The 72,089-nt window shown below is 46.5% G+C and overlaps 1 protein-coding gene across 1 annotated transcript; it reads right to left on the reverse strand.

Moving 5' to 3' along the window:
- Positions 1-5,239: 5,239 nt before the first annotated feature.
- TMEM260 (transmembrane protein 260) lies at positions 5,240-43,217 on the reverse strand. The gene is made up of 16 exons (XM_082058393.1): positions 43,079-43,217; positions 38,221-38,252; positions 37,362-37,513; positions 23,601-23,778; positions 21,058-21,171; positions 17,852-18,031; positions 14,720-14,760; positions 14,278-14,361; positions 13,263-13,380; positions 12,913-13,085; positions 11,330-11,501; positions 10,409-10,557; positions 8,846-9,022; positions 8,156-8,209; positions 7,652-7,742; positions 5,240-5,875 (listed from the first exon to the last, which is right to left on the reverse strand). The coding sequence occupies exons 1-16, from the start codon at positions 43,194-43,196 to the stop codon at positions 5,603-5,605; spliced, it is 2,106 nt and encodes a 701-aa protein (XP_081914519.1). The 5' UTR covers positions 43,197-43,217; the 3' UTR covers positions 5,240-5,602.
- Positions 43,218-72,089: the final 28,872 nt, after the last annotated feature.

Below are 72,089 nucleotides of genomic sequence, written 5' to 3' on the forward strand. Positions count from 1 at the left end.
CATTCTTTGTTTTCATTCCGTTCGGAACAAGCCTTTATTGAAATGTCAAGTTTGAATGTAACGAGAGTGTCAAGAGGCGGCAAGGGAGAAATAATAAATTTTAGTTAAAAAACGGCAACAAATTGCGCTTGCAAGTACTTCTGGCCTGAAACAGATCTTCCCTCTGGAGGCTCTATGAGTAGCAGCATTCCTCACTTGCCATTATTTTAAGTGGCTTTGCTGCTAAATCAAAGGCCATGACATAAATGTCCCCCAAACCATCCAAAACCTTGCTCATCTTATGACTTTTTTTCCTCAAAGTTCAGCAAGCTGCTGCTGTACCTGACCGGTTAGAACTCTTAAATACCCAAGAGCACTCAAATGGTCCCATGGAAAGGCCAACGTATGGAGGACACGGTGCCACCAGCTCCCTCCATCCTCACTGTGGGAGATGCTGACCTTAACGTGGGTAAGTTGTTTCATGAGTCAACCAAATGCAGAGGCTGGGAACACATTAATGGGTTTTTGTGCTCTAAAGTCCCTGGATAGATGTCTTCCAGGCTGAGGTGGCCCATGTCATCACTCATCATGTATTAGATGATTTCATAACCTAGGGAAAGCTTTATTCTTTGTTGCAACAGGAGACATGGGAAAAGAGGGCAATAAGTACATTCAAATTAATGCATCATTTACTAAAATCAACATTAATAAACAATTCACGTGAGAACATCCAAGTGCCTCCAGGCTGAAATATTTCCCGCCCATAAATCCCGTCACCAAACCCAGGGATGTCTCCAGGGCAGCCAGAATTTTCTCCAGGCATATGGAAATCTCAGCATCGCTCTGCTCGACCCTTAGGCAGTTGCAAACTGTCAAGAACGATGGTGCCACCTTAGAGATCATCTCCCACACTGCTCTTGGGAAGCCTGGCCCATGAGCAGGTTTTGCTAACGCATGTGCGCACATGTGGATTTCAACCATGTTTCAGGATGGATCACCCCATACCACATCTGGCTCCATACCTCTCTTTTACAAACCAAACACAAGTTGCCAACATCCTCAGGAAGGACAAGCCCAACAATTCAGCCACCACCTCTATTTTTTTATTTTTTCCCCTAATTTTTTTTTAAACACTGCATTGAATCCCAACGGGATTTTGGGGTTTTGTTTTAATGGCGAGGCAAGAATTTGCTGATCCTCCCCGTGGCGAAGTTACTTTCAAGTCAGTGAAAGTTCTTGGCCCGTGATGAAAAGTCTTTGCCAATTAGCGCTCAACAACTCCAATTCATCCCTCCTGGTTCAAGATGAGTAGGAACCTAATAAGGCTGCGATAAAAGGGCAAAAGGCACCGAGTACCCCAAAGGGGATTAATGGGCTCTTCCATTTATTTGTCTTCCTAACAGCTGAACTGTTACAAGTATTGACGGTCTTCAAACGGCCGGGCGCCGGGGTCTCCAATGGCCATCTCCAGCGAGGGCTTCCCCCTGGGCGATGCCAAAACCAACAAAGCCCCGGGGATCAGGTAATGAAACTTCAGCTTTTCGCCCCCCCTCCCTGCTCCCCACCTCCCTTCTCTTTGAGATTTATTTACTGGCAGCTGACAAGGGGCAAATTCAGCTGGAATTGTGTAGTCAAGGCCCTGTCAAGCCTTCAGAGGCACCCTTATGTCGAACCACCTTCCTGACTGGCATGTCGCTGAAAAGCCCTCGGCGCTGGTCCTTAACAGCTCCCGACAGCACAAAGGACACTCCAGACAGATGCCTACATGGCATCCTGCAGCATTTTAAAAGAGAATTAGTGGTTTTAATTATGGTCGTCGTATGAAAGGAAACCATGCAAGCTCGGCAGGAGACCTTTGATCAAACCCTTTTGCTAGCACAATGCCGCGGAACTGTGACTATTCCTAGCAAGGGGCCTTTTCTCGCTGAATGACTCACCAGTGATCTTTGAATGCAGACAAGTTCCTCGCCCTCCCTCTTCATTAGCGAGCATTTCTATACAGGCCCCTATATAGTGCGCGGAGTCTCGGAGCTATACAATGGGGGGGAAAAAAGAATCCCTACAGATTCTGGCCCCTACTTAGGAAGTGCTGAAGGACTCTGAGTGACTTTATTCATTAAAACAGGTTGCTATTAATTAACTGTCATAATAAAATAAAGAACTATTATTTGCATTTCTTAGTGCACTGCCTTTAGTAATATGTATAAAAGGTGCTTGTAACAAAAATGAATTTATAAGGGAGAAAAAACCCTCAGAAGTCTTTTTTTTCCTCTCCCCCCCACCCCCCTTTTTTTTTTTAAGGTCTAGGCAGCAGGAGTCTGACTAATTATTAGGACCAGTTTTGCAAAAGAACAAATAGAGGTAAAACACAAATATGAAAGTAATTAGGAAAATGCAAAATCCTGTTTACTTGGCAACCGATTCATGCAACTGAGACTAACGAAGAGCAAATCAGCTTTGCTTGTTTGATAAACTTAAGGGTGCCACCTAAGAGGAGCTGATAAAAATTAAACTTCTGCCAGCATCCCTCAGCGCTGCCTTTTAGCGAACAGGCTCACGAACATCCACACAACCGCTTCATCTACAAGCACCGGCAAATCTCATTTAAACGGATTCAGGGGGAGGAATTTTGTATCTCCCATCGTTGTTTGATATTTTCCCCTTTGCGATGTGCCATTGGGGATATCTTGGGGCTGAACACCCAGCACAGACACCCGTATCCCAGACACACCACATGTGAATGACACAGTTGCAACCAATTCTGCTTTGCTCCCTAAAAAAGCATCACGTTTCCAGTGCTCTTCACACCTGGGAAAGCTTTGAAAACGGGAAAGTTTTCCTGGTAGTTTGCATCGCTGCTTATTACAATATATGACGATATGTTACTCGACGCGGACTGCAGGCTGGGACACCTTTGTCCAGCTCCTCTTTTCTCCCAAGTAGATAGTGGGATCCACTAAAGCTTCCAATTATTTCAAGACTAGGCAGCTAAGGAGGGGCATCTAATCAAGATAAAGAAAACCCTCAGCTCACTATATTTGCTTGAATGGATTTTCAATAATGCAGGTAACAAAAGCATTCAAAAATTGGATTCTTAATGCTTTTCTGGTAGGCTGAAGGACTGATTTTGAGAAGGCAGAAGAAAGCCAGCCCTGAGAAAGCTGCAAGGAGGAATGTATGATATTCCCCTGCTCTGTACAAACACTTCTGTGGGGACTGAGGAAAGAAAAAGAGAGATTTAAGTGAGACACGGTTGACCTGAAATGTAGTCAATTACAACACAAAGAGTTAAAATGACACCTCTGAACTGCTCCTCTTCCTTCTCTCCCCTCTGCTTCCTGCCTTTGCAACTCAGAAGCCTTAGTTTTCTTTCTTTATATTGCTCATTTCTCATCTGCTGTTTATACAGGAATCATTTATAGAAGGAACGGGGGGAATTGCTATGGAAATCACACTATGAAGATAAATCAGAATAAGAGGGAGAAAAATAAAAGATGTTACTTTGCAACTGGAGTAAAAGATTCCTAGACGGCAGCTTGATCTTACACAGGCAGCATGCAATGAAAGTCCATCTGGGAAAATCAGCACTTGGAGAGAACAGAAGCAGTCTAGTTTTAAAAGGTCTATTAGGATTAATAGCCACACAAGCATAGATCTGCAGCTACATGTACCTCAGCTTACAGACAAGCAGCATCCATGTGCAACAGCCCTTGCTCCCGCACACATCCCAATCTGCTCCTCCAAGCCCCCGGGAGCTTCCAGAGGTGCCACTTCATAACACGATCTCTATAGAATTACTTCTTTCCTCTCGCAAAATTTTACTGGTTACAGATGAAATCCCAGCAGCAATTTGTCTCCTCTAAAACACTGGGCTGGGACCCCACAGAACCAAGTGTGAAAATTCAGGTGAACACAACTTTCCACTAATGGTACCATAGTTTTGGTTCTGTTTTAAGCACTTGAAGTACATGTTAATTGACAATATTTTGAAACACATGCTATTTTAAGTATTTTTTTTTCTTGAAAACAAGCAGCTGAGCTTTTGTTAACCAAGTTCCTTGGCTTTTGGGGTAGATTGAAAACCAGGATGGATTCACATCCTATTCTTTTGGTTGAAGACCTTGACATCCCTAAAATCGCAGTTCTGGCACCCCCAGTACCTGCAAGGACGTGACAGAGTGGACAAGCATTACGGGCTCGCACAGAAAGAGGCCACGGAGAGCAGAGGCCATGGGGAGGAAAGGGTCCCGGGGAGCTGCTCTTGTGTCCCCATGCAGCACCACGGTCCCTCCAGCCCAGACAGAGCGGGAGGTGCCACACTGCTGCTTCCACTCATAGAATCACAAAATCATAAAATCCTTTTGGTTGGAACAGACATTTAGGATCATCGAGTTCCACACTGACCTAACACTGCCAACTCCACCAATAACACATGTCCCTAAGAATCTCATCTCCACATCTGTCCAGCCCTCCAGGGATGGTGACTCCAGCACTGCCCTGGGCAGCCTGTTCCAATGCCCCACAGCCCTTTGGGGAAGAAATTGTTCCCCAGATCCAACCTCAACCTTCCCTGGTGCAACTTGAGGCCATTTCCTCTCATCCTATTGCTTGTTACTTGGGAGAAGAGACCAAGACCCTCTTCTCTACAACGTCCTTTCAGGCAGTTCAGAGATCAGAAGGTCTCCCCTCAGCTCCTGTTCTCCAGCTGAACCCCCCAGGTCCCTCAGCCGCTCCCATCACACTTGTGCTCCAGCCCCTCACCAGCTCCATTCCCTTCTCTCAACTCACTCCAGCACCTCAAGGCTTTTCCTGCATTGAGGGACCCAGTCATAGAATAGAACCATAGAATCATGGTTGGTTGGAAGAGACCCTCACAATCACAGAGTTCAACTCTGGAGGGGAAAATACACAGGTTCCTTGCTCACTCTTGGAGAACTAGAGCAATAAACTCTATCCCAGCATAAAATCACAGTGTAATGAAAGTAACTATCCTTGCAAAGCAAGGGAGGCAAAAAGAGCTGGGTTGGTCCCATCATCCCACACCAGGAGAACATCGTGTCTGCAGCACCCCAGGGCAGGGGCACAGCCAAGCAGCAGCAAACAACCAGGCTCCTGCAAAGGGCACCGTCCCACACGTTTGTCCTGATGGAAACCCACCCAACCACGCTGACTCGTGACCATAAAAATCACACAGACACACCACAGCTAAAGAAAAATGGCTGTAGAAAAGCTCTTGGCTCAGTAACAGAAAAAATATTTAAAGGCTAAACACGTTTTTTGCATCTATAAATGATGCTGCATTCATTAAAAAAAATTTGTATGATCTTCACACTGCAATAGAAACACAGGGTTCTTTTAAAGGAAAACTCTCCTTTTCGAAACCCAGTATTTTATTTAGTGATGAGTTTCTTTTTCCCCACACAAAACAGAACAAACAGTTCATTTGGCAACAGCCAGGACCAACCAACAGTACATTCCTGCAGAGACAATCTCACTGGATTTCCTCTCCGCTGCCACTTCTGTTGCCTTTTCGAACTATTCTCACATTGTCAAGGACTAATTCAGATTTTAAGTCCCGGCTTCAACATTTCAGCACTTCAGCAAGCAAGTGGACAACCAAGTGCTACCCAGCTCCCCGTCTTGGACCTTCTTTCATTTTCCTCAGCCCCTGCAGCTCTTTCTTCAGGTGCTTCACAGCCTGCAGAATATCCTTACGTTGGGGATCGTCCTCTGCTTTCTGGGCGTACAGAAGGAAATGTTTCACCGTTTCGGAGAGCAACACTTCGGGATCCACATCCACCCGCTGGAGACGCAACATCCTCTCGCAGGCGATGGCGTAGTTCTTGTGCCAGTTCACCGGGTGATTTGGATACGAGTTGACAATTTCTTTGTACGACTGTTGAAGGGACAAGAAAAAACAAAGAGACAAGTTAATTGAACGAAGGGACAAACAGCCCTTAACAGTGCTTCAAAACCACCCGTAAAGGAACAGATGCTATTTAGATGTCCAAGCCCAGAATTGGAGCATTTCTGTAACTCATTGCGTGTTTGCCATGTGATGTGCAATAGTGGGGATCAGAAATCCAAGGAGGGGGGTGAAAAGTTTCCCTTCCTACAGCAGCTGTTTGCTTAGAAACGTTACAGACGATGGTGATAACCCCACCGCACATTATGTGCTTCCCCAGGAACAGTGTTACACCACGCTGGGGAAAAAAAAAAAAAAAATATATATATATATTTAACTGCTGCACCTGGGAAGACTTTTACTCAATATTTCACAGAATCACAGAATCCCAGAATGTCAGGGGTTGGAAGGGCCCTGGAAAGCTCATCCAGTGCAATCCCCCCATGGAGCAGGAACACCCAGATGAGGTTACACAGGAAGGTGTCCAGGCGGGTTGGAATGTCTGCACAGAAGGAGACTCCACAACCTCCCTGGGCAGCCTGGGCCAGGCTCTGCCACCCTCAACAGGAACAAGTTTCCTCTCATATTTAAGTGGAACCTCTTCTGTTCCAGTTTGAACCCATTGCCCCTTGTCCTACCATTGGTTGTCACCGAGAAGAGCCTGGCTCCATCCTCCTGACACTCCCCCTTTCCATATTGATCCCCAGGAATGAGTCCCCCCTCAGTCTCCTCTTGTCCAGCTCCAGAGCCCCAGCTCCCTCAGCCTTTCCTCACACGGGAGATGCTCCACTCCCTGCAGCATCTTGGTGGCTGCGCTGGACTCTCTCCAGCAGTTCCCTGTCCTGCTGGAACTGAGGGGCCACAACTGGACACAAGATTCCAGGTGTGGTCTCCCCAGGGCAGAGCAGAGGGGCAGGAGAACCTCTCCGACCTACTGACCACCCCCTTCTAACCCACCCCAGGTACCATTGGCTTCCTGGCCACAAGGGCCCAGTGCTGGCTCATGGTCACCCTGCTGTCCCCAGGACCCCCAGGTCCCTTTCCCCTACACTGCTCTCAGGAGATCAGGATGTATTCCATAGGACTTAAACAGTCTGTTGACTTGAGAGGGAATATTTATAAGCTCAATAGCAGGCAGGTACCTGAGAACTTTGCAGAACAGCAAAAATCACAGCAAAATGGGCAAGAGTTGCAAGGAAACTATTTGTTTACTCTTTGTTGCAATATAAAACTCTCTGCTGACACACACTGATTGTTCTGTATGTCTCTCGGCATCTCGGGCCATCCAGTATTTCCAGAGATACCTACAGCAGCTTACGGGTGTTATTCTTCGCAGTGAAATGCTGCAGAATTAATTTGCAGTGAGAAGACTGTCGGATTTTAGACTTGCTGGCTCAGATGCACGATTGTGCCATGAAAGAGGGGACAAGGGCATAGAGGGGACTTCAGGACAAGCAATCTCTTGGCATGGGTTTGGAGCCCAGTACAGACAACATAATTATAGAAAAGCAGGGAGTCGACTGGTTGGCTTTTTGCATCCTCTGTGACTGCGAGGGCAAGTAGGAATGGATAAAATCCCTGAATTAATCTCTTTGAATCTGCTATGCTCCCAATTTGGATGAACGAAGGAGAATGCAGATTACAGGATTGCCAACCTATATGGGAACAACCTATTTCTACGGAATCAAGAAATTTTAAAAAAAAGAAAAGATAAAAAGGATGGACACTGCAGGGAGGGATCATTCATAACCAAAATATACGACTTACGGTATATGCAAAGGTGTAAAGTTGTGATTTAATTTCTGCAGTCACACTGGCAGTTTCTGCAAGTTCAAATATAAAGAAAGCTGTTTTCATCCTAGAAAACAAGGAAAACTTCCATATAATAACTGCTTAACGTAACCAGCTCACATCACATGGTTATACACATCTTCAACATGCCCATACAGCTTTTTTACTGTATAAGACAGTACACCAGTGAGAAAAATGTCTCTCCTAGATCTGTTTTCTCACCCTATGTCCAAACTACCCTCTGCTCCTTCAAGATACTTTGAGCTGAACCTTTTGTTGAACAAAGCCACCACTTTCCTGAAGGATTTGCAGGAGGCCGTGCACCCTTCATCTCATTCTGCCAAGCTTTTCCTTCCAAAGCTTGGCACATTTAGATCCAGTAAGGCCGTGCACCATCGAGCTGCCCACTTTGGTGTGTATTTCCAGGCCAGTGAGTTGGCTTTGCCCACGGGCTGTTGGAAGGGAGCAAAGGAGCATCACCTGGCTTGCCACATCTCCTCGTTGGCAACAGCTTCCCAGGACGAGGGCTTGAAACTAAATGGGAATGAGAGTGAAATTCAGCCGTCAGATTCATGTCACTGTGTTTCACCCATCACGCAATCAATCCTTCTAACCCCAGCAGGTACAGACGTCCCAGGCAGGAGAAAACCCATCATGAAGCCTATAGGTCTGACAGCAGGAATTCAGCTGATCCTCAGTCATTCCTAAAACTCCTCTCTCTCCATAGAAGGAGCCTCTGGTGTTTGAGGTGTTTCACAGTACCCTGGCTATCCTCAAAGTTAGAGCTGCTTCTTACCATTCATCACAGTTCAATCTACGGCATTTAAAGCTTTGGATGCCCCAAGTCCTCAGTGTTTTTTGGCTCCTGACCAAGTTTTAAGATCAAAATTGGACCTGATATTTGACTAGAAACATTCTCTCTATTTTTAACACTAATAAAAATACCACATTTGGATTTATTATACAGGGTGTTTCAAAAAGATGGACCCAATTGGCCAAGATACTGCTTTGAAGTTGGGTCCACCTTTTTAAAACACCCTGTATGTTCCAGAACACATAACATCATGATTACGGCTCACGTTTAATTTCTCTAACACCACAATGGATGTAGTTATGCTGCTGGCAGAGGAATGATGAGCAGGAAGGAGCTCAGTTGCCTCTGCCTCGTACCTGCCATAATCTTCAGTCCAGTTATAGAGATTTCTTGTCAGACGAATCCACTCTCCTGGGTCAAACACAATGTCGGAAGGAACCAACTTTTCACATGTACCCCACGGCCAGAGCGAATAGCTCCTTCTCCAGGTCGAGTCCCCTTCGTGAAGACCTATGCAGACAAACACTTCCTTACTGCCAAAAAGCAAACACAGAGAGCAATGGTGAAGCCACGGCAGAGACCCTGGGTCACCTCGCGAGCCTGAGCAAACCACCCACACCACACCAGTGCAGCGGACAGGTCTTCAACAGCACATTTTCTGCGGCACAGACACCTGTTTGGAGCATTTCACATCGCAAAGGGCCTGTCCCCAGGTCACTTTGCAAAGTGTCTCTCCCGCTGCAAGTGAATACCCCACCTGGCATTGCACATCTGGCGCAGCCTGTAGAGGAGAAACGTCCTCTCCACACCTGGAAAACTGTGTCCAGCTCTGGGTCCTCAGCACAGGACACACATGGACCTGCTGGAGAGGGGCCAGAGGAGCCACAGGAATGATCCGAGGCTGGAACAGCTCTGCTGGGAGGACAGGCTGAGAGAGCTGGGGTGTTCAGCTGGAGAACAGAAGCTCCGGGGAGACCTTATTGTGGCCTTTCTGGACTTAAAAGGAGCCGATAAGAAGGATGGGGACAGACTTTTTAGCAGGGCTTGTTGTGAAAGGACAAGGGGTGATGGTTTTAAACTAAAGGAGGGAGATTCAGGCCGGACATGAGGAAGAAATTGTTGTCCCTGAGGGTGGTGAGAGCCTGGCCCAGGTTGGCCAGAGAGGTGGTGGCTGAACCATCCCTGGAGACATCCCAGGCCAGGCTGGACGGGGCTCTGAGCAACCTGAGCTGGTGAAGATGTCCCTGCTCATGGCAGGGGGGGCACTGGGGGAGCTGGGAAGGTCCTTCAACCCAAACTGTTCTGGGATTCTATGTTGGACCTTGCAAAGGCCCCAGAAGCTACAGGAGAAGCACATTTCTTCCTGACAGCGCCTGGCCATGCTCTTCTGCCTCCCCATGCTCACAAGCCTCACCCTGGCTGATCTAGAAGCAGACGCTATTCTTATTCATGCATCTAATCCTTTCTCCACTCTTACTAAGCTATTTTTATATGATGATTATTCCTGGAATACATTCATTCTATGCTAATCAGTTAGCCACAATGTTCACGAAGGAGATACAGCAGCAATTTGCGCTCCTACCATCGTCATTCTGAGTACATGAGAATGTTCCTTTTTTTTGTGATGAATTGTATCAACAACAACAAAATAATCAGTTAATACCCTCTGCTGATCACCTTCTTATTTTTCCTTCCTAAAAACCAAACCAAACCTCAAAACAACAAGCAGCATTATATCCAGATGGAATTACTTCTGCACAGATATTTGCTTTAATTGCAAAAATAATCTCACCACCAGGGAGGAAGTCAGTGGAGGAAATTGGTCTTTTGGATGCAGTACCAAGCTGTTCCATAAACAATTTCAAGAGAAAAAGGTCGAAGATTTTAGGAAAGCTGTTACATATGAAAGAAATGCTTACTGTTTATTTACTTGGAGGAAACGATGGAGATTAAAAGCAAGTGTCCCATCGGGTAATACTCCTTCCACGGGATTCCACCGGTTCCCAGGAAAATAAACACCAGGTAAATGCTTTGCCAGCTTGGGTAAATACCATTCATAAGTCATCATCTATCAACAAAAATATTAGCATAATTAAAACAAGAACGAAAGATTTCATCCATTTTACATACAGAAGAAATGGTTTCTGCAGGAGGAATGACTCCATCTGCTCGGTGAAGTCAAAACTCTGAGAAAACACAAAATAGCTACAGCTAGTAAGAAACGCAACAGGGCTTTGTTCTGGTTCAATATGAGGCATTGGGTTCTGGGTTTCCCAACAAGACACAAACGCCTGTTGCAAAGCCAAGTGCAAGGACTGATGTGGCAGCAGAAGTGCAGGTGGCCCATTCTGTAAACGAGTTTTCTTCTCCTGTTTCTCAGGAAAGAAATGAAGGAGTGTAACCACCACTCGCGGACACACAGCACCTCTGTTTTATCGTAAAAAATAGAGGCAGAAGTCTGCAAAGCCACCTTTGGAGGACCAAGATAAGAGAAGGGATGCAAGGAATGAGCCTCAGCAACGTAAAGCCCTTGGGAGAAACCCCAAAGCTGCATCACCCCTGGGGCAGCTGCTGACCTGCTGCCCTCCAGGAGGCTCCTAGGAGCCTTCTGCTGCCCCAACATCTGTATTTTGAGGCAATTGCAGAGAACAGCAGGGACAAAGCTTCATTAGCAAGGCAAACATCAGCCCTGAGCCACATCTGGATATTTGCCATGATGAAGGACTTGGGCTTCCCCTTCTCTCCACCAACCACTCCAGGAGAGAAAGGAACAACTGAACTTTTGCTTCCTATTTTTAAATCTGCCTTTTGCCTCTTCTAACACTACTTTTTGAGCTTACCTCCTGGTCCACTAAGGTGATATCTGGCCTCATCCCTTCGCAATAATGAAGGTAACGAAGAGCATTCCCAGGTAAGTCTCCTCTTAGCAAGATCACTGCACCCATGGGCACAGAGGACAGCAGGTTCCTTGCAAACTTATCAACAACGTAGTTGTTGCTCTGGTCACAAGTACTTAAGAGAACAGATAAAAAACAGTGTCTTAAAATGGATATTTGCATGGCTTTGCATATCTTCGGAACAGGTTTATGCATTAGGCATCCACAGGTGAAGTGCATCCTGGTCAGATCTTGCATCATGTCCATTTGCAGATAAACCGAGATACAGAAATGAAGCATTTAGACTACAGCCTCCCAGAAACCAGCACGAGAGACATGAGCCACTGCATTCCCAAAATGCCACTGCATTCCCAAAATACACACTCATTGCAAGCCTTCACATAAATTCTGATGTTTACTTGGGCTAAAGCTAAAGAGTTACTAGTTGGAGCTCAAGTACCTGTACGATGTTTCTGTAAAGTATGTGAAATCCTTCCCATCCTTTTAGTGCTTTTAATTAAGTATTAAAAAGCCAAGTTTTTGTAGCATCAGGCAGAAGTAGATTTACATTTCCTGAGACTAGATCCTTTTTGTTACAGAGTTGTGTGAGCACACACTCCAGGTGTGGACACTCCATGACACAGCTCAGGACGTGAGCTATGACTGGCTTCACCTATGGACCAGCCTTTGGGAAAAGATGTGTGTGAAGAAAGGATTCCTGGGTATGAAATGATTCTTCACTGGTCAACCTCCACTAGCATCCCTACTATTACACTGACTCCTGCTCAAGCCACTGCAGACTCTTTGATGTGGTTTTGGGATAAAGAAGCCCTACACTACAGATCTAACTCTTCAAAACTCGTGTCCAGGTCTGGGCTCCCCAGTTTAAGAAGGACAAGGAATTACTGGGCAGAGTTCATGGGAGGGACACGAAGATGCTGAGGGGTCTGGAGCATCTTTGTGATGAGGAGACACTGACAGAGCTGGGGCTGTTCAGCTGGAGAAGAGAAGCTGAGAGGGATCTGATCAATGGGATCAATATCTCAGGGTGGGTGTCAGAGGATGGACCAGACTCTGTTCAGTGGTGCCCAACACCAGGGTGAGGGGCAACGGGCACAGACTGAAACACAGGAGGGTCCATCTGAACATGAGCAGAAACTTGTTTGCTGGGAGGTGCCAGAGCCTGGCCCAGGCTGCCCAGAGCGGGTGTGGAGTCTCCTTCTCTGAGACATTCAAACCGCCTGGACATGACCCTGTGAAATCATTAGAAGTTTACACATGTACAGAGTTTTCTTCCCCCAACCTACACGACACCCCATTTACAGCCTGGAGTTGGTGTTTGATTTTTAGGGAGATGAAACAAGGCAGTCCCGCAGGCAGCAGCCACACAAGCTTAGGTGGGATGTGAAAAGTGCCCTTCCCATTTCAACACAAGGACAAGAAACCCCAGGAGCAGCGTGGGGGGTTCACAGCAGCACCCCAACCTCACAGCACCCCGCAGCCCTGCAACATTGCACCAACACACATTCTCCGGTGTTGTTTTTTACCTGTAATTTGCCCAAACTTGAGAACCGACGAGAGCGAGAGCAGGAATCCACTCCAACCATGGCAGCGCCCGGCTGCCCCCCAGCACGGCGCTTCCCAGTGAGACCAGTGCGGCCAGTCCCAGCCCCGCCAGCACGGCCACCACGGCGCTGCTCTGCAGCCAGAACCGCTCCACCTGCGAAAAACACCCCGCAGACCTTGTTTCTATTTCCCCAGCTATAAGGGAATACAATTAGTAGCTGTACTTTTGAATCTTACGCAGCTTCAAGGCAACCACCTGCTCCTGATTAGGTGGTTTTAAGGTTTGTCCCAAAAATTAATGCCTCAGAACAATTTTTGGAGTGCAACTTACCACGCCCAGAAACAGAGGTTTTGTGATATCCAAATTTGCTCTCCAAGCAAAGAAAAGGGAATAAAGACAGAGCATTCCAGCGAAGAGCCAGATCACAGGTGATTTCTGCTGCTTTGTCCTATTAATGAAAAAAAAAAGTAGGGCTGTAGTGGCATAATGAAAAAGGAGATAAGTTATACGTGCTTGACAACCACTGTCTCTCTGCATACCTGAATGCATTTAATACAAGGAGCCGATGAGCCTTTCTTTACCTTTGCCATTTATGCAACTTCTGTTTTCAGAGCACAAAACCGTCAGGATTTCTAGATTTTTAAGCTTGCCATCTACAAAGCCACAGCGTTACCAGAAGCAGGGATATTTTGCTCTTAATTAATAAATGAGCACAGCCAATTGCTGAACTTCTTTGCAGCAGCAAGCAGAAGGCAAAGCGAGCTGCCCATGCAGCCGGTAGGAGAAGTGCACGTTGGAGCAAATATTACAGAATCCCAGAATGTCAGGGGTTGTAAGGGACCTGGAAAGCTCATCCAGTGCAATCCCCCCATGGAGCAGGAACACCCAGATGAGGTTACACAGGAAGGTGTCCAGGTGGGTTGGAATGTCTGCACAGAAGGAGACTCCACAACCTCCCTGGGCAGTCTGGGCCAGGCTCTGCCACCCTCACCAGGAAGAAGTTTCTTCTCAAATTTCAGTGGAACCTCCCTATGTTCCAGTTTGTACCCATTACCCCTTGTCCGACCATTGGTTGTCACCGAGAAGAGCCTGGCTCCATCCTCCTGACACTCCCCCTTTCCATATTGATCCCCATGAAGGAGTCCCCCCTCAGTGTCCTCTTGTCCAGCTCCAGAGCCCCAGCTCCCTCAGCCTTTCCTCACACGGGAGATGCTCCACTCCCTTCAGCATCTTGGTGGCTGCGCTGGACTCTCTCCAGCAGTTCCCTGTCCTGCTGGAACTGAGGGGCCACAACTGGACACAAGATTCCAGGTGTGGTCTCAACTTGAGACCTCGTTGAACTTACGGCAGTGCTGTGCTCACACAGGCCACGAGTGCCAGGACGAGGACGGGAAGGGAGAGCTCTGACTTCATCTGCGCCAGCTGAAAACTGTGGAGAAATTAGTGCGTCATCCCCAAATCACCGCCTGCACTCAATTAAAGTGTCAAGAGAAGCAGGGAATAAGCACAACATAACATATTCCCATTTTGCTGGGAGGAAGGCTACTAGAAATGGGAACAAGCTCGGTTTACATGTCAGAATTTTGAATGAAAAATCACTGGGGAGGGGAATCCAGCATTTTTCTTTCAATGAGGGAGACAGACAGACAAACATCCACGCTGTCCCTGTGCTGGGCACACATGACCCCAGCTCTGGACCAAGGCAGGACAGGAGCCACTTTGGCCAAAATGAGAGCAGCAGAAACATGTCTCTCTCCATTAAAAAGCACAGTCAGGATCTTACTCACACCAGCATCTCTCGCATACTGGATCCTGTCTCAGACTTGGCCTAGATTAAAAAGAAAGAAAAGCCATGTGAAACCCACACGCTGGTCGCCGTATCACTGGGGCAAGGAAAAGTATTTTTGTTTTCTGTTCACAGTATCACAGTATGTTTGGGATTGGAAGGGACCTCAAAAGCTCATCCAGTGCAATCCCCCTGCTGGAGCACGAACACCCAGGTGAGGTCGCACAGGAACATGTCCAGGTGGGTTTTGAATGTCTCCAGAGTAGGAGACTCCACAACCCCCCTGGGCAGCCTGGGCCAGGCTCTGTCACCTTCACTGAGAAGTTTTTTCTCAAATTTAAGTGGAACCTCCTGTGTTCCAGCTTGATCCCATTACCGCTTGTCCTATCATTGTCACCGAGAAGAGCCTGGCTCCATCCTCCTGACACTCCCCCTTTAGATATCTGTAAACATGAATGAGTCCCCCCTCAGTCTCCTCTTGTCCAGCTCCAGAGCCCCAGCTCCCTCAGTCTTTCCTCACACGGGAGATGCTCCACTCCCTGCAGCATCTTGGTGGCTGCGCTGGACTCTCTCCAGCAGTTCCCTGTCCTGCTGGAACTGAGGGGCCACAACTGGACACAAGATTCCAGGTGTGGTCTCCCCAGGGCAGAGCAGAGGGGCAGGAGAACCTCTCTGACCTCCTGACCACCCCCTTCTAACCCACCCCAGGTACCATTGGCTTCCTGGCCACAAGGGCCCAGTGCTGGCTCATGGTCACCCTGTTGTCCCCAGGACCCCCAGGTCCCTTTCCCCTACACTGCTCTCTAATATGTTATTTCCCAGCCTATACTGGAACATGGGGCTGTTTGCAGGGCCCTGAGCACATGAGGCTCCTCAAAACCTCAAAAGTCCCGTGGCCGCAGGGAACAGGAATTGCTTAAACAACAAAAAGACAGCAAACTCTACTCAAATCTTCATCGCAAGATTTTTTCCATATTATTCCTTTACATTATGCCAGTCTTTACCACCTGCATAAGTATTTTTTCAAGGTGATACCAACCCATCACCCCACAACTTGAGCACATCGTATGGTTTAGCTATGATCTCTGCTATATCCACATGGTGCAATTATTTTCTGGGACATTTTCCCCCCCAGTCCTACTGATTCCCATTCTGTCTACCCTGATGGGGCAGAGCTGTATAGATATATGAAATGTTTTATTGCAGAGACTTGCAAACCAAGTCTGGGAAACAAGACCTGGTCAGTGGAGGTGCAGAATTACCTTCATGGGTCAAAAGGTGGCGGCTACCAGATAAAAGATAAAGGGATCCAGGAATATTTAATCTCCATAAAAATTGAATAGTTAATTGCATTCAAGATTTAATCAAAAAATAAAAGTGTTAGAGGATGGAGAATATGTCCATCCAGGCAGGGCTCTGGCATTAACTCAACTGGCGTAGGCACAAAACGCTTACATTTTTGCTGCATTTATTGCTCCTGCTTCAGACAAGTTCATCGTAAATGTGATTTGTGGTTCAGGATTACACACAGTCCATCCTTAAGCCTCCTGAACATCTACTTGAATTCATCACATTTGATGGAGAAAGGAGTTAAGGGATTTGCATGCCTTGGTATTGCTCTGCCCAACTGAGTCTCATTCTCAGCAGACAGCTGGGAACAGGACAACAGGGGATATCTCAGAAGTCCTTCAGAGGGTGGGTCTTGTCTCTGCAGGAGTTTTGGAAAGATTAAGCAGCAGCAGCAGGAATTATCAAGTCTTTTGCCTCACATCCCACAGCCAGCCAGCTCTAATGGAATGACAATGGTGCTCGCTGCATCATGTTGGCTGGATGCGGGGGCTTAATTTCATGGAATCGTTTAGGTTGGAAAGGACCTTTAAGATCATTGAGTTCAACCATTAACCTAACACTGCCAAATCCACCACTACTCCATGTCCCTGAGAACCTCATCTCCGTCTGTCCAACCCTCCAGGGATGGTGACTCCGGCACTGCCCTGGGCAGCCTGTTCCAATGCCCCACAGCCCTTTGGGGAAGAAATTGTTCCCCAGATCCAACCTCAACCTCCCCTGGTGCAACTTGAGGCCATTTCCTCTCATCCTGTCACTTGCTACTTTGGAGAAGAGACCAAGACCCCCTTCTCTACAATGTCCTTTCAGGCAGTTCAGAGATCAGAAGGTCTCCCCTCAGCTCCTGTTCTCCAGCTGAACCCCCCAGGTCCCTCAGCCGCTCCATCACACTTGTGCTCCAGCCCCTCACCAGCTCCGTTCCCTTCTCTCAACTCGCTCCAGCACCTCAAGGCCTTTCTTGGTGTGAGGGGCCCAAAACTGATCCCAGAATTGGAGGCTGGGCCTCCCCAGTGCCCAGCACATGGGGATAATCACTGCCCTCAGCTTCAAAACCCCAAGGAGTGACCCAATACATAAACCACACTTTTTTTCTCTTTTCCCCCCACAGTGGTGTGATTTCTCTGCACTGAAATCTCTGGAGCAGGAGGACAGAGGGGTGCTGGACACTTGCTTTCCTTGGGTGGCCAGAGCCAAACGCCGAAGTCAGGGCTGGAGGAAGCAGATGCACTGTGCTCTCTGAAAGCATCCGTGCGACACCCCTGTCCCTTGGCAAGGGCACAGACCTGGCAACAGCTCAAACCAGAGGGTTCTGGGACCCCTCAAACTCACCATTCACTTAAATTCAATATTAGTAATTATTAGGGGAATGTTTTTTAAAGGTACAGCAATGAAAACGGCTTGCGACCTCTTTAAACAGCTGAGTTTACAATTAAAAAATTAAGACAATTATTTGCCTTAAATAAGAAAACCACAAAACTGATGTGATAAATCTCCCTCTAGCACAGTTTGCTCTTTGGGCTCTTACATACATGGGACACCTGTACAGCTTCCAGTGAATAATATGGCTCACCCCATAAAGGCAAAGCAAATTATTTCTTTGCTTTCCCAGCCTTGTGATCCATTCTCAGAAAACCTGACAGATCAGAATGTCAAAATCAGAAATACATTTTTAAGAAAGAAAACATTTTCAATTTCTTCCCCTGCAAGACATTAATCATCACAAATAGAGAGGTTCTGCTATTGCATAAGTTAAAAGAAAGTCATTTAGAAAACAACCCTTATTTACCAGATTGAATGTCCCATATTCTTCCCTGAGAAAGTGGGTCAAAAATCCTTGAAAAGTCGTCTGGTCTCCCCATGTCCAACGGGCTCGATTGAGGTAGGATGAAGCCGGGAGATAGAGATAAGGCAGCAAACCAGCCAAGAAGCATAAACCCAACTTCAGCAAATGGCCTAGGGACAATTCCTGCACCAAAATATGTCATATTGCATAACAATGTTTATTTTAGTTTAATCACGCTGGAACTTCAAGAACAGATAAAGAAAAAACATCAAATATATTTACACAGAGCTGATCTCTCAATTTATAGTAAGTCCCTACAAAATGTTATGTTAAACCTTACGATTTTGTGGATTACTAGGAAACTGCATCAAACTGATCTCCTTTGCATGGCAGGGTGAAATTTAAGTGAAGCAAATAATATTAGCTAGGACTCACGAGTATCATACTCATTGCATCTTTCACATTTAAATCATGGCATGACATGCATAGATGGCTGAAGCACTGCAAGGCTGAGATAACCCACTTTGCAGCGATTAAGAGTTGGCTGGTATTCCATCTGGCAAAAAAGAAATAAATAAAAATTAGGCTGCTCTAGTACAACTATGCACATCATCACCATCATCAGGAGTCAGTTTTGCCATTTACTTTATCGTGATTCCACTGGCTAAATTGGATAGGCCAACTTTTTGGGGTGGGATTTTCAAGAACTGCCTAAGGGGTCAGGAAGACAAGACTTTCAAAGGGACTTGTGTGCCTAACTCCTTTAAGTGCTTTGGAAAATCCCACCCTAGAATATTGCACGCTTGCTTTATCATGAGCCACTGTCAATCAAAGCACTTCTTCAGCAGTTGGGGTTATGGGGAAGGGGCACCATTCGGAGCCATGATCTATGGAGCAGAAAAAGTAGCTTGGTGACAGTGGTGGCCACACTTCCTTCGGGAGACAGCTTTTTGACTTAAAAACGTGTCTTTTCCCCATCAAATATCCCTCTTATGACGTGGTTTTCTGCAGCAGGCACTACAGGAATACTAGTCAGAAATATTATAGTGGAACTGGATTGTCCTCACTGGACATCAGAGATTGGAAGAAAAAAAAACTCTGTTTGAAGAACACAAATATATTGCAGAAGTGTGTCTTCATTGTGTTAATGGCAATATAATATATTGCAGAAGTGTGTCTTCATTGTGTTAATGGAAATATATTGCAGAAGTGCATCTTCATTGTGTTAATGGAAATATATTGCAGAAGTGCATCTTCATTGTGTTAATGGAAATATATTGCAGAAGTGCATCTTCATTGTGTTAATGGAAATATATTGCAGAAGTGCATCTTCATTGTGTTAATGGAAATATATTGCAGAAGTGCATCTTCATTGTGTTAATGGAAATATATAGTCAGAACGGGGTTTGCTGGAGACGCTGAAGAGATTTTGGATCAAGCTTGTCTGAGATGCATCTTATCTCTTGCAGCTCATGCTTTTGCTCTCAGCTTAGTTACACCCTGTGCCATTACTTGGAACCACACTTGATTTATCAAGTTGAGGGTGGAAAAATACAGGCAGGACAGGCCCAGCAGAAACCTGCCCAACTGTCACCTGCATGGGGGCAAGAGAGAGTTGGGGAGCAGATGGAGGTTTCTCAGGGCCACTTGCAAAGTTATCAGAGCATCTGCATCATTGGGATGTGCAGCTGTTTTCAGGGCAAAGCAGACTTTCTACAACACGTCTACATCCAGACCGATGCATTGACTCCCAGGTCACCTACAGAAGACAGGAGCATTGCAGAGAGCCTGAACATCACTCAGGAGCCTCATCCACATGGATGTGTGTCACCTTCACAAGCCAGGCATGCAGCAAGGTGTTTTCACCTTCTTACACAATGAGCAAGTTTAATAAAGAGGTGTAGAAGATGAGACATCTTGAGAATGAGATCTCTTGTAAGAGATGAAAGGGATATATTTGACCAGAACTGGGGCTTGCAGTTTCACCAGAAGACAGCCTTAGAATCAAAGAATCACAGAATAGCTTGGGTTGAAGGGACCTTCCCAGCTCCCCCAGTGCCCCCCCTGCCATGGGCAGGGACATCTTCACCAGCTCAGGTTGCTCAGAGCCCCGTCCAGCCTGGCCTGGGATGTCTCCAGGGATGGTTCAGCCACCACCTCTCTGGCCAACCTGGGCCAGGCTCTCACCACCCTCAGGACCAACAATTTCTTCCTCGTGTCTGGCCTGAATCTCCCTCCTTTAGTTTAAAACCATCACCCCTTGTCCTATGACAACAGGCCCTGCTCAAAAGTCTGTCCCCATCTTTCTTATTGGCCTCTTTTAAGTCTGGAAAGGCCACAATAAGGTCACCCTGGAGCCTCTCTTCTCCAGCTGAACACCCCAACTCTCTCAGCCTGTCCTCCCAGCAGAGCTGTTCCAGCCTCAGATCATTTCTGTGGCTCCTCTGGCCCCTCTCCAACAGGTCCGTGTCTGTCCTGTGCTGAGAGCTCCAGAGCTCGATGCAGTTCTCCTTCCTTTAGTCTCCTCCAGCTGGCATGAGCCAGGTGGTCTTCACCTCAGAGCTGATCTCTTGTAGGATTCACAAGTCCTGGCTGCACCAGAGCTGGAGGCCGCTGAGCCTGGCACATCCCAAGGAGATGCTGAAGAGGACTTCCTTCTAGAGAGAAGCCTCTGCATCCTTTTACTTATCCCAGCTGCACCTTCAACTACCAACAGCAGTCACAAGATGCTCTGCAATGAGCAGACACAGCTTTTGTTCGCTACCACCAGGGAATCAACATACAGGAATCCACCTCCAGATGAGCGGATGCCATGAGAAAGTCAGTGCCACCAGCCAGGAGAAGCAGTGTCCAGACTCCACGTGCCGGTGACTTCTCATCAATAGAAATTTAGCTGCTTTCCTGGTTGGTAGGTCATTGAACATGCTCTTATTTCCTACACGCTGAGCAGTTTTTAGCTCTGAGCATTGGTCTCATGGTTGTGTACAGAGTATTTGCTGGGGCAGGTCACAGATTCCTGGTGTGAGCAAAGCCTCTGCATCATCATCAGTGGCTCTGGTGTCACACTGATGGGCCATAACTTCAACAGGTTATGACCGACTAGTTTAGACAAACCACCAACTGTCTCTGTCTGTACATCAACATAAAAATGGCCCAATAACTTGGGAAGAAGAATGACTCACAAAAGCAGAGGTCAGCAAAATACGTACCGTCTTTCTGAGAAGCCGGCAGAGAACCCAAGGCACGATACAAGCGATATAAAGCACTATGGTGTGCTGATTGCACAGACTGAGCCCGCAGCAAAAGGCACCAAGTTTAGAGATCTGTAAGAAGAAAAAATAAAACAAAACAAAACAAAACACATTAGCAATTAACTCTTTACAATTTGCAAAAACATCCAGAGACTAAATGAGCTTCAGTGCGGCCCACGGCATGCAGGAGAAAGGCAATTACATTGGTGAGCACCGCTCAAATGTAACACAGGTAACACAGGCTATTTTGGATTATTTACAGCCAGATGTCACTTGTTTAACAGAAAATGTTATTTAAGAAGCATCCAGTGCAACAGCTATGTCCCCATGCATACAGAGACCATCTGCAGCACCATCATGTCATCACGATGCGACAGGGTCCAAATCCTGACCCCCTGCGGCACAGGAGAGACTGTTGATCAGTTAAACCCAAATGATGCGAAGTTTTCCAAAGCCATACCCTAAAATAATGCCATTGTGTACAGAGACCTCATTTTATATAACAAGAATGATTTTTTTCCTCTTCTTCAGGCACAGAGGGCTAAAGTCAGGGCTACACAAACTTCCTAAGCAAGGGAATTAAATGCAATATCCCTCGTTAGTCTAAAAGCTCATTTTCAAGCATCTTTGAAAGAGTTTTCTGATAAAGCAGGTAATGTATGTAGACTATGCAGCCCAGTGCAGGGTATTTCTGGTACTCACTGAGGATTATTCACAGGTTTGTTATTGGTACCGTGGCCATCCCTGGCTGATGCTAAGGAAAACCTCTTGTTATCTCACACTCCTCTGTCCCAACACCACCAGACCAGTGACGAGTTCTCTTCATTCACTGGGGCAGGACGAGGCTAAAAGAGCAACTACATATTTCAACTTCTCAATTTGCCTTCTCTTCCTCCATCACTGGCCACTTACTCTATGCTACACCCTGAAGTCAAGCCCCGTGGTAGCTCCTCAGTGGGCAAAAAGCCACCTGAGTCCCACAGACATTGTTGGGACAGGAGATGACAACCCATTGTCACCTTCATGGTCAGCTCCAAGGAGGAAAGCACATCCAGATATCATCAGAGCATGGTCCCCTGCTTATTTCAGTCCTCGGTGAGGATGGCATGTGAGATGCAAACACTTGCCTTGGCATGGTGATGGGATCACCTGGTAATTTTTAATTGACTGTCCAGGATTCCAGGTTCATAGAATCATAGAATGGTTTGGGTTGGAAGTGACCCTCAAAGGCCATCTAGTCCAACCCCAACCCCTTGTCACAGAAACACCTGCCACAACATCAGAAAAACATTTGTGGGCTTCAGAGCAGGACTCAGAACAACCTCTGAGTCTGCAGGACTCAGAACAACCTCAGTAATTTTTCAAGTGTATTGATGAACTCCAAACACAGCCCTGAAGGTGTCTGCATGACCATCTGATTTATGAAAAGAGCTGTGAGCCTGCTGTTGGCAGCCTTGTTGCTTCAAGGCATGGGATGCCAGACACCCAAAAACCACCGAAACAAGCTCCTTAACTGCTGCTGAAAATCTCATCTGAAAATCCCATAGGACGCTGGGCATGCGGAACATGGGAGCAGGTCGGAAAATGCCCAACTCCACCTTCGTGCGGTTCAGGTTGTAGGGATCTTGGGACAGGACTCATCGGAGAAGCAAAAAAAAGTCCAATGGTGAAACAAGGTCTCTGTAACCACTGATAAAACATATTATTTGAGAACTTATGAAGCTGAGTAAACTACCACTGCAGAGTCCTGAAATTCTAGCCTAGCCTGACAAAAATCCTTTTATTCACACAATTTACAGGAGTCACAGCAGGCAAGTCTGTGACAGGAGAAGAGATCAGATGTTCAGGCAAATAGAAGTACAAAGGACAAGACTGCCAAGTAAAAATATCATTTGGCTGCCTAGTCTGTTTATAAAGTATACAATATAGCATGAAATTTAAAGTCTCTGTATTTAAAAATGCCATTATTTTAGGGGCACGTTTAATTTCAAAAGAAGAATTGATTGCAAATTTAGTTGTTTCTGTTTTTCAGCAGAAATCTGGGTTTCTGACTCCATGTTTTCTGTAAAATATATCTATTTACCCCAAGGGAAAATATCAGTTCCAAAACCAAAAGCTTGAACACCCACAGCCTAGTTTGAGTCTTTGATGCAAGAAACCAAACTTTGCACTGGAACATTTAAATAAAAATGCTTTTGCTTTTCCTGTTTCCACCCTGCGTGTATAAAACAACCAAACCTCAAACCCATCCAACAGGTCCCAACTCAACCCTCCAGCAAAGCGGACAAGTTTTCCAATGTTTGGCACTTTAGAACATCCAGGCAGGTCAGGGATGGACACCACCCAGCACAGGTGCTGAACCAAGTCCCAAAATTTGGTCTTCTGCATTTAAACAAAACTAAAGCAGCAGTAAATTAATAGGAAATTAAACAGAAATGATAACTAATTAAAAAAAAACCAAAACAACTAATGAACTATTCACTTTGCTTGAGATGTTTTACCTTTGATCTCTCTTTTGCAGTGGATGCCTCCTCAAAATGCGCGGTGAGAGCCATCAGCAGCCCCACAAACAGATTGTTTAAGCTGAAAACCTCCGCCGCGATGGACCACTGCCATGTTAGATGAGAAAATGAAAACACCCCCGCAGCAAGGATTCCTCCAGCATATGAGCCAGAAAGCCTGCAAACACAGATAACATGAAATCTTCTTTTCCAACAAAAAAAGCCTACTTTATTGTCCTTCTTATTTTTTTTTTAAACATACTGTAGCAGCAGAAATGATGACTGCCACCCAGCACCCTGCCAAAACATTATATGGTTAATATCTTCCTAATAATTTCTTGGCGCTGTATTGCAATTAGGAAGAGAAGGCGTTAGCCAGCCCGTCTATTTGCCAGCCACCCAACACCAAAGCGTCGGCTTCTTCTCGTGAGCGCCATGAAAGCTTCCAGGATTGAATTTTGGTCCAGAAACCCCTGGCGAGCGATGGCCCAGCGGGTCGCGGTACCCAAGCCAGGGAGTCACGGCTCTAATGGGATGCTCTCCCTCGGAGGAGATGCCAGCAAGGGTGCAGCCTTGAATTCATTGAGGTGCTGAATAAAAAGTGGATTAGAGCTATTTGTGATGGACAGCATTAGCAGAGCTTTCCCAGAGGGGAGGTTGGAGCGTCTCAGGGGTGGGTGAGGGTTGTGGTGCCCATCGTCTCGGCAGGGAGAGGCAAATGGGTGTCAGCTCCGGCGTGAGGAGCCCGCGAGGTGGGATTTAGCCCAAGAAACCTCTTTTTCTGCAATAGCGGCTCTTCCCACCCAGTTATAGAATCATAGAAAGTCCTGAGTTGGAAGGGACCCACAAGGACCATTGAGTCCAACTCCTGTTGCATCGGGGGAAGCTCTGGCTCTGCCTGTTTGGAAGGTCTCCCCTTTGGGAAGTCACCCTGAAAAGATGCTGTGTAGGGCACCAAAACTTGCTCAATCATACCTTATCCAAAGAGAGAAATAGCTGCGACTATGGTCAAAACTCCTCTCCAGAAATTTACCATCTACCTGTGAAAATAAGCTAGGCTCTAAGACAAATTAGGTATTTTTCTCGTCCCATAGCAGGTACATGCACTTCCAGTTTCTTAGCTTAACGTTTCCAACTTTTAAAGAAACAACTTCGTAAATGCCTTTAAAATTCTAGCAGGTAAATAAAGTAAAAAAACAATAATAAACTAGCCAACTTCTTCATCAAGCTACTCATGTAATTTGCTCCTAAATATCGGCCATATCCTCTAGCACAGCCAAAGTCCCCAAGTGGATTGTTCTGCCCATCAGGGAACAGAGAGTGGACAACCACATAGGACTTGCTTATTGGATTCCTCACGTAATTCTGAGATAAATAGAGACCAAAGAAACAAAACCTACAGCCCCTACGAACAGAGATGAGGGAGCTGCTGGCACAGCACTCTCTGACAATGGCTCCTCTCTTTGGTTGGACTTCCTTTCTACCTTCCCAAAATGACTTCAAATACACTGAAAGGCCAGCCTGTTCCTGTAGATGTCAAAGGAGGAATTGTGCAGTCAGAACGGGGCTTTTTAATCCATTAAAAATGGGAAGCAGGGCTTATGGGGAGGAACGAGTGGGATGAGCACTGGAATCAGAGCCTGGCCCAGGCTGCCCAGAGCGGGTGTGGAGTCTCCTCTGAGACATTCAAACCCACCTGGACCCACCTGTGTGATCTGCTCTATGACCCTGAGTTAGCAGGTGGGTTGGACTGGGGGGTCTCCAGAGGTCCTTTCAACCCAACCATTCTGTAATTCTTTGAGGGCTCGGGAAGATCAGGTCTCTACTCCTGCTCCTACCACTGACATCCTGGGTGGACTGGGACAAGCCAGTTCTCTGCTGCTGCCCCAGGTATCTGCAAAATAGGATTAATTATTTTTATCTCCTTTGTAAAGCATTTTGAGATCTGCAGCTGCAACAGGTAGCTGAAGGACAAGAAGTAAGGCAGTTTAGTTAACAATAGGGAAAAAGAAACTGACTCTCAGGTGTCCAAGGCCAGAGCGAGACAAGCTCAGGGTAACAGAGCTTCAGCATCGAGATCGTAGGAAGGAGTCTTGAAAAATCAACAGAAGGGGGAAAAAACTTCTGAAAATTCCCCACTGATAGAAGGTTGGACTGTTTCAGGCTAAATCGGTGTCTGTAAAGCACTCTATAAGCTTTTGAAGAAAGGTGGAACTGCAGGAAATCAGGCAAAGTACTAGTATCTCCTTCCCCATGAGGGTGTTGAGGCACTGGTACAGCACAAACTTTTAAAGAAACAACTTCGTGAATCCCTTTAAAAGTCCAGCAGGTAAATAAGGTAAAAAAAGTTAAAACAACCTGCCAAAACCTTCATATGAAAAGCAGCATTTTAAGCAAACATCCCAATCATTTACCAATTTTCCTTGTCTTTCCCAGAAAAGACTCAAGTGTATCATTACGGTTCAAATGAGATGAAAGAAATGCCGTCTTCTTGATAAACACTCTCAAACCTGCGATTCAGGTTTTATGAAATAAGGCTTAAGCAAAAGCTACTCAACCCAAAGCTTAAAGACTTACGCCAGCTGTGTGGGGTACGGGACACCTCCGCAAACCATCCAGCACAAGGTCAGGATCCAGCGCTGAGCATGGTCCACATGTTGGTTTGTCACAGAGCCAGAGTCATCTTTAGTTTCCCATGAAACTCATGAGAAAGCCAGGCTGCTACACTGACTTTGTGAAAGCAGGTTGCACGCATGGAGCACTAAGCTCCTACAAGTGGTTGGATGGAGCTCTGAGCAACCTGAGCTGGTGAAGATGTCCCTGCTCATGGTAGGGGTTGGACTGGATGAGCTTGGAAGGTCCCTTCAACCCTAACTGTTCTGCGATTTTAAATATCCTAGATGTTAAAAAGAAGTCTCACATTCTTGAAGAACATCAAGACAGTCACCTTGGGTAATACAAGCTGGAGACTGAAAGTTTTTCCAGATTCTGTTACCAGCAATGGAAAAATGGTGGATTTATGAGTTTGCTGATTCAGAAGGGAACACTCTGGGAAGTGCAAGGAATGAGGCCAGGTATCTCCAGATGAGGATGAAGACCACCCAGCAGAAGAAAAAACACGTCCAGCAAGTCTACCCAATGCAACAGTTCATGGTGCAAAGTAGCACAAACCAGCAGGACATGCAGAAATGAATCCCATGCAACTATGTCAGCGTGACGCTGGGACCAAATTACATCAACTCTGCCTCATGGGTGGGCTAACACGGTTATTCTGCTCATTTTGAAGGATGTCCATGCACCACTGCACGCTGCCATCTGGCAGCCTCTTGGACTTCTCCAGCATGGTGTAACACTGCGTTGAGTCTCTCTTGCCTTAGCACCAAGATGGCCCCCAAGCCCACATACTGTCCAAGGAGGTGACAAAGCAGCTCAGGCACAGACACCACAGGTCAGCCACCTACAGCACTTTGGACCAAAGAACAATTTCAAGGTGGGAAAGACACTCGTGGGTGTTTAGTCAGGTAGGGCAGAAAGAGATTGAAGAATGGAACAGGCACAAAAATTTGACTAAAATAGACTGAATAAAATAAAACTGAAAGAGCAAAGGGATGGGACAGAGCTCTGGACTCAAGGTCAAGAAGCTTGAAGCCAAGAAAGAGGATGAAGATTTGCAAAGGAGGACAGTGCAATCTACAGCTGAAGATGCTGTTGGTGACAATACATTGCATATGGAAGCAGGACATTAGGAAGTCAAAGATAACGGCTGCTTTTATTACAGGCACAGACAGCATTTTTGTGGTTAAGATAGACTATGTTGTAGAAGAAGGTTAATGCAAGGGCTAAAGGAGACTTCCCATAACCACAGCAAAAGCTCAATGACTCAAGTATCAATGTCAAGATGGAGAGGGAACAAAGCCAAGCCGCCATTTTTTTGTGTGGAAGGTAAGAAGGGTACATAGACAGATGTCTCTCCAAAATCAAACACCAGGTCTGCAAATAATTCCTGCAGTGAAGCCTTGCTGGACAAGAAGCAAGTACACAGCCTCCAGTCCCTGCCACCCAGGCTGGAGATGTACACTCTTCCATCTACATTGGTTGGAGGCTTGCAGGTGCACTATGGTCAGGAGAAGGAAACAGCTGGTTTTTTTTTTGTCTGAAAACACCTTTTAGTTTCTTAACATGGTCTCTCCTTTTGACAACACATCAGGGCTCCAGAGCAGAGAGCGGCAGAGATTTACCCTCACTTGACTTAGACTCACGCTTCTGTCTTCAAACACATATTTCAAATACAGTTGAGGTGCTACAAAAAACATGGCAATGACCCATGACAGCTGGATCCTTTACTGGCCTCACGTAAAAGCAACACCTAGGAGGGCTTTCTCCCGTTGCTTCCAAATCCAGCACGTTTCCCCCAGTCTTTGGAACCAGTATGAAAAAGAACAGATGACTGGAACCAGAGGATCAATGGGTTGCCAACAATGAAGCTACAGCAATGGTAACAACCATCCAGTGTCCATCTGTGAAAATGGTGTAGGTATCAAGCTACCCTGCAGTGACTCCCTCAAGAAGAGAAGCTTTACGAAGAGCAAAAGGTGCACAAAACCCCACTACAATGTTCTGTACCATGGAGGGGTGATCCTGGGCTTGGGCTATGTAGGGACCATCTCTTGGAGAAGAAGGCTGGGTCACCTAGAAGGAAGCATTCATAGTAGGAACACCCTGTCCTCGGAGCAGCCTTGGCACACAGAAATCAGCTCATGAAAGAAGATTTCCAGTCAATGCAACAGTGGGAAAGTCTTCATAGCTTTTCCCAGTAGTATCACAGCTCTACCACCACCCAGCCCACTTCAAGAAGGACTGGAGAAGAGATTCAAATAAAAGCTACTTTCTAGCTTACGTGGAGGAACAGTTTGTATTTTTGATTTTGCAAAATAACCCATTTGGGGCAAGACCTGCCCAAAGCACATGGAGCACTTTATAAAAACCAAACAAGTGGGAAGAAGGCCCCTTCCTATCGCTCAACCAACTGCAACCTTCTGAACATGGGCAGAAATTCCCGTCATCTGAAAATACACTCGGAAGGGACGGAAACAGTCAGCAAAGGAGAGGTCACACAGTCCTTTGTGAGAAATATTTTCCCATGGCATCCCTAAACATAAAAGACTTAAAAATAAATAGTTATTACTTTGTTATCCTTTTCAGGCATCCGAGTGAAAGAATGTGTGGTCGGCCCTCAGCTCCAGGGATGCAGGCAATAGAAACTTGCTTTAATAAGGAATATTTTAGCTGTAGGTTTTTACCAAGAGTTTGCAGGAACAATGAGGAAAACTGGACTTAGGTATTTTAGTCTGTTTTTGCAGTTATAGTTTTTAGCTTCCCATTTGCTGACAATCACTAAAATGTCAGTTTGCTATTTAAAATTTAGCCTCTCCTCTAATTTTGGCAAAACTGTTGGCCAAGAGCACAGGTTACATCTATACGCATTTAACAAAGGACTTGATTGGCATTTTTACTTTTTATTTAGAAAATAATGGCAGGCATTTTATATTTAATAATCTGCAAAAACTTTGAAATGACTGTTATAAAGCTATATGTGGAGGGGAATTGGAATTTATTACATTGTTTTCATTAAACACAATCTTCAGCGCACTGGATTCATAAAGAAGAAAAGTAAGATAATCAGAGCGTTTTATATTTGAAGCTGATGTATTAAACACTGGAAATACCTATCTGCACCTACTGAAATAAGCTGATTATTTCTGCCTCCTGTTCCCTCCAAAACTTTACAGGTAACAGATCTCAGCCTCACATCTCTTTCTTTTCTTATTTTTTTGGCTCAGTGGAATAAGATAAAACTCTCACACTTTTTAAACTCTCCACTAATGAACTGGTTATTATTATTATTATTACTACTATTATTATTATTTTAATGCCAGTCTCTCCCTGCACCTGCAGATGATGACCCCGATGTCAGCAGCACATCACCAGCATCTTCTGGCTCTGCACTTCTGCGACTTTGCAGTAGCAAAGATACATCCCTTCAATGTATTTTTATTTTGCAGTATAACAGACCAGTACATGAAATATTAAACATTTCAAATTTAAATTAAGAGGTTGCACTTGTTTAAGTTCTAAAAAACCACACTTTTTTTTTGATGTAGGCTTAAAAAGAAGGGAGACTGAACAACCAGGCTTTCCACAGATATATTCTAAGCGTGCACGTGGAGTGGTGCAGAAATAGAACTATTTAAAAAGAAAACAAAAATAAAAATCCAAACATGAGTTTAGGACCTAAGTAACAATAATTATCCCCAAGCCCCCCGGTCCCTGTGGGTTTGCCTGCCTCTTACTCACAAACACTCCATGGACAAAAGGCGGTTTCTCTTGCTCTCAGCGCTGAAGAGCCGGCGCAGGTACTACAGGGAATAGCAAACCAGATTTTATTCTTCCTCAAGGACCTGGAGCTGAATAAGCCACTTAAGCCCTGCCTAAAGCTTCTGCTCCCGGTGCTGGAGGAGGAGGTAGGAAAGCGCGACTTGGCTTCCCCATCCAGGCTGAGTGTCTTCATGGCCGCAAGGAGAGGATAGAAATGATGCAAACGGGCAGGACCACCATAAAAAGATCCCCCCAAAAAACAACGAGGGCACTTTGGTTATAAGTGACTGCCATTATTTGCATCAAACGGGGCTTCAGAATCAGGCAACTTCGTGTTCCTGTGATGTCTTGGGGTGGGGGTGAGCAGGCAGCATCTTCACCACCCACCACGTGCACGGACTGCCACTTCTCCTCGATAAGATCCTCACACCCAGCTAGGGGCTGCCACTACTTATTTACCCTTTTTAAAAAATTCTTGTATTGAAACACCGTAAGTTGAAGAGGGGATGCTCCAGCCTGGATAAGGAGTATTGAGCTAGTGAGGATTTTGGTTAAGGGGAGCTGGTCACAGAGTCACAGAATGTCAGGGGTTGAAAGGCCCTGGAAAGCTCATCCAGTGCAATCCCCCCATGGAGCAGGAACACCCAGATGAGGTTACACAGGAAGGTGTCCAGGCGGGTTGGAATGTCTGCACAGAAGGAGACTCCAGAACCCCCCTGGGCAGCCTGGGCCAGGCTCTGCCACCCTCACCAGGAACAAGTTTCCTCTCATATTTAAGTGGAACCTCTTGTGTTCCAGTTTGAACCCATTACCCCTTGTCCTACCATTGGTTGTCACCGAGAAGAGCCTGGCTCCATCCTCCTGACACTCCCCCTTTCCATATTGATCCCATGAATGAGTCACCCCCCAGTCTCCTCTTGTCCAGCTCCAGAGCCCCAGCTCCCTCAGCCTTTCCTCACACGGGAGATGCTCCACTCCCTTCAGCATCTTGGTGGCTGCGCTGGACTCTCTCCAGCAGTTCCCTGTCCTGCTGGAACTGAGGGGCCACAACTGGACACAATATTCCAGGTGGTCTTTGCACCCTCTTGCAAATGTCCTTCTGGACTAGACATGTTCAGTAAGAACACCACCTCTCTAGGACAATACTGAGTCTCTGCCTGTCCCCTTGGTAAATATGGGCCCGTGAATATCACCAGCACGTGCAAGAGGCACCTTGCATGTCACCCCTTTTGTCTTGGAGCCACAAGGCCCACCTTGGAACCACCTTGGGTCCTCCAGCTGGGAGGATCAAGCCACCTCTGCAGTGAGGTGCCCCAGGATTACAGCAGGAATCTTGGTGGACTCATCCCATCGCTAATGTCCAAACCCATGTGCAAGGTTTGCAGAACAGGGAGCGTTTCCTTGAAGTGTTCAAGACCAGGTTGGACAGGGCTCTGAGCAACCTGACCTGGGTGAACATGTCCCTACCCACGGCAGGCGGTTGGACTAGATGATCCTTAAGGTCCCTTCCAACCCAAATAATTCCTATCATCATTCTCCCATCATCATCATCATTCTCCCATCCCTGGAGACATCCCAGGCCAGGCTGGACAGGGCTCTGAGCAACCTGAGCTGGTGAAGATGTCCCTGCTCACGGCAGGGGTGGCACTGGATGATCCGTAAGGTCCCTTCCAACCCAAACCATTCCATGATTGTTCGACTTCCAGACCGCAAACCTCACACACTCCCAGACGTCCAGCAGATCCCACCTGCAGCAGCCACTTCCCAAGAAAGTTTGCTAATTAAATTCAACACCTCCATGCCAAACTATCCCAGAGCAGCTCGGTGAGCAGCTCAACACACAACACATCAATAAAATCCACCTACAGCTGCACTGCTCTAATAAATACCACCCCCTCCTCACACTTGTCTCATAATGAGTTGTAAAAATGGTGCTTCCAGCCACTAAAAGTGAGAACTTCTCTCCCGGTGTCTTTGTAAGCGGAAAGGGTATATTAGTTAGACCCATTCTTTGATTCACAATCCTTAGAAAATAGGTACGACTTTATCCCGGGCGCCCATAATAACCGGTGTCTACTTCCAGCAGCCAAAAAAAAACCCCCCAACCCTCCATAGGAACCAACATTAGCTATTTAAATAAGGGTTTGTGGGTTTTTTTGTAATTGCAGAAACTTTTGCTAATCTGACATTTGTTAAAACCCCTTATTAGAAATTATGCAGAAAAAAGAAAAAAAAAAAAAAAAAGGAGGAAAAAATATGAAATAAAATTAAAAAATGAGCTGGCTTCACAATTACCGAGTCAGCCCATGCAGCCCTTCGCTATTGTAGGGAATGGCATAAAACCCCTCGGCGGCCTATCAGCTCCCTGGCAGGCAGGGGACTGCGCTATTCAAAGCGAGAGATACAAGCTGCAGGGCAAAAACCTGGCAGGTCCCATCTGACCCCCCAATCCCCGGCTGGTGACAGCTCCAAGCTCCATGGCAAATTAGCCCTTCTCACATTACAATTGCAGGAGACAGATTCCATTAGCGGTATCTGAAATTGAGTGGAGAGCTGCTCCGTTATCAGACTTGACTCATAAGCGCCGCTATTAATCAGAGCTATGATAGCATTTATATATTTCAAGCTATCTTGCCGCCGCTGTGATATTCCGCTACAAAGGGTTGATGGGACTTAGGGAAGGGAACAATGGAGCTTTCTGGGAAAAGCAGAGTAAATCAAGAAAGTCTGTGACTTCCGCACATTCTGAAGGGATTGCGGTTTACATAAATTTTCTCCCAATTGGAGATTGAGCTCTTCCTCATCTTACACATGGGATTTAGTTGTCACTCAATGGTAACAGCTGTGAAAAGGTGAAGCGGCCCACCGCTCAGAATATTGCCTCCGCTTTTAAAGCAATTAACCCATGAACAGGAGGATACCTGGTGATATCAAAGGGATTAAGCCAGGCAGTGCATTATTAACATTTCCTTGAACTAATTCTAACTCTGACTAGCTGTCAGAAAAGGCTCTTCAGTCTTTAAAAAAAGGAAAAAAGTGAGGGTTTTTGCCCTGCTTCCCCCCCACCCCGCCCCGCTTTCAAAATGAAGCAGAGTTATTGCAGCCTAATGTGACTACTTTAGAGCAAAATGCAAATGAACAGATTCGGTAATGTCTTCAAACAGACCGAACTCAGTGTTGGTTTATCATAGGGAAAAGGGGGGGGGGAAATATATATATATATATATATATATATATATATATATATGATCAATTAGCCAGAGTTCACGGTAGATACTCTTCTAAAAGCAAAATAATACTCAAGTATCTTCCTTTCTTCTCTTCCCCCCTAAAACTTTGTGACTAGTTACTAAGCATAAAACCTTTTGAAACAGTCGAGATCTTTGCACTGTGCTACAACAGTGATAATCTGCGATAATCTGCAATCTGGAAAAATCCAAACACATCCTGTAAGGAGATTCCTCCTTCCCTAAATATTGCAATATTTTAGTTTGCCATGATGGCCAAGGGGGCATCAGCACATCGGGCGGGAGGGTTAATCTCCCATCCCTCCATCATCCCCAAACTGTGCCCCCAAAAAACGAGTCAGACTATCTGGGGACAACTCCTGGTCCAGCAAACACACGTAGACAACTTTTCCCATCACCGGTTAATTTTTGGGGGGCATCAGCCACGAGGTCCCTTTGGAGATGGCCATGAAGGTGACCGACCCTTCTGATGCTCCAACACATCTGGTCTTTATCAGAGACCTTCCCATGAGAGCTCCAGGACACATATCATAGAAGCAAGAAACCTCAGCGCCATTTCCAAAACACCTTGATGCTTTCTAAACGATCACATCATTTTGATGATTTAATTATTCAACATGCCTACCGCTCCTTTTTGTTGGCGACAGGAGTTGGCTCCAGTTTTCACGTACAGCTCAGAAGGTTTGTGGGGCAGAGAATATATATATATGTTTATATACATAAGTCCAAAACTTAACATGATACCCAGAACAGCAAACCGAAGAGACATGAACAGCTTAATTTAATGCAACATCTTCCCTTTTTCAAAAACCTGAGTGCAACTCAGCCGGAATAAAGCTGGTAAAAACTTACTAGAAGCACTTGGGCAACGACACTTTCTACGCTGCTACTGCCCCTGCAATAAATTAGCTTTGTATATTTAGATACGGCAAAACAGCCAAGCTATGAAAGGTATATACCAAAAAATAATGCACTTAAAAGCAGGGGAAAGCATCCTATTGCTCTTTGCAACAGCGAATGCAAAAAATGCACCATCTGTGCAAAAAAATGACACTTTGGCAATCATATTATGAGAAGATAATTGGTTTACTTTGTAAACTTGCTATGCTTTGCCTCCCACAGTAAAACAAATAAAACAGTTGTTTAAAGCAACAATCCTGTAGCCGCACTTGCTGCATCCTAAAAACACAAAGCCGCTCCCCGCCCTGTTTCAAAGCAAAGATGAATTATTTGAGTTACAAGCAGTCTGCGAAAACTCTTTGTAAATGCCATTTTACGACAATTACAAGCAATTTATTAAGACTGTGCGGAGCGGGGGGAAAAACTATATTTGAGAATGAATTCGAAGGGGTAAACGGCTCATTCGGCGATAGTCTGGATTATTGACAAAAGGGTTTTTTGCATCGCTGCGGTTCAACTTTGTTTTAAAGAGCACAATCCAGGCTTAAAAACATATAATAGAATGAGTAATGTAATAAAATGAATAAAGAAACAAGATGCTGGGCTTGCTGCCCATGGACTGCGTGGAGTCATCACCTGGCAGAGGAGAAATCTGTTTGAGGAATAAATTCGATCCTAATCCCGCAGACGCTGTAATATCCCAAACAGCACCCGGCTGCGGAGGGAACCGCCGGGAAAAGAAATTGTCCTTATCTGCCAAGGAATAAACTTGGAAAATGCTTCTTAAACAAACAAAAAGAAAGAAGAGTCAATGGGAGGGGGGGGGAAAAAAAAGGGAGATATTTACTGTATTGGGAGGCACAGAAAATACCCCGCGAGGGTAAACAGCAAAGCCGGTGGGGAGAAAAGAAAAGGTTTTTAGAGGTTAAGTTCAGGTCAGACGACAAATGAAATTGTAACAACCCAACTGACATTGTATAATGTCTTCTTCCCCGCGATCAATAGGGCAGCGTCAGCCCCATTTCCATAGAGATGGGTTCCTCCCGCCGCTGCTCCAGGAGCGAGATTTGCTCCCCACGGATGCCGAACTTCAGCAATTATTTGTCCGCCTAACATCTACATATTCTCATATTAACGGCCACGTTTCGGGCGGCACGTGGAGCGGGGGCTTTATTGTTTTGCCCCGGTCACCCCATCGGCTAAATTTGAATTAAATCACAAATAGCGGGGGGATTTGACAGACCGGTTTAGGTCCTTTGTGAGTAGGGACAAGTCCGGTTAAAACCAAAATGCGTCGCCTTCAGATAGTTACGGCTTTCACACACACAGTGCCAATAAACACTTGCCCAATTTTTTAATTTTAAATTAGATGGTAATAGAAAGAAAAAGCTTTTTTTTTTGCTAAATGAATATCATAAAAAATAAATCAATTTTAAGGTGCGTAAAAGGAAAAACGTAACACTCTAATTTGGCAATAAAACTGATCCACGCTACCTAACAATTCATTTCCAAAAATCAATCGCTGCTATGCTGAATAATTGATCCTGTCAGCGCCTTGTATCTACCAAATAATTTTCTATAAGTCCTAATAGCTTCTATCATCTCTCCGTTCCAGGTTTTCCGTTCCTTCCCACAAGTTTTAAATCTGACAGAAGTAACAGTTTCCAAATCCAATTAAACAAAAACAATTAAAAAAATATCAAACTTCTAGAAGTGCAATAATAATTCCCAAATTTAGCCTGCGATTCCTCTCCAGCATCCCTCGTTTTCTAAAGCAATGATCGCATCGCTTCGTATGCACAAAACGGGCACATAAGGAAAGGTCAGGTTGGTGTTTAAAAAGCAGGATGGATCTTCATAGTGATTGTAACAACAGGAACAATCATAATTAAAAAATATAATCAGAACCCAATATATATAATATTTAGCAACTCCTCGCAGGAGTTTTTAATAGAATGAAAAGAAGTTTTGCTCTAAGGCTGCGCCTTGTACTGTGAGGGCAGCGCCGCTTCCAGCTCCCCAAATACAGTATAAAATACAGGATATTAAATCAAATAACGCCGGCTTAATTACAGGTATTACCCAACAGTAAAAGCAATCATTTTAAACGCCTATAGGAATATTCAGGAATTACTGAAGCTATTCCAGTGGGTGTGATTTGGAGCTGATGCACTGAAAGGGGATGTAGAAAAAGCGACTCTGCGGCAGAGGGAGATGCAGCCGGACAGACGGAGATGCAGCCGGACAGACGGACCCCACGGACTGAAGTTTAAGTGACCTCAGGGATCTGGGGCTGTGGTCTGTCCCCCCTCCATTTATTCCCATTTATTTCTCAGAGAACAAGTGAAACTTAGAAGGTTTTCCCAAGTGGCAACGCAGCTCTGGCAACGGGGTGGGTGAAAGGGGCTATTGTCACAATAATCTCAGTAAGGAAGAGCCCCATCTCATCCCAAAGCACTCCGATGTCATTCCGGATTTTCACTCTTTACAGCCCAGAACCGTGCCCTATTTTCCCCGCAAAAAAAGAACATCAGAAATTGTTGGTCCGTGTTGCGATAATCCTCTCAAATATGGGTCAGGTTGAGGTTAAGAGCAGCCAGAACTCGCACATCAAAGAGGAGCGGAGTTAACAAACCCCCCCCCAATAATAAAACCACGCGTGCAAATCCTGATTGTTCCCTTCTCTCCCAAGGTTAGAGGTCTGGAAAAAGCGGATGGGCTCGGGCCGGTGTCCCCCCATGCCGGGGGACGGCACCAACGAGGATGCTCGCCCTGGTCCGTGGGTACCACGGGCAGGCAACTGCCCATCCGCCCCCGCCGGGAGCCGCGATTAAACCGAGTTCACGCTTTCCCGATAAGGTGAAGCTCATCCTGTTAATTTAAACAGACCATCTGCATCTTTCGAGAACGACAAACTTCATTAGTTCTGGTTAGTTAAGCCGAGCGGTGATTTGTGATAATGAGCCCGAACAACCTGTCACGTCTGCGCGAGCGAAAGGGCGCACTTTTTATTATGACTATTATTATTATTTAACAGAAAGAAAAAAATTAAAAGGAGAGAGCTTTTGTGCAGGAAAGAAGGTCAAATTCAGAATAAACTGCTGTTAGGTTAATCAGAGGAACTAATTACAGCTGGAAAGGGAGAAAGGCCAGAGGGGAACAGAGGGAACGGTCGGAAATGTCCCGAGCCGGCGGGGAAAAGCCCGGCCGAGGAGATAACACCCCCCAATGACTTTACCTGAAAACCGTGTAAAAAAGCAAAGAGGCGGCAGCTGCTCCCAAGAAGCCGCAGAGGAGATGGACTCGGCGGGCGGGGGAGCCCAAGGGCAGCACCCCCAGCGCCAGTTTGGCCAGCAGCGTGAACAGGGGGTAACCGGGAGGGTGCGCGACCTACGGACAGAGCGATAACGGGGCTGAAAAGGGGCGAAATTCTATTAAATCAGGAGAAAAAATATATCAGCCGGGGGTGGGGGGGTCTCTGAGGGGCACCTCTCATCCTTTTGTACCAATTTTAACTCTGCAAATATAGATATATATTTATTTTCCTTAGTGGATTTGGCTCCACGTCTCGCCCATAATAATGAGGCGGCGAGAAAAGGAGGTGCCACGTTTCATTAGCGCGCCTTAAAGGGCTCCTTGTTTGGGTTCACAGTATATTAGGGTCATTCAAAAGGCTGTTTTTTCCAGCTTCTCGACTATTTTATTGGTTAGCAAGTTGAAAGACCACACTGCTATCGGATTACCACCGCACTGACAGTCCTAAGGTCTTGCCTAAAGGGATCATGCACCATAATAAAGTTTATTAAATAATAAAACTTATTAAAATTGTTAACCCGATTTATTTTATTCTCCCCAGCTTATACAAAATTTGGGTTGATAATAAGCCAGCTACTGTATATACAGTAAAGCCTTTGCTTTATAATTTAGTTTAATTGGATTTAAAACTTGAAGTAAATTGTCGCGTGCTGTACTTATAAGTTAGTAAAAACTGTGGTTTGAAAATAAATTAATCTACTTTACTCCATGCTTAATTAAACTTCCTTAATTCCTAAAACTGTTAATGAGAGCATTGATTAAACAATAAAACTAATACTTACTCCAAGCTCATATGCGGCTGTGATCAGCTCCCCTGTGAAAAAATAATGTAAAACCAATAATTACTATTAGGAAATGACACTCCTCCAAAGTTTTCAAAATCCAAATGCTTGCATTGGGGTTTTGCATTAATTTGACTGGATAAAACTGTAAATCTGTAGAGATTTAGCAGCATGAAATTTTCTAAGAATATTTTCTCCCTCTGATGTCATTGCACAAAATATCTTTTGTGTGTTTTCGCGAGACTTTTATGAACAGATAAGTAAAAATATAGGTAGGCTCGGGTAAAGAATGGCCCAAGATGTTCACAATGCAGGCATTTGTGCGTGTGTGTTTTTCATTTAAACCCAATTGACTCAATAACTTCCAAGTTTGCAGCGCTTAAGCTGCATTGTCTCTAAAACAACACGGTTGTTTCTCATTAAAAACCCCGCAGCTTTATAATTTTAATAGAGGGGGGAAAATATAATCACCGATCGTGCAAATCTGCATCTACATATCTGGGAAGGCTGCTCTCCAATAACATTCAATTAATTCTTGCAGCTTTTGCTTCGCAAGTAACTTTTGTACCTGTCAGCCGCTCCCATTAGAAACACCATTTACATTTTGCATTTCATTTGCCTTTTATGCCAGCACACATTACCGCCACAAAAAGATCCACGTTAGCGTAATAGTTAATAATACTTGGCATTTTTAGAGCGCTTGACACTGAAGCATTTTGCAACGCTCCTGAGCGGCATATATTAAACATATTCAATATGCACAACACATTCGGGGACCAAGGACACAACCAAGGGGGGGACGGAATTAAAAATTATGGCTGATTTTCCTTCTTTCCCTCAAATTTCATGATGCAGTTTTGCAGAGCCTGGTCTTACTAGTCCAGCTCATTTTACAATGGTCGTGGTAGCTTTGTGCCCATGGTAAAGACACAAAGCAAAGGGTAGTGTTGGCTTTAAACGCTAAATTAATGATATTTTAAACTTCTGCATGTTATTATATCCTTACCATCAAACGCAAAGGAGGAGGATTGTACAAACGGCACCTTTAAATCTCAACACTCAGTAAATAATATATTTAAAAAGTAAAATGCAAGTTTCAACCTATTGCAAGACAGCCCCAAAAAAGCGAATGCAATGGGAAAACCACCCAAGCTGAGCCCTTTAGTGTTCAGCAGCTCCAGGGCTGGGAAGCAACTGATCTCCCCGCATGCAGCAAAAAATGATGCTCATAAAGAAAATCCTAATTTGGGGGTTCCCCAGGGGTTAAGGGTGGATGCCCATCGCATCACAGGGATGCTCCCAAGCCATGCGTGGCTCCATCTTCATTAAAGTGCCTCTGGGATACAGCAAAAACTGCATCTAAAATGGCTAAAGATTAAGTTCACACACGTTGCTACAATATCGGTTCACATCACAGGCAAGAATAACTGTAAAGCCATACAGACACAAACCAACCAGAAGAAATAATAAAGTACCGGTGGATGCCATTGGGAAGCTTTGAAAGCCAACGGCACAACTATGACATGTAAGGATTAAGGACGAAAAAGTAAGAAAACTTGTAAAAATCAGTTCACAAAACACCCACCACTTCAGGTCAGGTTAATTCTCCATCGCCACCCACGTACCCAGGCATCACTTACAGCCTCTGTGGGCAATATATAAGTGACAATATGGGCTATATAAGTGCTGAGCACTATTATTAAGTGACAAAACACAGGGAGGAAGACTACAGCACCAACACACTTGATTTCAATATATTTCTCATGAGAGAAAACGACCTTCAGACACCGGCTCAAATTTAGAGGTTTATTCCTGCATCATCTTGGTCTAAATAAGTTTCGGACCGTCCAGTTTGATTCCCCACTAAAGGTGTTCGGGCAACAGGCCTCAAAATGGATTTATCCCCAGTAAAGTTGGGAGCTGATGTCTGGAACATCAATGGGAAGGTTTGGGGTTTCTTTTTAACTTGAGTTTATTTGATCTTTTTTTAAGTTCCTTTAACATCCGTGGACGTTTCCGAATTAGGTCTAAAATTCATTCTCTCCTTTCTTTATTATAACACTTAGTAACACGGGAAAGCTGCCGATGAAAGCACCTATTGCCTTTGACATTTTCAGACTACTGCAAACTTCGGGAACAATTAAAAATATATATGGATTGCTAAAAAAAATTATATATTTTTATATAGATATATTTATATTTATATATATATATAGGCTCCCTGCCTGAAAGCAGATCCAGCAAAGCACCTTTTTACTCAGTTTGAGCCCCGTTAACCAAGGACATGCAGGAACTGTCTCGGGGACTTCGGGCAGCCCTGGAGCATCCCATGGGAATCGGGGAAATAACCCAAAAATAAACCAAATGGGGAGATGGGGAGCAAGGTCATGGGCTAACCAAGGGACACCCTGTTGAGAGGTTTCCTCTAATGTAATTCCCTGTTAAAGCATCCAGCCCCCAATCCACCCACTCCTGGGACACCTCTGCTGCACCCCCGTTTGCAGTATGTGCCCCACTAGTGTCCTTGGTATTATTACATATATGCTTGCATTTCTATACATGCAGCTGCCAGGCTGGGAAGAACCAGTTGCCTTCAGAAATTAGGGAAAGAGCAATTCCCCCTCCTGCCCCCAAAATGGGATAAAATGAGCACAATAACCCAGGGAAAGCGGGGTGAACCCACTCCTGCGCTGCCTGGACCTACCGGGGTAATTCACATCAAGCAAGGAATGAACCCCAGTGCCGATTCATCACCTCACTGGGAGAACGCGCATCCACTTTGTCAAGGGTGCTAATGGTTATTTGCATCCTGGAGGCAAAACCCAGGCTCAAATACAATACAGAAACGGGTTGCCGAGGCTTCATGCAGCACAAAAAGCACAGAGCGCAGGCACCCTGCATGTTCATAGAGATGCGTTTCCCATCGGGGAGCACTTTAAAATACAAAACGGCAATAATGGTAAATATATCAATGATCATGTATTAACTAATATGACCAGAAGGAGCAAATCCAGCCTGTTTACACACTTGGGAGCAGAAGCAAAAGCCACTGGGGTGCTAGTCCAGCTGGGACACGCACACCTCGTGTGGAGTGGGGGCTGCAAGCTCTATGGAGAAGGGATTTATAAAGTAATTCTTTTAATATAGCTCTGACAACAGGGTCCCTCTGATCCAAACACAGGAACAGGGAAAACGGACAAGTTTGCACCAGTGTCCACCTATATACCAAAATCCCTGCTCTGAGAGCCAGGATGAGGTTTGTGTCATGAAACCAGCTCTGTCCTGTTATCTTTAAATCAAATAACCCTCATTAGAACCATGCTCAATGTCACATTTGTGTGTGAAGAGCTGCACTAAATACAAGCTAGACAAAACCATCCTGCTCTTACCAAGCAGCGCTGTCTTTCATGCAACTTTAAACAAAATCTAATGGAACATTTTAAAGACTTGGAGTTAAAACATGTATCCCCCTCTCCATGCATACCGAAGCTATAAAATAAATGCATCTATTAAAAGTCCATTTATTTAAAGGGAACTTAAGGCACAGCTTGGATCCCAAACCAGCCATGGTCAAGAGTTGGACAGACCCACTCCCCAAATCACATCTGTACACATGCTGCAAAAGCAAAGTATTTTTTAAGCAAGACCAGAGTAAACCAAGAAAACTGCAGAAGGACCAAACAGGAGAATTTTGTCCTGTTTGGGATAGTTCGTCACTTTCGTCAAGTTGCAATTTCAGAGACACAGATCCAGAGATTTCAACATGGCCACACAGACCAGAGAAAGCGACGGCCCGAAACCCAATCATACAATCATTTAGGCTGGAAAAGACCTTTCAAATCATCCCACATCTGGCAGGACAGCACATCTGCTGCAGGGCCCTGAGGGGGACAAGCGCCCCCGAGGTGTGACTGTGTATGGGGTGGGCACCCTATGGGGGTGGCAGTGCCCCAGCTCTGGGGGTGTGCGCTCCGAAATAGGGTGTTGTGGGGAAAGTGCTCTACGGGGGGGTTGCATTGTGCCAGCCCCTATGGGGGTGAGCACCCCATAGAGCGACCACTGCACAGCAGTGCCTGTGGGGCAAGGAACCCTATGAGGGGACAGCAGCCCTATAGGGGGAAACAACATACCAGCATCTACGGAATGAGGAACCCTATGGGGCAACAGCAACCCTATGGTGTGAACAACCCTATGGGGTGACAGCAATCACACAGGGTGAATGTAAATACACCAGCCACTATGGAATAAGCAATCCTATAGGGTGACAACAACCATATGGAGTGACAGCAGCACACGAGCCCATATGGAGTCAGCAACTCTACAGGGTGACAGCAATCCTATGGGGTCACAGGAACCCTATGGGGTGACAGCAATGCACCATGAGCAATGCTATAGGGTGACAGCAACCCCATGGAATAAGCAACCCTGTGGGGTGGCAGGAATACCATGGAGTGAAGCAACCCTATGGGGTGATGGCAATGCAAGAGCCCCTATGGGGTGACAATAACCATAGGGGGTGACAGTAATGCAAGAACCCCTATGGGATGACAATAACCATATGGGGTGACAGCAATGAACCAGCCACTACAAAGTGAGCAACCTATGGGGTGACAGCAATGCACCAGTCGCTACAGAGTGAGCAACCTATAGCGACGTACCAGGCACTACAGAATGAGAATCGCTATATGATGACTGCGATGCACCAGCCCCGAACGGCTCAATCCCCCACCACCCCCGCGAAGGGTAACCGCGATGCACCAGCCACTACGGAGCGCGGGTGTCCCCACGCCCCCGTCCCACGGGGTGCCCCACCGCCCCTCCCCGTCTCTCGGGCGGGCTGGCGGCGCTGGTACGTTACCCGCATCCCCGCCGGGCAGGGCGGGCGGCAGCGTGACCGTGTAGAGAGCGGCCACGGCAGCGCCCAGCGCCCCGGCAGCGCCGCCCGCCCCGGACCCGCTCCCGGCCCCCGCGCCCATGTGCGCCTCCGCGTCCGCCACTTCCGGGTTCGGCAGAGCAGCGGGCGGGCCGTGCCACTTCTCAGGCCCACGGGGGGACGACGCTCCGCTTCCCCCGCCTTCTCGCTCCTCCCGAGCCGCCTCTCTGGAGCGCCTGTTATTAACAGCGCTCAGATAGGGAATAGGCAGCTGCTGCCGACTTGCTGGGGCGATTAAGCTCAGCCTCCCGCCCTCTTTCTTCCCCCTGCCGAGAGGACTTGGTACAGCCAGAGTGGGCGGGGCGGAGGGCCGCCCCTCGGTGAGTGCGGCCGAGCGGCCGGGCGGCACCACCGCGGGGCGGGGGTGGACACGGGGCGGAACCACCGCGCAGCGGCGGGAGCGGGGGGGAGGCGGGAGCGGGACGGGACCGCGGCGGCGTTTGCACCGCAGGGATGTGACTGTGCCTCGGTGCCCGCGGGCCGCGCTGGGCCCGGGGCCTCCTGGAGAACCAACTTTTAAATGTGTTTTAAATACCGCTGTGTGACATTCATGTACAAAGATACAATCATGGAATCGTTTCAATTGGAAGTGACCCCTCAAGATCATCGAGTCCAACCATTAACCCACCCCTGTCACTACCCCATGTCCCTTAGACCCTCATCTGTCCAACCCCCCAGGGATGGTGACTCCAGCACTGCCCTGGTCAGCCTGTTCCAATGCCCAACAGCCCTTTGGGGAAGAAATTGTTCCCCAGATCTAATCTAAATCTCCCCTGGTGCAACTTGAGACAGTTTCCTGTGGTCCTATTGCTTGTTACTTGGGAAAAGAGATCAACCCCCTGGCTCCAAGCTCCTTTCAGGCAGTTCAGAGATCAGAAGGTCTCCCCTCAGCTCCTGTTCTCCAGCTGAACCCCCCAGGTCCCTCAGCCGCTCCCATCACACTTGTGCTCCAGCCCCTCACCAGCTCCGTTCCCTTCTCTCAACTCGCTCCAGCACCTCAAGGGCTTTCTCTGTGTGAGGGGCCCAAAACTGCCCCCAGGATTGGAGGTTTGGCCTCCCCAGTGCCCAGCACAGGGGGACAATCGTTTCCCTTGTCCTGCTGACCACAAGAGTGGCAGTACACGGATAATAAAGATTTACGCCCCGAACAGGGTTACACGAGATGCTGGTGAAGAAAATGATTGAAGGTGTCAGCGTATAGAATATTAAAAGCGGCGATTCCCGCTGCGGGAGTAGTTAAAGAAGGCAAATAGCATCCTGAGACCTATCGATAGAAGACTAAAACACATCCGTAGAAATCATTATGGGATTGTACGAAAGAGCGGCGAGGCCGTACCTGGAGAATTGAGACAGATTAAAGAGAGGCTTTTGAATACAAATGAAAAAGGTATAGAAGAGGGTAACTAGGATAATAAACAGCCGCGTGGATTAGATCTAAGTGGAGACGTTGGAAAATTAGGTTTGCATTTATTAAAAAAAAAAAGAAAAGAGCGGGATTAAGGGTTGACACGACTGAAAAACCACACATCGTGTTCTGGGGACTGGAGAAGCCGAAGGACCTTCTGAAACCGCCAGCACAAAAACCCCGAAAGCGCACGAGCCGAAACCGAGAAAGACATTAAGGGAATTTAGGAACGGTCTTTTCACACACTCTTCACGCTGGTACACACAGAGACGGCGAAAGGAGCCAAAGTTGCGACCCGCTCAGAAGTTAATGGGCTTGTTTGAAGTATCTGAGGGTATAAACACCAGCTGAGTGACAGCCATGCCCTCGTGGCTGCCTTCCATCCCAGCGCTGTGGTGACCGGGTGAGCCTCAATATACTCAACTCCTTGGCAGGTTTTTGCCGTTATTGGCTGAGGTTCATCGGGGAGAAGAAAAAGATATGTTGCAATCCTCCGCCAGCCATTGTCACTATGGTAATGAGAGGGGTCATTGTTCCCGCACCCGTTGGGGCTGCTAAAATGTAATTTTAGCAGCAAAGTGCGCAGCCTGTGTGTGAAAGCAGGCTGGTGGCGAGGCTCTTTATCCAAAGCGTGGCTTTTTTCTTTGCGGTATTTTTCTTTCTTTTGTATTTAACTTGGAAAAGGCATCCAAAGACAAAGACAAATGTTAACCGTGACTAATTACAATTATATTGATGGGGGAGGTAGCAATTTAAAGGCGAATATCGAAATGTGGAAGAATGGCTGGTAATAATATGGTAAGGCCAAACTATTCTTTAATTGTCCTGGAAGTTGTTTTATATCTTTGTCATGCAGAAACTGGAACTTTTAGGGTGCCAGTGACAAAGTACTTTGGTGTAATATGGTAGGGCAGGCTCACAACAGCCTTTATCTTATTGAATAACTAGCACTGTTTCAAAGGCCAGGATTACAGACACACTTTATGTTGGCACAAACGCTTTGGAGAGTGCATTTACATTTTTCTTCTGTAAGCAGAGATCTATTAATTCGGGCTATTTGACTCCCCCTTCTTCACCAAGCATAACCCAGGGGGCCGAGCAAGACAAGAGGGACATGCAGACCTTCTGGTTTTTGGTTTTGTCAGAGCCAGGGAGATATTTTTTAACTGTTTTCATTCATTCTCTGGAAGTTGAGAGTTGTCCAAACACATGTTAGATTCACCTCGCCGCAGAGCAACACACAGCGACCCTCCAGACTTGCACAAAGACTTGAGGTTGGGCTCAATGGTGATAAAAACAAAGTATTGCTCAGAAAAAAAAAAGCAACACACTAGGACAAGTGGAAAGCGTTTGATAGGTGGCCTTGTGCTATACATATTGATTTATTAATAAAAAAACCCTTGGAACTTGTAGCACGAGAGCATACTCTAGTGGCAACTGAGCAAAGAAAGTGCTGGTGGTTTGTGTGGTGTCTTGATGGCGAGATGCCTCCCACCTTTCTATGAGAGGTTTATTCTCTCCCATCTCCTCCTGCTTTGTGCTCCGTAGGAAATACCCAAGGCAGACAGAGAAAATAAACGGGAACTCCTAAAGTAATTTAAAAACACAGCTTGGGAAGATATCTCCCCAAAATGACTGTGTACTTAGAGACTTGTCTTGTTACCAGGCTCTGTTGCAGATTTTCTGCTGAGAGACACACTTTAGAGGAGGCACGAGATAGGAAAAGGGAGAATAATACTTAAAGCAAATTCTGCTCACCCATGGAAGTGTCATTACAAACTTGAATGAGCACAGTTATTGCAAATAAATAAAAACAATAGACCAGAACCAGTTTTACATAAGAAAATACTGAAATACTGTTCAATTAGTCCTAAGCTTTAGTTAAACCTTTTATTTTGCCCCTCAGGTGATAAGGTTAATGCAGAAAGCACTCAACTGCTGTACTTGTGTAACAACAGTCAGCATCCATTTAATGAACTTACGTGTATACACATTTAGGAAAGCTTCAATATTGTCAGCGCTGGGCTGGTGCAGAATTTTAATGGCAAAGTAGCCAGACCGGTTTTCATCATAAACAATGTCCCCACGTAAGGAAATCAGGTCCTCATGGGGACCACTAACAATACAAATAAGCACCGCTTCTATATTTAAACAAGAAGTTTGGCAGGATTTCCACTGATGATGTGTGGCTGCCTGCAGAGCACAGAAAGGAAGATTACGCTACTTTTATTTGTTCTTAAGTGGCTTGAATAAGCTGCATTTTATGACTTCTTGGTGGTGTTTGTTTGCTTGGTTGGTTTTGGGTTTTGGTTGGTTTCATTTGGGTTTTTTGTGTGTGGGAGGACCAGACTCGTATCCCACATTTACAGCAACGTCGCTGCAGTAGCTGGACATGGTGCAGAGGGAAATTCCAAGTGGAATAAAGTGGAATAAAAGCACATTTGGTCCAGCGAGCATCCCTCTGGCCCTGCTCATGGGGTCTTGCTGCCTCATGTTTAATATTGCTGATGTGAGCAGCCTCCATCTGCAGCCAACTGGGTTATCAGTGAGGCCCGGAATGGGTCACCCAGGACCAGTTTGGATGTGGTGGGTCAACCAGAGCATGTGGGGACCTGTGTGCCTGCAGAGGTGGCTCCTTGTATTCACCCTGGGTGTCTAAGGGACTGAGCTTTGTGTGATCGTAGAATCACAGAATAGCTTGGGTTGGAAGGGACTTTCAAAGCCCATCCAGTGCCACCCCTGCCATGAGCAGGGACATCTTCACCAGCTCAGGTTGCTCAGAGCCTCGTCCAGCCTGGCCTGGGATGTCTCCAGGGATGGTTCATCTACCACCCCTCTGGCCAACCTGGGCCAGGCTCTCACCACCCTCAGGGCCAACAATTTCTTCTTCATGTCCAGCCTGAATCTCCCTCCTTTTGTTTGAAACCATCACCCCTTGTCCTATCGTAACAGGCTAAAAAGTCTGTCCCCATCTTTCTTATCAGCCCATTTTAAGTACTGAAAGGTGATTGCACTGTACGTTCACTCTGATACCCCCAGAGCTTGTGAATCCCTCAAAATTCAAAAGAAAGGTAGAGGTGTCCCAGATGTTATTATATTCACGGCCATTTCTTGCAAAGCTGGGCAGAAGCGGGATACCCAAGTCAGACTGTGCAGTGGGAGGAAGGAGGAACATGGCTGTAACCGGGGCAGCTGGCTCACAGGACAGCTTGTTCATTATTTCAAAAATCAGTTTCATTTTCTTGCCCAAATAAGAAAATAGACTGAAGTAATTTCCCTGTGCAGATCTTGTTTCCCATGATTTTGCAACTTAGTAAGACAGGCTTTGTTCTTTTGCAGAAGACCTCCAGTTCCTGCCTCCACCAGTCTTAGCTGCCTTCCAGCTGGTTTTCTGACACACTGAGCAGCCACAGATCCCATTTGTCTCAGCTGGTTTTCCCAGAACTCAAGACAATCAGCTCTATGTTTTCACACCTGATTTCCTTAAAGCAATGTTATTTATTTATCCGCATGCCCTGCTGGCAGATCTGGTGTCTGATTGGCACACTGATCCCACAAACGAAATTAGAGACCATCTTCTCCTGAGTATGGCTGATGCACCACATGAGGGCCCTGTTCCCTTCATCCCTGGACCGCTGAATTACCCTGTGATTAGTATTTACCAGAAGGTAACTGTTTTTGCCACCACAAAACACATTTAAATGCTTTTCATCCTTCATTTAATTACAGGTGTAGGACAACAATTGCCATCCTGTGCCTTGGAGGCCAAACTCGCAGCCTGGCCTGGAGAAATGCTCAAACACAGAAGGTAGCTGAAGACCTGCAACAGCCAACGGTGCTTCAGGGGTCTCCAGTGGTTCAAACTGCCTTTTCTTCACCTGTGTTCACAGTTCCAGTAAAACTTGTCACATAACTCGTCTAGCTGTCCAGGTCTGGGCTCCCAAGTTTAAGAAGGACAAGGAATTACTGGAAGGAGTCCATGGGAGGGACACAAAGATGCTGAGGGGTCTGGAGCATCTTTCTGATGAGGAGACACTGACAGAGCTGGGGCTGTTCAGCTGGAGAAGAGAAGCTGAGAGGGATCTGATCAATGCTGATCAATATCTCAGGGTGGGTGTCAGAGGATGGACCAGACTCTGTTCAGTGGTGCCCAGCGCCAGGGTGAGGGGCAATGGGCACAGACTGAAACACAGGAGGCTCCATCTGAACATGAGGAGAAACTTGTTTGCTGGGAGGTGCCAGAGCCTGGCCCAGGCTGCCCAGAGCGGGTGTGGAGTCTCCTTCTCTGAGACATTCAAACCTGCCTGGACCAACCTGTGTGACCTGCTCTGGTGACCCTGTGTGAGCAGGTGGGTTAGACTGGGGGATGTCCAGAGGTTCCTTCCAATCCCAACTATTCTGTGATTCTGTAAGAATTTTTCATGTTACATTCAGTCCTCTCTGTTTTTTTCCCATTTATTAAGCTGCGATCAGATTGCATCAGCTGAAACTCAGGGAGTTTGCACAAAAGCTGAGTTTCAAGCAGGACAATAATTTCACCTTTCATCATCACTGTCCTCACTTACGTTTACTGGTGTCTTCCTACATGGCTCTGCCATTTCTTCATTGTGCTCTTACCTTGAACAAATCCCTGGTGCTGCTACCAGTGGTTAAGCTACCATGGGTTGCCTTTTATTCTAGTTGGAAGCTGATGGAGCTACAGAGTTTGTTCAAAAAATTTGTGTTGTCCCATGAGGTTGTTGTAAGTCTCACTGTGGTGATATAGTAGGAACTTTTTCTCCTCCAAGCCATTCTGTGCAAATGAGGTTACTTACCAGGACTGTGATGCATTGATAAGTGGCCAAAAATAACTTGTGCAGATGCTGAACAACAACAGGTAGTATAGAACAGCAGGAGAGGAGGTGATCCAAGGTGCATTTTAGCCAAGAACTCCCTTCTTTTTATCAACAAACTGCTCCACAAAGAAGAGGTTCACGTCCCATCACCACACATGTGCCTCCTAGGAGGAAGGCAGTGAGAAGCCTTATATATTATATAGGCAGAGCTAGGGCTGTGCTTGTAACCACCCTGTATAACCACATATAGCCCTGCCTGGTCCTGCAGTTACAAGTTAGAGCTGCTGCAGCTTTGGACTCTGAGGAGACGATGCTAGAGATGGTATTTTTCTTACACAGGAGCAAAACACAGTAATTGTTAAGCAAAACTCCCCCATAAAATTCAGGCTGGGACAGTGAGATTCTCCATAGCTTCAAAAACCAAGAGTTTACCAAACCTGACTCGTGTTTCCTCCGGTATAGTGGTGGCTGAGAGGAGTATGTCCAAGTTCAGCAGATACGTATCTGTGGGTAGCAGCAACATCCCCAGAGCTCAGACAGGTCTCTGCCCTCTCTACGTGCTCCTGAACATCCTCCATCCACTTGTCTCAAGGTCTATACAGGTCCTGCAGTTGTTCACCTTAGACATCAGGAAGCACAAAAACAGAATCAAGATATTTTGGCTCCATTTCCTGTAGAAGGCCAGGCTAGGAAACAGATTAAATGGATTACGTTAAATCCAGATTAAATACTGGCGTGTACCCAGGCCTGACTTCCCATTCACATCGCCAGTTGCTCAGTGGCCATGTGGCCAGAGCATTGCACAAGCAGTCCATGTGCAAGCAAGTTGCCTTGTAGAACATGTTGTAGGAAGGACCCCAAATTCAATTTATCCGCTGGAAGGCAGCTGTGGGATGTCACCACAAGGAGCCAGGGCCCAACAGCAAAATGCAGGTGAGGGAAGCACACTCTGCCCAAGCTGTCTGCATCACAAGTAAGGGCACAACTGAGCACATTTGAAAATACAACCCAAACCCAGGTCTCTCCTGGCGTGTCCCAAAGCTTGCTCCAAGCTTGCCATCTCAACATCAGCTGGTGACCTCGTAGGATGGTCATTAGGTGATCTGGGGTATGGGCCCAGGTTCAAATATAACCTCTATCACAGGTGTCGTCAGAGCTTCTGCTGCTGAGGCTGAAGCAAAGGGATGCGCCCTTTTCTGTATGTCAGACTCTCAAGAATTAGAAAATACCAGAAGAATACCTCAATATGTCCCTCTGCAGCATGAGTGTTGCAATACCCTCTACCCAAATGCCTATGGCTGGGCTTGGTTTTGTTTTGTTTTTCTTCCACAGGTCATGCCTCACTTGATGCTTTGGATGGATGGTGATTTGGCAATAAATCGTAATGAAGAAGAGCTGATGAAGATGCTGGAGGCTCTAAGGTGGCTGAGACTGTGTATGAAAGGTGGACCGAAGGCAGACCCCCAGTAAATTGTCATGTGAATGAGGCTTTCCAGAGGGGAAAGTGGGACAGTTGGACTGGCCCCATTAAGACGGAAAACTTCCAATCTGGCATTGCCTAATCTTGGATTTGGGGTAGCGTGATCTTGCCATGAGCATCTTTTTAACACCAAATAGCTGTTGACAATCACATGAGAACAACATTTAACATAAAGCAAGACACCAAGGTCTTTGCAGAATAGAATGTTTCCTAAAACCGTTATTTCAAGGGCGGATAAAAAGAAACAATACGTACGTAGGGCAGTTCTTGAGACCTTCAAAACCTTCATGTTACGTTAACTGAAGAGAAACAGCTTCTACAGCGTCCTTCTCTCTCTTGCATCTAAGAGTTCAGGAGAGGGTGACTACAGAGTTATGTGATCTATAGTCACCACAAAGTCTGCTTTTATGTTAATGTGCCTGATGTGCCAGCGCTTACAATTTACAAGCCTCTGACTTCTCCTCCTCTTTTTTCTGCGGACTGGTATTTTCAGGCTCCTCACAAGCCAAAATGAGAAAAATGCATCTCATTTTTCAAAGGCCAGAACTGCTGGTGCAGAAAATAGCTAAGTGCTAGGGACCGAGCTCTGCTTCTGCCTTCATTGAGATAAATCCAGCATCCCTCACTGCCTTCGGCTGATTTACTCCCCGTTCGGTGTAACCAAAAGCAGAATTTGCCTCTTGCTGTTTTTCGGCGGCATTAAGGCCTTTAAAGAAAATCCTACAAAAAGATTTAGGCACAAACAAAATCTCCCGCTTCCCACAAATCTGTCTGAACTTACACCACGAAAGGAAACGCAGAGGAACCGAAGCCTCTTGCAAGGGACGAGGGATTCTCTAGCACGGTCAGCTGTGCATATATTTACACATGATATTAGCAGGAAAAAAAGGCAAAACGGGTGCATCATGACCCAAAGTGGTCCAAATGTTCTGTGCTATCATTGCTGCTGGGGCCAAAGGCATTGCTGGTTGGTGACTTGATAAGCGTGATGAGCTAACAAGCAACAGCTTAATCAGCACAGATAATTCTTCTGCAATATATGAGATAATTATGCCCTTTTTTTCCAATTTTTAGGAACCTTGTGGACTTTTTCGCTTATAAATATGAGATAATGCCATACAACTTGACCTTCCCAAACAAAGCTTTTGCAGAGAGCAGCGTAATATCCGTGGGTTGTTCACGAATACAGCTGCCGGCTTATCTAGGTTGGTTTTTTGTCCGCTGCAGCTGGCCGACTGGAAAGAACAGTAGGAAAACTGCAAGAAAACCCTTTACAATTCATTTAATTTTTGTACACATGAATAAAACCCATCAGTTTCTGACTTCAGGGGTCGCTCCTGTTATTTTCTGGGAGACACCAAGGGCAGGACGCAGCATCCACGGGGTCTCACCTTTCATTTTCCCAGGGAGGATCCAGCTCCGCTGCGCTTTGGGGAAGGAAACTGTCTGCTAAACACCATAAACCTTGCATAACCCATCTCATCTCCTGGTTATTCCTTCCGCTGCCCTCAATAATCACACCTCAAGAAGCTGCCAGTAAGGCCCCTCGTAACAGCCATTCTGCCCAAAGGTTGGATGCAAAGAGAGGCCATTCAGGCAGCCCCTCGGTGTTAAAAAAGGCCGTAGCAGAGCAGGAGGAACACAAGGACAGTCTGCAGACTCCAGGGTGGCCGCCTTGAACCATTGCATTAGTCCTGCGCTCCAGACAAGACGTGTCAGAAGCCCAGATTGGAGGGTGGGGGATATCCTGTCTCCCACCTCCTTTGGCTCGTTTGAATTCCTCCCGTCTTGGGCCGGCTGGAATTAAAATAAAGAGTCAGGACCACGCTCTGCCAAATTCCCTCGGTTGCGGTCAAATCGGAACGGCTGCCCATCTCCGCCCCTTGCTCATTTGTGTGTGCCTGTAATAACTGGATTTCCCAGCTGGTTTCCCAGCCCAGGACCTGCTTAACTCCAGTGAGCAAACACGAGTAGTGGAATTTGGTCCAAGCAGGCAGGTGTGGTGGCTGGATAGCTTGTGGATTTCCCTTCTGCCGCGAAACAACAGTTACTGCACATATGTTGCGGAGATAAGCGTTGTTTGCCATCAGTAGTGGAAAAGCCAGAGCCTCGCTGCAATTTGGGAGTCTTGCTGTCAACAAGATGCAGGAGCGAAAGGTGCGTGTGAAATAAGGGAGGGTGCTCAAGGGGAGGATGCTCTCTCAGCAGCCGAGGAATAAAAGATGAAGCGTTTTGGCTTCAGTTTCTTGCAAACAGGGAGCGTGTCTGCCCTGGAGATGGTGGGTATGGAGTTACATCTGTGTCCAGCGCTGATGGGAGCATTTCTGGAGTGTTAGGCTCAGGTTAGGCTTCCCAAGGAGACTCATTAAAACATAGGAGGGCTCTAAAAACTGCTGTAAGCACCAGTAGGGGCGTAAAAAAAACCAACCCTTCACAGTTCCATTTAGCAATCTACAGCTTAGCAGAGAGGAGGGTAGGCGGTAACTTGACTGTGGTCTGTAAAGTACCCCATGAGGAGAAGATTTCTGACACTGGAAGGCTGATTAATTGAGCAGACAAAGGTGAAGTGAGCCTGAAGTGCTAAAAGCTGCAATTAGATAAACTACACCTAGGAGCGAGTGGTCCTGAGTGAAGGGAATTAAATGCTGGAGAAGTTCACCTGGGTGGCAGGTCCTGGTTCACTCCTCTGTGTGGTGGTGACCACACGCACCTCTTCCGCTTCATGATGTTCCCTGTTTATTTTCTAGCTCCCTTTTGTCTTTTCCAGAGGATGCAGGGGACATTAAGGCTTGAGATGACTTAAATGGCCCTCGAACCGTGTGTGGAGATTGAGTCAATAACAAACAGCCCAACAGAAGGTCCAGGCCAGCAGGGTTCAGCGTTTACCCACCAGGATACCAGACCAGCCGGGAAGACTTGGCTTTTCCACTGAAGCATTTGCTTTATGGAAGGAGACTCCGAATTTCTTCCCCTGTCCCATGTTACGTTTCTGAGGGACTCAAACAGGCAGGGTGGTCCAGCCCCATATGTAACAGATGATCTATACATACCAGCCCTGGCCTTATTCCAGCCTGTAAAGCAGCATCCACTCCTGAAGTCCATGGAGTTCCAGGAGGCCAAGGCTGGGAGGAGAATAAGACCTTCTGTTTCTAACAGCCTCTAATCCCTGCCCTCCATAATCAGTTTTAAAATGGCCATCAAATCTTCCCTCTGCCTCTAATTGAAAAAGTGATGTCAGCAGTAATCTGCTGCCCCAATTTCTCCCCATATATTCGGGCAGTTTGGGCTAATGCATTGTTCCGTAAACATATGTTTTAACGCAGCCATGCGCACACACTCACACAAAGAGAAAGCTCCGAATGCGCTGCACTAGTTATGGAGACTAATGCCTTAAATATTACTTTTAGTACTAATGTCAGATTATTAAAAACATAATCCATTCTCCTGATTGGACCTAATGTAAGCAGGAGGATAAGAGGGCTTCTATCCATGCATTAACACATTTCATGGAGTGTAAAGCCACTTTCTTCCTCTTAAAACATAAGGTCAGGAACTAATAGAATCTGTACTTCAAGTGGGTTTTTAAAACATATTACATAGAAAGTTTAGTGAAAGTTAATCTGTCAGTAAGTGTTGGCTAGAGCTGTGTGGGTAAACAAGAAATAAATGTAATTCACATGCAATTTTTTGCCTGTTAAAAATCTATCTGTGCACTTTAAAACATTTATGTTTAAATAGAACAGAGACTAGCACTAAGAAGCACTCAGCCCAAAGCAGCTTTATGTAAATGTGTTGTAAGGGACTAAAATAAAGTAAGCTACCCAAATCTCCCAAAGATAAAGGGAGAAGGGCTCTGACCCCGCATGAATTTGCCCCCCATCCCATCCACGTGCTGTTCCTGGGCTTCATTCCCGTTCCCCCTTGCTCATCTCTACACAGTGGTGTCCCCCATCTCTCTTCAGTCTCCCACACACATGTACTTTGTGCCCGGGCAACCCCGGGGCTCGGGGATGGCTTGGCAGCAGTGGGTCAATGTTCTTGGCACCCTGGTCCTGACCAGCGGGTGTCACCTTTCCATCACCCTCATCCTCTGCCAGACCCCTCGGTGCCAACCGCAGGACCTCCTCAGCCACACATTCCCACTGTAGCGGGCTGGGTTGTTTCCAAAAGCAGCCCCCTTTGTCCATTTCCTTTACCCAACCTCTGGAGAACAATTTGAAAAGCCCAAACTAGGCACTGAAGCAAAATCAATACGCACAAAGGGGTGATTTTTGCCCAGGACACACAAATGGGGCTCAACCATCATTTTTAAGTGGCCTCAGCTCTGTGATGTTGGTGGAGGCCAGGCGGCTGACCCTGCTGCAACTCATTTAATTGCTTATCGGAGGGTTTGAAGAGGGGCTGGCAGGAGGTTTGGGCAGCAGGCTTTGGAGCGCAGAGCCGGGGTGCCGGTGCTCCCGGGGGAAGGCACACAGCCACCTGCCCGGCTCTGCCTCCTCCCAGCTGCGACAGCGCATCTTCTGGGCTGCTCCACCACCACCCTGTTTACAACAGGAACCGTTTGGTTCCCCTAAAATAGAAATAAGAGTCGGTACAGGGGGTGCTGGCTGCCAAGGGAAGGAGACAAGAGGGCGAGCAGGCGAAAAAAGGAGGTGGAAGCTCGTGCTGGCAGGCGCCAGGACTTGGCCCTTGTGCTCCCAGCCACATGCCAGAGGTTTAAGCTTCATAAACAGGCTCCAGCCACCAGGAAGAGATTGATGACATATGGATTTCATACATTCGGCAAATGAAAGAAAAGCTCTCTATGGCTGCATAGGATTAGCAGAATTATGCTGTTCCTTATCACAAGGGTTCTGGAGGGGAGCTGCATTGCTGAGATGGTGGTGAGGGTGTCCGTTCGAACTTTTGCACCATTACTGCAAGTCACTTAGGGTCATCATACTTATCTCAGTGGCACTGGAAAGGGCTGACACCATTCGAGAGCCAGGCAGGAGACGTATGGTTGCAGTAAAAGGGATGAAGGTCCTGGCACAGCTTGCTCCATTCAGGGTTTAAATATGGGGCGTAGAGCCTAGAGAAGAAACAGCTGTGCAGGGTATTGGAGGAAGGAAAAAAAGATAGGAGTCAAATTTTGGCTTTTATCTTGTTCCAGGGAAATGTGGAGCAACGTGATTTGGCATTTCCCACCCTGCTATACAATTTAGGCAACGTTTGCCAGTATGGAAGTAAGTTGCTGACGCTGCTTTCAACCCAGCAACCTTGGGCTGCTACAAGTCCTCAACCAATTAATCTAGTACCACCAAATCAAACAGCGGGACCTTCCACTCAAGGGGCTCATTTTCCAGAAAAAAAGCTGTTACCTTCAGATATCCTCAGGAAATGACTGCTTCCTACCACACTTAACCCTGTGAAACATCATGCACCGGCTTGTGAGCGAAGTCACTAAAGAAAGAATTTTAAAAATTAAAATAAAAATCTAGGATGCTACATAGTGACACCCCAGCCATCACCTGCCCGTGTTATATCAGTAAAACAGTAAGACAACACTTTGAAACAAATGAAAATTGGTTGGTGAGTGTGACGGTTGTACAGAGCAGGAGAGAGCTGCTCTCTAAACCCCTTATGTGGCTTGTGTCCTTCACAGAAGCTGAGTATGCCTGGGGGGATCAAAAATCCCTACAAATGGGAATTCCTTGGCCATCTCTAAGGCTATGATTTTGTCATGGCAGCCACAGGAGCTGTGAATTTGAATTAACTCCATGAAATCTTGCAAATGGATGGAGAAATACCTCTAATTCAGCAGAGTCTTTCTTTCTTTTCCAAAAAGATGGTGTTGTGCCACGAGCTAATGGCAATTCAAATCAGAGGAGATATCACTCAGAGGGGTTTAGCTCTTGTAGCTGTGCCTGTGTCCAAGACGTGCAGTCGAGTAGGGATATGGAAGGAGTGGAGGAAAATGACTGAGATCAGGATGAGATGTGGAAAATTTGAGCAATTTCAGCAATAGCAGATGAGTGACAGTGCTGGCTCTTAGCACCAGTTGAAGAGAAAACAAATACCAGAACACTTGAAGGGACAGTGGCTGGTCTGGTATTGCCAGCTGGCCAGTGCCACCGGTCACACCAGTGTGTCCTTTTCTGTACATGAAAATTCACCATGTTTGGCCAAGTTCAGAGACTTCATGAGTACAAGTTCCAGTTAAATCATAGAATCACAGACCAGTTTGTGTTGAGGGGACCTTGCAAGCTCCCCCAGTGCCCCCCCTGCCATGAGCAGGGACATCTTCACCAGCTCAGGTTGCTCAGAGCCCCGTCCAGCCTGGCCTGGGATGTCTCCAGGGATGGTTCATCCACCATCTCTCTGGCCAACCTGGGACAGGCTTTCACCACCTTCAGTGTCAAAAATTTCTTCCCCATGTCCGGCCTGAATCTCCCTCCTTTAGTTGAAAACCATCACCCCTTCTCCTGTCGCAACAGGGCCTGCTAAAAAGTCTGTCCCCATATTTCTTGCTGGCCTCTTTTAAGCATGGGAAGGCCACAGTAACGTTTCCCCGGAACCTTCTCTTCTCCCGGCTGAACAACCCCAACTCTCTCAAATATCTTCAGATGCTTGGAACCCTCTTGAACCTTGGTGCTACTGAAGCCATAGCATTCCTGTGGTTGCTACTGCCCTCTGAGACGTTGGTCAGTGACCATCATCAGTGCTGTGGTGAGACGGTGATGGGAATGAGCTCACAGGTGACAGCTCCAGCTTGGGATCACACCTGCACCAGCTTCTCCATGGAATAAATTAACACCTCATCATGCTGTTAGTGAAAGATGTAGCTGTCTGTGGGTGTGTATGTGGCTGAGCCAGGTGTTCATGACAGGTATTTTAGGGCAACAAAGATGCTGAAGGGAGTGGAGCATCTCCCGTGTGAGGAAAGGCTGAGGGTGCTGGGGCTCTGGAGCTTGGAGAAGATGAGACTGAGGGGTCACCTCATTCATGGGGATCAATACGGAAAGGGTGAGTGTCAGGAGGATGGAGCCAGGCTCTTCTCGGTGACAACCAATGATAGGAAAAGGGGCAATGGGTCCAAACTGGAACACAAGAGGTTCCACTTAAATGTGAGAAGAAACTTCTTCCTGGTGAGGGTGGCAGAGCCTGGCCCAGGCTGCCCAGGGGGGTTGTGGAGTCTCCTTCTGTGCAGACATTCCAACCCGCCTGGACACCTTCCTGTGTAACCTCATCTGGGTGTTCCTGCTCCATGGGGGGATTGCACTGGATGAGCTTTCCAGGGCCCTTTCAATCCCAACTATTCTGTGATTCTGTAAGAATTTTTCATCCCTAACATTCCAATCCCTGACATTCTGTGATTTACCATTTAAAAGCACCTGTAAGCCAAGTGCCTCATTTGGTATCATTCCAGGGACTTTTCCCCCTCCTCTTATCTCCTTCATAACAATAAGCTAAAATGTACTGCTCTGAACCTATAGTCACATCACCTGCTGGAAACTCCCTTCTTCTTTACATTTAAGTGCTTCTTAAACAGCATCACCAGTGCATCAAGACACTGTGGGTTTTATTTTTCAGCTTGCTTCCCTTTTGGGATTCTGCGCACCGGAAACAACATCACAACCTCCACATCCCCCTGATCCTTCAGCAAGATCTTCCCCCATTCCCGCGCAGCCCAAACAGAGCGAAGATTTCCCTAAGGACAGCAGGACAAGGGCAGACAACAGACGCGGCATTAAGGAGCAGTCTGTGCGACCATCACACAACTACATTATGGCAACGCAGCTGAAGTTTAAAACATTAACAAATTTGGCAATGTCTCCTGTACGGCAGATCAGTGAGTACTGAAGCAAAATGGGGCCAGAAGCTAATTATATGGAAATATTTCTATTTGCACATTTCACTGGAAGGCAAAGCGGAGAGTATAACTAATATATCTCCACAACTGACAGGAATATTAAGTTTTCTGTCATTTTGCTACCACAGCTACCTTTCTCAGCATGCATTCTGTCCTAGTTCCTATTAAGGTGAGAGCAGAATCAAACTCATTAATTGTCAGCATTTTAGATATGATAAGAATTTAGTGGTTGGTGTTAATTAAACTACAAAACAACTCCTCTTGCTGCCGTGTGCATTCCGAGTTGGAGCAATTAATTCACTCACTTAAACTGATCAAGATTTAATTACCATCACTCTGTGCAATTACTCCATAATTAAAGTAATTTGGTTCATTCCACTCACTGACAGTGTCATTGAACAGCCATTCATAGTACCAAAAGAAGTGATAATTAACTTAAAGAACAGCTCAAGGCAGTTTTACACAGACTTTTAGTTATTCCTAAATATACCTATATGGGAGAAAGAGACCTATCACATAATACAGGTGTTTCCTAGTAAAGGGGTTTAGATATTTTATGTTCTTTTTTTTTCAGCCAGCACACTGTAGCAGACCCAATTTTGGGTAAGTTGTCACCAGACACGATGCCATTTCTAAGCACAATAAAACCTGGATCCCTCCAGCAGTACAGACATTCCATGCCTGTTCCTGGAGACTCTTCATTAGGAAAGAAATAAAATCCTCAATAAAAAGCTCCCTCTACCAAGATAACACTGCCAGCTCCTGAGATCTTATCAAGCATCTTGTGACAGAGCAAGTCCCTGGTTGCTGGGACCAAGGGAGTCTCAGGGTTTTCAACCATCAAAGTTCTTGATCCTCAAGTTGATTGACAATAGTACAAAAGCTTGATGTAAACATAGTCTAAAAACTAAAACAAGTTAAAAATAAAAGCATATGACTGAAGCTAATCTCATGTTTGGAGGTTTGGAAAGTGGTGGAATCTGGCTCTCTCTATATATATATTTTTTTAACTTGAAGGGTTGGAGACACTACAAATAAAACCTGATGGCCTTAGAGCTCATCAAGTGCACCTCCATGAAACCCAACCTACTTCTGTTCCCACCTATCATCCATCCCACCTGCTTCCCCCTTGGCTCTGTGCAGCATCTTCACCTCCCATGGAGCATCAATACTTACAGCAGCTATTATTATTATTATTAATATTATATATTAATATATAATACAATATATTGTGTTCTTAATTAATATATTATTATTAATGGAAGCACAGGCTGTTGGGGTGCATCACCAGCTGCCCTTAGTCCTGCCACAGGAACATTGCTGGTGGCCAAAAGGGCTAAATCAGTTGCTCAAATTTTCAATGGAAACTACAGCAGACACCTGCCTTACCTTGTGTAAGGTGCTGAATTTAGAACAAATGCAAGGCCAGAGCACCCAGGAATATTTTTGTATATACTCTTGTCAAGTTTAAAATTAGGTTTAATATCTGGTCTTGGTGCTCATGGCACGTTTGTTCAGAACTCAATTTTATGCTTGTTTTATTCTAGAAAATGGTTTTGCTGGTAGAATTATTGCCTGAGATTTGGAAGTGAATTCTGCTGCCTGCTTTCAGAAAAGGGTGTTTGCAGTCACAAGCACAAAGTCGGTACCAGAAAACCCTGTGCTGAGCCACCTTCTAAGAGGTTGGACTTATTAGCCCAGTCTAATCTTTCCCCAGTAACCTTGTAAAATGCCCATGCCAAGCTCTCTGCAGGATAAAGAGGCAGACATATCCATCTGCCTTGGCTTTTGAGGATTGACGAAGCTGGAGTGGTAAAGACCTTCAACAGATTGTCCACCCATTTCAAAGTGGAGCCTTCTCAGCCCCCACACAGAAATTCAAAACATCACAACCATTTGGATGTGAAGGATGCAATATTTGTGTTGTGATGTTAATCTAGAGGATCATCTCAAACAATTGGAAGAAACACAGTAGCTATCAAGGGGGCCGTTCCTGAGCATCAAATAAATTGCTGGTATCAGCCTTTGCCAGGATCTCTGCTGTCTCCATCCGGACAAAAAGGATGTCACTTAATTTGAGCTGTCTGAAAATTAGTGCTCCAGTTTTTGTTAAAAAGGTACAGATGTCCTCTCCTGGAAAGAGAACAACACCTCTGGAGAGCAACTCCTGCTGTTCTGAGAGGGGCTTAAGGTATCTGGGATGTGTTACCTCCTCAAAGGACCCATCTTTCCTCACCAGCATCATGGGGAAGCCAGGCCAGCTTGAGCTGACCAAGATGAATCCAACCCATGCTTCAACAGGACCATCTGTCCATGCTAATCCTTGTCCTACAGCAAACACAACATCCTTGGTGTTCTTCTCAGAAAACATCTTATGGGTGCCCTTCACCAGGTTCAGGGATGTGTGCTGAGGTGAACAGTGGTGGTGGCACTACGGGGTGTATCATCTTCCCTTGTAGCCTGAGCACATCATCCTGGAGCACCCTTTTCCTTGTTGGGGACATCCAGTGTGTGTACAACCCGCTCCAAGAGCACAAGACACAGGGAGCAGCATCAGATTTGGAGACTTTGTGAGAGGAGATGAAAGGAGATGAACTTACACAGACCAGGTAAAATGACATCAGGGGTCTACAATTGCATCAAACCCAGGTAAACATGAGGTGTCATTGATCTGATGGACCCCAAACACACCAGATTCAGCTGATCATGAATCATCCTGGAAAAAGGAGTTTTTCTAATTGTCAGAGCTGGGTGGTTCTGATCAGAACAATGGGGAGAAAACGAGGTCGTTTAAGCAGAAGTTGAGCAGCTAATAAAGGGGATTATGGTCCCTGGCTCCATGCGGCAGTAGGTGCCACATGGCCGCACAGCCTTGCAACCCACTTTGGAGGTGACGGGGACCCTGCAGCTCCTCTCTTGATGCTTTTCCATCAGCCATTAAAGTCACAATTATCAGCAATGTGAGACCTCAGAAAACTGAGCTGTGCCATGAATTATTCCTACTCCTGCACCATCCATAAAGTAGAGCCTTTTGGTTGGGCTCCCAAACGCTTGTTAGTCTTCTGTGACTCAGCAGTGGCTAAGTTAATGTCAGCTCTACCCAGGGGAAGATCTTCAATATTTCTTTTTACTTAAAAAGAAAGAAAAAAATCCCAAACATTATTTTTAAGCTCCTAAGAGAGCATTACAAAAGAATGAAGAGGAAGAAAAAAGAGACTATGTAAAGATTGCTTACCAGAGTCCTTTTACAGTAGTCAGCCACACAAGAGAAATAGGTGGACATTAATTCATGCTAACCTTGCACACCTAAATACCATTAATTCATCAAAACTAATAACATTAATTCCTTCAAAAATGAGATTAAAGACAGGCACCCCTTGCAGTCATAATCTGTGGCTGATGACACTAAAATGAAACCTCCGGTATACAAAGCTACCAGCAGAGCTTGCAGAATCTCATAAATTGCAGCTGGCACTATGTAAATCCTCAAGACAATATACGTTATTTTCCAGGGAGTGGGCATTTGCACACCAAACACCAGGCAAAAAGGAAAGCAAAGCCGTATAACGTCTCTCTGAACACACCAGTTGTTGTTGTCAGAGAAGCTTGATGCTGCTTGGGCCAACGCTTACCTAAATCTGTCAGGTCAGAGCAGGATTTAGGACACACATCCCAGGAACCACATTTGTTACTAATTTGCAAACCCAGCGAGCAAAAACAAAGCATAACCCAGAGCCGGAGGTGCCCTGATCTTCTGGCAATGGGTACATGAGGTTGGGTACAGGACCTGCCCTCGCTGGTGGGTATTTGGAGAGGTGGAAAAGGTCCTGCAGGACCTGCTGTTGCCTCTGGCAAGGGTGCTGAGGTGGCATTAGGGTGAATAAGGGCTCAGCTGTACATGTCAGGCTGGACATGAGGAAGAAATTGTTGGCCCTGAGGGTGGTGAGAGCCTGGCCCAGGTTGGCCAGAGAGGTGGTGGCTGAACCATCCCTGGAGACATCCCAGACCAGGCTGGACGGGGCTCTGAGCAACCTGAGCTGGTGAAGATGTCCCTGCTCATGGCAGGGGTGGCACTGGATGAGCTTTGAAAGTCCCTTCCAGCCCAAACTGTTCTATGATTCTGTGATTCTTTGCCCCAAGGCTGCATTTGCCTGTGACAACAACAGGGACGGCTGACCGGGGGGACCCCAACAGCACGTGTTGGAGCCACAACCATATGTGTGCTACCTATAGCTGTGTCTGTGCTGGTCTAGGACATTCAGTGACTCCACTTGGAAATAACAGGGATATGGACAGGCCAGGGAGGGCGTTCACAAACTTGTGAATTCACAGATTTCTATGTAATGCACTCAGAGGTCTCGAGCCTACAGCTCATGGCCAGGTTGAGAACAAGATCACATACTACTTCTGGTGGCCACAGAGACCCAGGGATGTTCTCAGGAGGTGGTGGGATGCTGCTTGCACCACCGGCTTGCCCAGGGCTTGTGAAGGATGGTGAATGGTACTACCGACCCTCCAAAACACCGGAGGTATTATTGCAGATTAAGCCCAGATTAAGCCCATTTAATTTTAACTCAGATTAAGCTCCTATTTAGAACCTGGCCCCATTTCCGATGCAGCCAGGCTAACCCCCCCAAGAAGGGGCTCTGAATCACCACCCAGCCTCTCCCCCCATCCTCCTACCACAGACCAGTTAAAACATTAAGTTGCTAAAATAAGGCTTGGCTTGTGAAAACTCATTTAACAGCAGGGCCACACATGGCTTTTGGGATGGGGTTTAATGCCTCATGGCTTTGGGTGGGACCCCAACGCCTGCCAGAGTCCACGGGGGCTTCGGGCAGACGTGAGCACCAAGGAGCTGTGCTGGTTTAATCTCTAAATAACGATGGAAGTGCAAGTGTGTGTATGACTCCGAATGAATGTATCACCCACACATGCTACGCTCTCTGCATATTTAATTACACAGCGCTTTCTCCCACCCTGCTTTTGAAGAAATACTCCACAACCCATCAGTGCCTTTCAAAGAAAAACTGATTTCAATGGAATTTAGGGAAAGAACAGTTTTGAACCCATTCAGGGTAGCTGGGAAATAGCAGTGGGGAGAACATAATCAATCTCCTTTTTTATTCCTGTTTGTGTTACCAGGGCATCGGAAAGGTCCAAGTTCAGATCAGACCCAGCTGTGTGAGGAGATATACAACCAAAGACAAGAAAAAAATGTCTATGTCTGAGATGTAACGGTGAAGTGCAGAACACGAGGGATGCACATGATTGTGCAGAGTGAAAGAACAAGATGCTTTTTCTCTGACTGATAGCTTCAAGTCTACAGAGTTTCTTAAAAACCAGGCACCACAGCAAAGGCAGGCTTTGCAGTGCTTGGGTTTTATTATTTGATGTGTTTTTGGAGTAGCACTTATTCTAACTTGCCTTCACCCTAACCCTGCATTGGGCTGTAATATTAGGTGACTGCGTGGCGTGTTTTCACTTCCTATTGACTGGTTGTGTACTTCCCTCCTGCTAATCCCCTGTTAATGGACACTTTCTTTGAGCCAGCTGAGATCTGAGTTGTGTTGTCTTTGTGCTTCTCGGAGATTTTATTACTTGGATATCTTTGTTTTCATTATTTTGAGATTTGGGGATTTTTGTCTCTTTCCCTGGGATTGATTGGCGCGGTTAGAGACGGGCTGGCCTCCCGCGGCTCCTGTTTGCGTTTGATCTGGGAGCGGTGGAGAGCAGCTCCTGGGCTGCAAACAGCGCAGTCCCGCACTTCAGGCACCAAAGCCAAGGGGAGACCCGCTCTTGGCTGTCGCTGGAAAGCGCCTCTCGCTTGTAAAACACAGGAGAAGGTCCAGAGCAGCCACAGAAATGGTCCGAGGCTGGAACAGCTCTGCTGGGAGGACAGGATGAGAGAGTTGGGGGGTTCAGCTGGAGAAGAGAAGCTCCAGGGAGGCCTTATTGCATCCTTTCCATACTTAAAAGGGGCCGATACGAAAGATGGGGACAGACTTTTTAGCAGGGCCTGTTGCGATAAGACAAGGGGTGATGGGTTTAAACTAAAGGAGGGAGATTCAGGCCGGACATGAGGAAGAAATTTTTGACACTGAGGACAGTGAAACACTGGCCCAGGTTGGCCAGAGAGGTGGTGGCTGAACCATCCCTGGAGACATCCCAGGCCAGGCTGGACGGGGCTCTGAGCAACCTGAGCTGGTGAAGATGTCCCTGCTCATGGCAGGGGGGGCACTGGGGGAGCTTTGAAGGTCCCTTCCAACCCAAACTATTCTACAGTTCTATGATAAAGCAATTCCACCGCTCCCTTCACTGAACTGGGGTGTACTGGTTTTAACTGGCCTCTACCGCCAGATGCATGGCCCGCAAGCTAGAAACCACCTGAAGGAGCAGGGAGGCAGCAGCTTGAGTGGACAGGAGCAGGAAACTCCCATCTCCAGCCCTGGGATGCTCAGGGACCCTGGGAGCTTCTGAAATGTGGAACTGCAGGCTGAAGGAGCATGTCTGGGTGCCAGCTGTTATGGTGTCGGGAACCTGAAGGTGACGTCCCTGGACACAGTCCCCATGGCGGTGAGGATGCACATGCACGGCAGGTTAAAGGTTACCACTCTGACCTTTGGAGGAGGAAAAAACCACAGTCCATGGGGCAGTGAGGAAGGATGGGGAGCCCAGACAGAGTCCCCAGGCAGCGGGATGAAGCCGGGTCCCTTCCCCAGGAGGGAGGTGGGACCCACTGGGCTGATCCAAAGGTTGCAGTAGAGGGCAAGGACAAGCTATGGTGGGAAAGCAGGGAGGTGGAGATCCAGCAAAGCCTCCAGCAGAAAGGAAACACACAAAGACTCAGTCTTCCCAATCAACTTTTCTCCTTCTGACACAGCCCTGGGCAAGGAGCAGAGCTATACGACCACTTATTTACATATATATAGGTTAGCTCCATCATCCTTAGGATGGGCACTAATCCAGTCCAAGGAGGAAGGGAAGAACAGTCGGTGTTGGCAGAACTTGTGCTGTCCCTGGAGAGCTGAGGCTGCACTCAGGGACAGACAGGCCAGTGTGGGCGGGTGGGAAACCAAGCAATGGTGCATCGGGTTTTCAAGACAAGGTAGGAAGGTGTTTTCTGGTGCAGAAATCAGAAACCTGCCCAGGTCTTCAGGGAATAAGTGCAAAATAAAAAGCCTGAGAGTTCAGCCAAAGGGTAGAGCCTGGTGCTGGGGCCAGCAGAGCTGTAGCCCCATGTCCCTGGAGATGAGGACCTGCTGGTTTGAGACTGGGAGCTGCTTCCAGCCAAATGCCAGAGCCCAGAAAAATCCTGGCATGTTCAACATCCCCACTTTGTCTTCTTAATGCCCTCTCCTCAAAAAATCAAAACCAAATCTGATATTTTGATGCTTCCTGATATTTGACTGATGCTTCCATCAGTCAAAATGACCTTTTGGTTAAACAGTAGTAGCTGGCATTAATCCTATTATTTCATCACGATTATTATTCTTTTTTATCAATCCAATGCAGTTGCCATTTCATCTTGCACTAAGTGAATTGAAGTTCTCAGCTGGGGCACGCCACGCTCTAAGATGTGTGAAACGCTGATAGCCATAACATGAATCACCGCTTCTTTTCCCTTCTGGGACCCCACTCTTGAATCCGAGTCTGCATTGTGATGGTCAGAAAAAGTCAGCTCAGCATCAAGAAAAATAATCCCTTTCCAGGCCATGGATGCATCAGATGAAACTTGTGTTTATCTTTTTTGGTGCCCACGGTTCCTCACAGCTGGGCAACAGGAGGACATTCATTAACTTCTGCAAAAGGAAAAAATACTACAGAATTGCTGATGTCTTAAAGGAAATAACAAATATCAGACAGTCCTATTCCAAGACTGATTTTAAGGCAGATAAAGATGAGGGCTAAAGCATTTCAAATCCAATCCAACAAAGTCCTTAAGTGCATGCTTTAAGGCAAGCATAGGAATAATGCCATCAACTCAAAGGGTTTGTTTATCTGGTTATATTTATTAGGGCGCTTAAGTGCTTTGCTGGATCACGGTGTCAGGTCCAAGAGGTGAAGCACCCAGCTCGCCTGCCTGTGGTGACCTCGGCACACACGACCACGCTGGTGTGAGCTGCTCACAAGCTTCACAAGGAGACCCACCCAAAGGAAGGTACAGCTGTGGCAGAGTTAATTAAGAGGACAGCAAAGCCTGAGCAGGTGTATGGAGGAGATGGTGGGGTCTTACAGGAGGTCTTTATCATAGAATCATAAAATAATTGTGGTTGAAAGAGACCCTCAAGATCATCAAGTCCAACCATTAACCCAACACTGGTACTAACGCACGTCCATAAGAACCTCGTCTACGCATCTGTTCAACCTCTCCAGGCATGGTGACTCCACCACTGCCCTGGACAGCCTATCAATGCCTGACAACCCTTTCTGGGAAGAAATTTTTCTTAATATCTGACCTAAACCTCCCCTGGCACATCGTGAGGCTGTTTACTCTCACCCAATCACCTGCTACTTGAGAGAAGAGACCAACCCCCTCCATGCTCCAAGCTCCTTTCAGGCAGTTCAGAGATCAGAAGGTCTCCCCTCAGCTCCTGTTTTCCAGGCTGAACCCCCCAGTTCTCTCAGCTGCTCCCCATCAGACTTGTTCTCTATAGGAGCCAATTAGACAAACATCTGTCTGGTTTAGAGATCGTCGATCCCACCTGGAGGCCAGGCATGAATTAAGTGGCCTTTTGAGGCCCCTGTTAGCCTTAGTTTTGGTTTCTGTGCAAGGGAAGTGCTGGACTCACAGGTCATTCTGAGCCCTGCCTCTCTGCTACGCTGACCATGGATAGACATGGGCACGGGGATGCGGATGAAGATGAGCATGGACATGAGCAATAATGTTAGGTTTGAATCACAATAAGGACCCTCTGGGACCCACGTGAGAACAGGTGCGTGACGGTGGTGGGAGCCACCCACGCATGGCATGTTCCAACCCATTCAGTGAAGAAGTGACGGGAGCAATTCCCTCCCTCAGGCCTTCCCAAGGACTCCAGAGAGTTCAGCCAACACAGCAAGTCCCATCTCTTCCCAAAACCCCGCACCTGGACTCCAGATGAACCGAGTCTGAAGACTTCTCCAGGACCAGGGTGACACTCCAGAAGGGGACAAGCCTTAGAGGATCCCTCTGTATTTAGGAGACGGTGTTGGATGGTGTCTACTTCTTCTGCAACTCGTCATTTGTCCTTTACAAGGTTCTGTGATTTAAGAACGTGTGTTAAATCTTCTGCAACAATCAATTCAAATGTACAAGTTTGGCTATTCAAATTACTTTTCCAAAAGTACTTTAAAATGCATTAAGTTATTAATTGCCTGCTGGCACTTTAATCAAACGGGAAAATTGACATAGCCAGAGGCATGTATTTTTGTGGAAAGGAAATTTATTTAAGAAGAAACAGCGGCTCTTACTGCTTAATTTAAACTGAGAAAACTGTGGAAAATCAACTGCTATGGAAAATTAATAAAACATTTCCAGCTGCAAACAGTGACTAATTGTACAAGATGAAGACTGCCTGGAATTAATAACTTGCAATCTTCTGTGTGAAGAACCCCCTACCAGTTCAATTTACTGGGAGATTAAATTACTTCTAAGTTTGCCATATTAAAACAGAACATGAATAAAATGTTAGTGAAAGCACATCTATTATTTACTGTCTGTGATATGGATATAATTATTTCCAAACAACCACAATGTGACGTGACTGGCAATATTTAAATTATTTGCTAGCAAATGTAGTTATACCACCTCAGTTCCTGTAAAAGTAGCCCAAATGGTTTTTTCCAGATGGTGTATTCCTGTCATGGGGAATTATCTCCCCATCCTCTGCTCTGTGGTGCCCACATCCCTGTCTCACTGCTCTTTTAGCACCAACCCCGCTCCGCTTTCCCCTCTGCCCCATGCCGTATGAACTCCATGTTTCCTTCGCTTTGCTCAATTTTTATTTCCCCCCCCCTTTTAAAAGTTGACTGCACTGAATGCCTGGTGCAAACAAGAGCTCTGGTGGTGATAGACAAATGTTCTCCCTGTGTGCAAGGGCCCCTTGCAGAACACAGCACAGAAAGCTCACCTGTGGAGCCGGCAAACTCGCACTTGCTTTTTCAAAGCGTGCCAAGTTCATGGGGCGCATAAGCCCATTTCAAGGGAGTAGAAAATAGGAAGGTGAAAAAGAAACAAATCAAGGTGAGAGGGTGTTTCCTAAAACCCAAACAAAACCCAGCAGGATCTTGAAGCAACCTGAGGACGAACTGGAGGTGGGAGAGACAGGGAGCATGGAGGAGTTGCCAGCGCTGAGGGACACCCATTGGGATGATGTGCTGTGGCCATTGTGTGTCAATGGGTGCTGAGATAAAGCAAATAAAGAGGTTGTGCAATGTGTGGTCTAGGTGGAGGAGATTTTCGATGCACCAAGCAGGCTAAGAACGAGGAGGGACTGCTTGGAACATGTTTGAGGATGATGTGGTTGACCACATGGTCACTGCCCTGCCATAAAATTATAGAATCACAGACTAGTTTGGGTTGAAGAGACCTCCAAAGCTCATCCAGTGCCACCCCTGCCATGAGCAGGGACATCTTCACCAGCTCAGGTTGCTCAGAGCCCCGTCCAGCCTGGCCTGGGATGTCTCCAGGGATGGTTCAGCCACCACCTCTCTGGGCAACCTGGGCCAGGTTCTCAACACCCTTGGTGTAAAATATTTCTTCCTTCTATCTAGTCTAAATCTCCCTCCTTTAGTTTAAAACCATCACCCCTTGTCCTATCACAACAGGCCCTGCTCAAAAGTCCATCCCTATCTTTCTTATCAGCCCCTTTTAAGTACAGAAACGCCGCAATAAGGTCTCCCCAGAGGTTCTCTTCTCCAAAGATGCAAAACACTTCCAGGGCCTTAGCATAAAAACGAGACCCCTAAAAAGACTCGAAAATATAAAGCGTTGCAGAGAGAGGTAATGGGAGGATGTTAATGGGCCACAGGGTGTCAGTCCTTGCCCCTTTGCTTGGAGAACACAGAGAAGGGCTGTGTGGCACCATCCCTGCTTTAGAGAAGGGAAACTGAGGCATGCAGTGACATGGAACAGCCCATCACTGGATGTCAGGCTGGGTCATTGTGTCAAGGATCTCGTAGTCACAGCCCCTGCCAGAGGGACTCACCCCGTGTCCCTCTCTATCAAGCTGGCCATGGGAGGATGCCCAAACTGGTACCCTGGACATGTCAAAGGGCTCTCAGGAAGCGATAAAAAGAGATGAGAGTAACAGAGCTGGACAAACCACAGCAGGAATCACTCAACAACTCATTCAAATAGAAATAAATGCTTTGCCATTAATTGAGACTCTCTTTAAAGCTTTGCACAGACATTATTAACTATGGGTGCAATAAGCCAAAGCTGCCCAGGCAATGGTGTCATAGGAGGACAGGACCAACCACACCATCCTGCCCCAAAGCCCAACCTCACCCCATGGCCCTTCTCCAGCACCGCCAGTTGCTGCTGCTGGAGACAGAAGTAGTAAGCATCCTTATTTGCCATTTATTAGTCTTAATTAGTCCTCCAATGTCCTTCCCAGCTAGAGGTGAGATGGTTCCTGCCGCTGACTGCTTGGGAAGGTCTCATCAGGACGATGCTGATCCCAGGCAGAAGGCCCTGGAGACACAAGTCACCTTGCTCCCAGCTCCTCATCTTGGGACTCATGTTCAGAAACAGCCTTTTGCAATGTGCTTTCAAGGCCTGTGTATCATAATGAGCCTAATTATGGGCATCAGGCACTGAAAGATAAGAAGTCCTTCTTCTCCAACCACAAATAAATGAGTTGCAGCTCAGATCTGTATGTTAATATAGAGAACATGCAGGAATGGAGATGGGGTTTCCCAAAGACGCTTTCACATCTCAATAATTGAGTATGTCACATTTAATTGCCATAGGCCTGTCACCGTGCAAACCTGGGGACCTCTCCTCTTGATGTCAGCTTAGACCTGATTGCCTAATTGCATTACCTGGGTAATTAGATAGAAATATAGCAGCCTTGTGCTGCATGATAGTGAGGATCCACTTCCTAACAGAATTAGCCTGGTTTTAATGTGGAAAAGTTGTACACACACGTGGGCACACAGAGACATAGAGGTTAAACCAGCTGTAATCACACAGATTAGACCCAAGGGCTTGTTCCTTTAAATAAATAGTTAAAAATGATACACCTCTTGTTCCAAAGAGCCTCCTTTTTGCTGTAACTTGGATCCTTGCAACTGGAGGTATCAGAGTCTATGGGAGCCACCATGCAGCACCTTTGCAGGGTGGCCCAGGAGCTCACTCCAGGACAGCCTGAGATGCTCCAGACCTTGATGCACCAGCCACAAAGGTGCATTTTAGGCTTTGCGGGAGCACCGTGCTGGGAAAAGTTTGGGGTGTTACAGGCTTCTTTGGTGAGTCACAGAGGTGCTTGGTGCAGAGTCACAGCAGGGTCCCCTATGGTGGCAGGACCTGGAGAAGATGGAGTGGGTGTCACAAGCAGCAGGACTCATTGCCACCGTGACTTGCTGCCGCCGTGCCCTGTTGCCACCACGCCAGCTGCCACTGCGCCTTTTACTCAGCCAGAGAGGAGAATTAGCTTGGCTCTGGAGCAGGTTCAAGAACAAGAAGAAACCACTAATCCCCCCACAGCAGGATGCAAGTCTCATAAAAAAGCGAGAGGCTGGAACGCTCACCTGGAAACGTGTGGAGCTTTCTTTGTCTGCAGGTCCCCTTTCCTCCCCAAAACGCAGAACTGGGGACATGCCAGCCCATAGCTGCATTTCCACTGAGGGGGAATGATCTGCGCCAGCGTTGGCCATGGTGTGACCAGCGAGGAGCAAGAGGAAAAAGGCATCTCTGTGCAGGCGGTGGCTGGTGTTTAAGGCAAGATCAGCCCTTTTCCAGCCCTCAAACCACCATTCACACTGGCTGGGACAATCCAGCCTTTCTTTGCTTTGAAGGCCTCATTCCCCATCCCATCTCATCTCTGCTCGCACTTGTCCCTCCCATTCCTACCACCCTCAACCATCACGTTTCCCTCTTGACGTGCCACCAACTCTCCCTTTCTCCCCTCCTTTTTTTGCATACCCCCCCCCCTTTCTTTTTTCTTTTTTTTTTTCCCCTTAAAGAGCGAACAAAACAAAGCAAGAAAAAGCAGTGCCAAGCCTATCCTCTTAACCCAACATTCTTACCCTGGGGAGGGCTCCGGCAGCGCCGAAGCGCGCGGCGAAAACCCCCACGCATTTTGTCCTGTTTCTTCATAGCAACTCGAGCAAATTGAAAGCCGCGGAGGGGTGTGCCCCCAGGCACTTGGTAAATCCAC

This window comes from Streptopelia decaocto (assembly GCF_964273445.1).
Source record: "Streptopelia decaocto genome assembly, chromosome: 7".
Classification (NCBI taxonomy): Eukaryota; Metazoa; Chordata; class Aves; order Columbiformes; family Columbidae; genus Streptopelia; species Streptopelia decaocto.

Bases quoted from the DNA above. Each gene is read 5' to 3' on its own strand.
- TMEM260 (XM_082058393.1), bottom strand. From the start codon at position 43,196: ATGGGCGCGGGGGCCGGGAGCGGGTCCGGGGCGGGCGGCGCTGCCGGG. The intron at 21,172-23,600 runs GTAAAACATCTC...TTCTTCTTACAG, and splicing joins CTGCAAAAGAGAGATCAAAG to ATCTCTAAACTTGGTGCCTT. The intron at 14,761-17,851 runs GTAAATAAGGGT...TTTTTAATCTAG, and splicing joins AATATGGGACATTCAATCTG to GCCAAGTCTGAGACAGGATC.